General features: G+C 38.6%; 1 protein-coding gene and 1 non-coding gene across 2 annotated transcripts; one reads left to right on the forward strand and one right to left on the reverse strand.

The window, feature by feature from the left end:
* The first annotated feature begins 799 nt into the window (after positions 1–799).
* Positions 800–57,003, forward strand: MTPN (myotrophin). The gene is made up of 4 exons (XM_010374632.2): positions 800–1,225; positions 26,679–26,792; positions 27,626–27,709; positions 53,763–57,003. Exons 1-4 carry the CDS (start codon positions 1,154–1,156, stop codon positions 53,847–53,849), a joined length of 357 nt encoding a protein of 118 aa, XP_010372934.1. The 5' UTR covers positions 800–1,153; the 3' UTR covers positions 53,850–57,003.
* Positions 17,545–17,651, reverse strand: LOC115898408. Its single transcript, XR_004058146.1, has one exon. It is a non-coding gene; the product is annotated as a U6 spliceosomal RNA (small nuclear RNA).
* Positions 57,004–72,089: the final 15,086 nt, after the last annotated feature.

The raw sequence follows: 72,089 nt of genomic DNA on the forward strand, positions 1-72,089 counted from the left end.
ATATATGAGTTATTTAAACAGTAAGTTATATATGTATATATATTTCTAGTTCCAATAAGCTTTTATTGGATCTATGTTCACGTGCGCATGCCTGGATCATTAGGGTTGTGAGGAACAATTCAGATGGTAGCTGTGCAGTATGGCATTACAACTAAACACTAGGAAGAACAGAACTGACTTCACTAGAATAGTCCTGAAGTTTCAAACCATTAAAAACAGTAAATTTAAAAAACGCAAATTGTACTAGATATTTTGGTTTGTTCCGCTTTATGGCATCAAACTGAATTCCTAGTCCTGGACGTCATTTGCTGGTCAGGAAGATGAGTTAATTTTTTTCCCCCTGCCACACACTTAAGTTTTTTGCTCCAGAGAACATTATACACAGTGTTAACAAGCTCAATTTACATTGTAGTTTTAAGTGTTTAAGATTTCCTGGAGGGCAGGAATAGCGTTATTCCACCGTTTTCAGCCCAGTAATACTGGATAATGGAGAGAGGGAGGATGAAAGGGAGGGAGGGAAGGGGAAAGGAAGGCAAGAAGGAAGTAATTCAAATCAAACACTCTTATTATACATTTTTAGAAGCTGAGCAAGATGCCCTCCAAGATTATGTTTTTTAAAAAGTAAAGTTTTTTCCATTAATGGTGGTGCAGAAGCGACATAACCCCTCGAAACTACTCTCACTCTTCCTTCACTCCTCCACTGTCTTGACCTCCCCTGGGCCCCCTTCAGTCAGCCTCCCAGTCCCGCCCACTCCTCCACTCTGGACTCCTGGCAGCCTGCATATTGCGCATGCGCACTAGTGGCGCTCGCGCCGAGGACCCAGAGAGGGGCGTTCCGCGGAGGAGAAGAGGAAGAGGAAGTTGGGGGAGGGTCCTAGTGGGGAGTGAACCGGAAGTGTAAAGGTTCCTGCCTCTCCTCGGCCAGGCGGAACCTGCTCTGCTGGGCCCGTTGGCCGCAAAAGAACTTTCTTTCTCCCGCCCGAACGGTCGCCGCGGCCATCTGCCTCGCCCGCCTGGCAGCCTAACCTGCCTTCTCTTCTTCTGCTCTCCGGCTTCGCGCGGCCCTGCCTCCCTCTCGTCCGGCGGCATCCGCTTGCTGCTGCCACCGCCTCCTCATCTTCTGCCCGGCCAACCGGCCTGCCCCGCTGCAGTGATGTGCGACAAGGAGTTCATGTGGGCCCTGAAAAACGGAGACTTGGATGAGGTGAAAGACTATGTGGCCAAGGTAAGCGGGGATAAGAAGAGTAGGCGAGAACACGGAGGTGGGCTGGAGATGTGGCTGAAGAAGCTCATGGGAGCTGGACTGCGGGGATGGGGGTGGGCGGGGGGGAGAGACTTCCTGGGTGGAGGCGGCACCAAGGAGAGAGGGGCGTCTAGGGAGGAGCTAAACTGAAAGAAGGGTCCAGGTAACTTGGTAGCGTTCTGTGTCAGGTAAGTGCTGTGTTAATACAGGCAGGCTCTACCGGACTTCTTGGCCTCTTGGGGGAGGGGAGGAGTGGTGTCTGGCTCATCCAGAGTTTCTTCTGCGCACTGATCGTTTGAGTTTGGCCCTCTTCTTCACCAAAGTTACTTGAACCTTTCTTTGAATGAGGTAATTCTCCATCTTGGACTTACCTATTACTAAATGAAGTAACCTAAGTAATTAGGATCAGTGGAACATTTTTTTTTTGACGCTGGGCCTGGTGTGAAGTTAAAGAATTCATTGACTGTGAAAAGAGTACTGAAAATAGCAACAGTTAAAATTCTGAAACTGGGTATCACTTCACTGTGGTGTCTTAACTTTGGGTGTGGCCTTTTTCCTTTTCCCCACCACAACAAATGCATATTTGCTTCAGGTGGTAAGGTTGTCAACTGGCATCTGGAAATATTTGAGATGTCTGAATAGTTTTTAAACAAGCATGTTAACTTCAGTTATTCCATTCTTCTCCCTGATTTCACCTGAAATGCTTACATATGTAGTAAATAGCAATGCAGTTTAGTGGCAGTGTATTTGGGGGGTAAAATCATTATGAAGAAAGCCAAAATCAAACCTCAGCCCCAAATACAAAACTGAATCCACATTGTGGCAGAGTGGGAAACTTGAAATTCCAAGCTAGTCTGCCTTTTCATCCTGAAACTGTGCCTTTGTAATTATGAGAGAACTTAACATGTGATTTTAATTTAGTGATATCTAAAAAGAATTTTCCAAAGCAAGGATAATTTTATGACAACCACGGATGGCATCTTGCTCACATTCTAAAAGTGTGAGAACCAAGTCTAGATTTTAATTCTTCAAAGAATAGGACCTGACCTGGGTTTTTGCTTCAGAGACTATGTTAGGAAGTAAGTAACCAGAAGCAGTTTCTTAAAACTTACAGGATTGTGTAGGGCAAACTGCTGATGGTTTTTGCTTTATTTAATGCCATTACAATTTAGACTTTTTGGATACTGCTTACCTGCTTAGTTATTTGCAGTGGAGTTTTAGGACAGGCTATCTTCTAGATACTGCCTTCTCAGCTGGTAGCCAACTGAAACTTGACTTATTGGCTATTTCAGTAAAAAGCTAAAAAGAAGAAATTATTTGGTACACTTACCAGTGGTGGGACACTGCAATACTCTGGAAGTGAGTGGGCTTTTGTTTTCCTGTCATGGTGGAACCTAGGTTGTTTGATATACTTGACATACAAAAATTAAGTACTAACTGAACTTACAGCTACCGAAATAACACAGTGTATTTAGTGTTTTCCTGACACATTATTTTATATCATCCTTGTGAATATTGTGAAGTAAGTTCTATTATTGGTCCCATTTTACAGATTACTGAGATGCAGGATACTTAAGAAAAGTTATGGAGATGGTAAAGTGTGAAGCAAGCACTAAACTGCTGACTCCAAAACTGAAACTCTTTACCTGCTCCACGCACTCTCTCTCAGTCTAAGATCTAATTGTGAAAGCATATCATACGAAGATTTCTAGTAGGACATTCCCAAGGTCCACATTCAGGCAGGTAAATTGTGCCCAAAAAATTCTCAACTACACAAAAGAAGTTTTATAAGAAAATATGTGCCAATAAAGATGGATTAATTTATTTCCAATTAGTTTTATAATTAAGTTAGGTTATCATGTTCAAATTGATTATTTTCCCTATATTACTACCATAGCCTGTCCTTCATTAATATAAAAAAATGTGCATAAGGGGGAGGGTTGACATTCAGAAAAAGCGAAAGGAAGTATTGAAAGTTGGACTCTCTGAAAAGATATGACTGTAACTGTAATGTAATCTGATGTACAGAGCATTGAGCTTTATCCTTTCTTAGTTTTGAAGATTTCATAAAGTATCTTTCAATTCATTAATGAGAAATAGTAACAAGCACTGAAGTTTGTACTGGCTCAGCTCCCTTATGGTGCCCATTTATACTTTCAGGTCCTTATTACAGTTTCTTCTGCCCCACAGCTGTCTTCCCTGCTTCTTTATTGACTCACCTTTTTCATCTACCAATTTGTGAACACTCACTTTTTGAGTTTCTGTAATGTGCATCTATCTGAGTAGGTATGTACAAAGAAAATACTGAAGAAACACTTAGACCTGTGTAGTCATCATTCTCAGGGGTGAGAGTCTATTTAAAAATCTCTCCTCAACATTCCTGTGAAGAGCTCTCATATCGTTAACATAAGAATCTACCTGTAAGAGTAAGAGAAGCATTTTAGTATGGCCCTCCTCCTTCTCTCTCTCTCTCTTTTTTTTTTTTTTTTTTTTTTTTTTTTTTTTTTTTTTTTTTTTTTTTTGGAAACAGGGTTTTTTTGTTTTTGTTTTTTGGAGACAGGGTCTTTGCTTTGTTGCCCAGGCTAGAGTGCAGTGTCATGATCATAGCTCACTGTAACTTCAGACTCCTGGGCTCAAGTGGTCCTCCTGCCTCAGCCTCCTGAGCAGCTGGGACCAAAGGTGTGCACCACGACACCCAGCAAATTTTATTTTTTGTAGAGATTGGATCTTACTTTGTTGCACAAGCTGGTCTCAAACTCCTAGTCTCAAGCGATCTTCTGGCCTCTGCCTCCCGAAGCACTGGGATTACAGGTGTGAATCACTGGACCCAGCCCCTTTTTCCTTTATAAATTAGTATTTTAAAAAATCAATAATTACATTTTTCTACCTGCTTCCGACTTCTCTTGAAATTTGAAGTGTGAATATCCCTAAATCATTAGTTTTAGGTGAGTTCTTGGACTTGGAAAAGTCAGTTCACAGTTCCCAAATCACTGAAAATTGTGTTTTGAAATGTAAAAGACAGTATTTAGAGAAAAATTTAGATTACTGTATTAAATGTTCATTTATAACTTTATGTCAATACCTGAAGCAATTTTAAAGTCTTTCAGCACTACATTTGGCTTCTTGACTGACTTAAGGACCACATTTAGTTAATTCATTCATTTTTACTGGGCATCTTTCAGGTCTTAAACACTTTAGTAGTCTTGGGATGATAGTAAAGAAGTTGGGCACAATTTTCGGGAAACGTAAGCATCTATATTTAGCAGACCTACGTGAAAAAAAATTCAGACTTTTATAGTACTATGCAAATTATAAATAACGTCTCATTTTCATAAAATTCTGTTGTCCAATTGGAAAACAAGTGAAAGTCAGAAAATAAGGTATTCATGAGCAGCTATAAGAGATATCCATAGCCCCATTTTTGATCTGGATGTTTCTTTTGGGTGACATTATTTTTTACTTTGTCTTACATTTCTGCCTTCATGTTCTCCTGTTGGAGTTAATTCTAGCCTTACCTGAGTTTCAGACTGCATAAGCTCTGTTCAGACAAATTCCAAATTGAGCTGTTTTCGTCTCAAAAACTGTTTTTATTCCTATTGTGTCTCCATTTTGACTAATGGCATCATGACCCAACCATTTTCCCAAACTGGAAACTGGGAAATTTTCCTAGATTTCTGAGGGTTACCAGACTACCTTCTTAGTCTCCCTCATCCATTCCTCACTCTCCTTTCTTCTTCTCACTACTTTAGATCAGTTGCTGCTTCTTTCCAACCTGGACTATATTTTCTTTCTTGATTATTTTCTTATAGTCAAGAAAAATATAGTCCAGGCTGGAAAGAAGCAGCAAAAATTGACCCCTTCCTGGTCAGTTTACACAGTGTACGTGGAGGGATCTCTTTATAACATGAATGTAAGCATGCAATCTTTTTCAGCCAATCTCCTTCACTGCCCTTAAAATACTAATACTTTTGTGATTTCTCATTGCTTATTTTAAAAGGGCCAACTCCTCCTTGGTATGGTGTACTAGACCACTATTATCTCATCTGGGCTTGCTTTTCTACACTTGCCTCTCTGTAAGCACTCTGCTCCAGATCCTACCATCCTGTTTCTTCCTTGTAGATCTTTTCATGTGTTCTTTCAACCTCCTTGACCAAGTCTGCTCACCTCAGTCCCTAACCCCCAACCTGGTAAACTCCTGTTTACCCTGTTAGGGTAAGTATCACCTCTTCCAGAAAAACATTTTGACTTCACATGGAGTGCTGCTGCTTTTACTGTTTTTGCTCATCAGATTGCTGTGATTTTATTTACATCTGTCTTCATTAGGCTCTGAACTCCTGGAGGGTAGATAATATATTCTTTTTCATCTTTCTGTCTCCAGCATAGCGCCAAGGAATTTTACCCATTAAAAGCATGTTTCTAGTAAGAAATTCATTTTATTCTTAACTTAGAAATAATTTCAACGTACTTCTTTAATTACAGAATAATAATTACCATTGACTGGATGACTTACATTGTCAGGTACTAGAAAGCACTCTGCAAGATGTTTTAGCTAAGTTTTTATTTGCTTCTTACCACAGTGTTTCAGTGTAGGTAATAATCTCATTTTAAGGATGAAGAACCTGAGGCTTAGAGAACTGAAGTAACTTGACAAGGTCACAAATTAAGTAGCATAACTGGAATTTACACCCAGAACTGTCTGAACCTACAGGCTCTGTGTGTGTGTGTATTTATAACCAGATCAGTTTGCTTTAAAACGGTTGTTTTTAGCTAACAGCACTTCAGAATTAAGAAAATGAGAAAGAGGCTTGTAAGAAGTAGGCACAACTAATTAGCTCTGACTGTGAATGAAGACAAAAATGGCGACCATATTTTTAAAATTGTAAATGTAACAATTCAGAAATAATTAGCATAGAGACAAACCTCTCTGTAAACCTAAACTCTCATCAGAGACTGTCATCACTCAAGATGTGTCCATAAGAGTGACTAATAGCCTGCAGAATGTTTTTTTGTATTTATAGTCACATATAATCTTACCTTATAATTTGTGTTCCTAATTATGATCCTACACAGTCCAGAAAAGGTTAAATTTGTTTGCCTTTTTAGAAAGAAAAATAACTAAATTATTGAGATTTATATTCATGATTATTTAAATAATACCAGTAACACTTTGAAAAAAGTGTGTTTATAAAATTTTATGTATTTGAGGATTGTGATGCAGTATACAGGTATTTCATTTACTTATCAACAGTAAGCCATGAGCATTATTAACAATGTTAACCCCATTTTAGAGATTTTAGAGGCAGAGATTAAATAACTTGCTCAAGATCATAAAGTTCTTAAGTGGTAAAGCTGAGATTTGAATTCACTTCCTTGGGTTCTGAAGGAGTTTCAAAGCCCCATGCTGTTAACTACTTCTGCATACCCTTGACCTTCATTTCTCAATGAGGCCAGATAACTAGGGGGGTACTATAATATTGAGTAAATAGTAAAAATAAACAATCACAGCAGGATGATAATCACACATTGAGACTACTAAAAGGTGAGCTTTGTGGTGGATTTTGAAGATCCAACGCCCTTACAGGTGAGTGCTTGTGAGTTGCATTGATAAATAGCCCCTTATAATCTTCAGCAGGTCTAATATATATATTCTCTTGTTTACATGTACTTCCGTTTCACTTGCTGTGAAATAGAAAACTGATCTCTAACTTCCCTTTCTGTGTGGTTTCCTTTCCCTCCAGCCTCCATTCTAATTACATCTGTCGTTGACACTCTAATAGACTTGAAAAGCAACAATTGTGCACTGTGTGAATGGATAGAATCTCTTGAACCTGAGAAAGATACCAGTTCTAATCTTTAGAAATTGCAAGACTTACTGAGATCACTTTTCATTTTCCTAATAAAATAGCCAATTTAAAAGAGGCCCTGATTCAATCTACTTCGCATTTATTGGTTTTAGGCAGCTTCCTTTTTTTCTTCTTCTTTAAATTATTAGTTTCTTTCTTATAAAAATATATCACTATGTGTTGCCCTTTCTACGGAAGGGCTGGTGACCCATTCAGAAAGCATATGTCAGCTTGTATAAGATACAAGTGTCCTCAGTAGACAGAGAAACTTTAGTATAGATTCTTTTCTAATTATTAATGCTTTTAGTCTTTTTAAAAAATATATAAAATAGAGGAAGATCTTTTTTTACATTGGAACATAAATGTTCATTCAGATGTACAGAGGCTATATAAAGTTTTGGTTTGAGATTCTAAACATTGTCCTTTTATTAGCGCAGATAATTAAAATTGTAATGACTTAAAGCTGATTTAAATTATGAAAATATTATGTGCTTGTTATTTTAAAAAGCAAAGCTGTATTGAATAAAGCAAAATATCCCATTGACTATTATTCCTATCTATGTGGTTCCTCTCTTTAAAATATAAAATTGATTAGGTGTTTTTAAAACAGAAAAGAATAAGGAAGACAAAAATTGGCCAAAATTTTACTATTTAGATAACTCCTAACTTTTAAAAAGTAAAATTAGGCCGGGCGCGGTGGCTCAAACCTGTAATCCCAGCACTTTGGGAGGCCGAGACGGGCGGATCACGAGGTCAGGAGATCGAGACCATCCTGGCGAACACGGTGAAACCCCGTCTCTACTAAAAATACAAAAAACTAGCCGGGCGAGGTGGCGGGTGCCTGTAGTCCCAGCTACTCGGGAGGCTGAGGCAGGAGAATGGCGTGAACCTGGGAGGCGGAGCTTGCAGTGAGCTGAGATCTGGCCACTGCACTCCAGCCTGGGTGACAGAGCGAGACTCCGTCTCAAAAATAAATAAATAAATAAATAAATAAATAAATAAATAAATAAATAAAAAATAAAATTAAATTAATTCAGATATGGATTCTAAAATGCCACAGTTAGGACTGAAAGTTAAAGGTCTCCCCTCCCCAATGCCTGTGAACAAATCAGCCATTCTTAACAGGTCCATGTAATTAATTTCAGAAAAACATTGAAAATTTACTTACTCATCTGTTTTTCCCTCTTAAAAAGCTCTGTAAACACTTCTGCACTTTGCTTTCCACATTGAAGTGTATGTATTCTTTCCTTTTTAAATGGTGAGTAGTATTCCATTTTCTGGATGTTCATTTAACTATTCCTGTGTGATAAACATTTTGTTTCCAGTGAATCTTTGCAATTAAACAGGATTATAGTGATCACTTTTGTACATATACCTTGACAACTCTTGAGACTATATCTGCATGACTCTCTTCATGAGTTTCATCAGCTTAGGCACACATTGGCAGACATGAGACTGATGGTCCCCTCACACCATCAACAGCACTGAGCATCATCAGACTTTTTAGATTTTGCCATTTGGATAGGTGAAAAATGATTGTTTATGTATTTTGTTTATTTTTCTTTTAGTTGGTCTGTTTCTTATTGGTTTGTATAAACTCTATAAATTAGGGAAATCAGTTTTTTATCATGTTTTGCAAATACTGTTCCCAGTTAGTCTCTTGACTTCATTTATTTTCTTGTTCTACAATGGTCTTTTACGTTTTGTGGGGTTAAATGTATCGCTTTTTTTGTCTGTCTTGTGACTTGGATTTTGTATCCTGTTTACAAAGACCTATTCTCCTCTGTAAAATTACAAATAAATTTGCTCTTCTGGAACTTCATTTTTTCTTCCATTTTGGACATTTGACCTTTCCATTATTTATTTTGAAGTAAGGCATGAAATAAGTATATATATATTTTTTTTTGACAGTTCTCATACCATTTATTATTATAGTTCCTCTTTACTAATAGTTTGAACCATCATCTTTATTATAAACAGATTTCTTGCTCTTTTTCTATCTATACCAAACTGATTTAATGATGTGCAGTTTCAAAATATGTTTTAGTATCTCCCTGTCACATTCTCTTTAGGATTTTTGCAGGTGATTCCTTAAAATTTTTTTTTCCCATAATCTCAAGAAAAATATTAGGATGATTTGAACCTACCTAAAACTTAACCTGTATCTTTTAATAAGCATTCAACATTTTTTTTTTTTTTTCTGGAATGCTGAGATCATGTGATCTGTGGAGCATAATACTTTAACTTTTAATTCTTTATGAATCATCTTAGGATAGGAGGTTGTCATGCACTGTGAGACTATGCCATGTCAGAGATTCAAAACAGAAGAAGTGTGTTTAGATAATCAAATCACAGCAGAGTTGGTAATTAAAGTTACTCCATGGTATTACATCAAAGGCCACCTTGTAATAAGAAAAATGAAAGTAATTTTTTTGCAGCTATATCTTTACTAAATAATTCTGATAAGCTTAGAAGCTTGATTTTTTTTTTCAGTCCGCAGAAAATTACCAGTGTAAAAAGGAGCTATGATTACTGAAAGGAAAGAAACCAAAATGTAAGAAGCTGACCCAAGAAAGTGAAGGGCAAAGAGCCATATTTACCTTAAAATTTCAGAGGCCCCAGGCAATAATTAATATGTATAAGTGTAACCTTGAGCTTCACGAAAAGTTTAAACTTGGTTACCTTTCCCTTATTTACAAAGTCAGAGACATGTATAACATATTTTAGGAAGATTTCAATTTGACATATAAAAAATAATGAGCATTTTGATACTTAGGCCTAAAGTAAGTATCTGAAAAATACGGAAAAATGTAGATATTAAAAAAAAAATTGTAGGCCAGGCATGATGAATCATGTCTGTAATCCCAGCATTTTGGGAGGCTAAGGCAAAAGGATCTATCATTTGAGCCCAGGAGTTCAAGACCACTGGGCAACATAGCAAGACTTCCATCTCAACAACAAAAAAATTATAGGTAGTAAACACTAAACATAGTACAATAGATGCACATTATGGCACTGTCCTTTAGGGATTTGGAATTGCATTATTGGTGAAACCATAGCATAGAAGCTAAATGTGTTGGCTTTGGAATTAGATCTTCCAGGTCTGGCCTTCTTACTAACTAGACCCTTTGGGTGAATTAAGCACTCAGAACTTGAGTTTCTTCAATTGGTGAAAATGGGAATGATTTTAATGCCTACATAATAAGTGTAAACTGTGTACCATTGTGCCTGACATATGGTGAGTGCTAGTAAATGTTAGCTGTTGTTACTAAATCAGCATCCTCATAAATTTGTTTAGAAGCAAGATTACTTACAGAGCAACTAGTCCAGCTCCCTTATTTTATAGGTAAGGAAAAATTAGGTGTGAAAGCCCTTGACCAGTTCATACTGCTAATTGAGATTGAAATTTAAATGCAGTTTTCCTGAACTTGGATGAGGGTGGATTGGTTGGTTGGTTGGTTGGTTGGTTGGTTTTCCACTACACCATTGTGTTTCCTAATGAAGTCATCTTATGCTAGATGTTACCTTTAATAAATTATTCTTTTTCGTCCCACTACATCTGCTTGGCAAATTTCTTCTTATTCTTGAAGTTTTATATTCATGTCTATTTTGTTCTGCATAACTTTCCCTGACTGCTTGTGCAATTTATCATTTCTTGGTGACATCTAATATAGAACTTGTTTGTTGTGTTTATGTTCTGTTGTAGTTTCTTAAATTTGAGAGCTTATGGGCTTCTGGCTTGACTAACAAGTTATTAGACTTGAATTTGAAAAACAGTGGCTTAAGAAGCTTAAATCTTGTTCTGTGCGGTATGTCTTTAATTTTTAAACTGCTAAAATGAGTTTCGTCTTAATGACTGGTTAAGAAAAAACCAAGGTACATTTATAAATATGGATCAGTTATTACCATTTAGTCACTTAAATAGTGCCTCACAAACTTGAGAATTCAGAGGCTCTTCTCCACCGCACCCTTCAGCCCCCTAAAAAAATGTCTGCAGATCTTTAAGCTACAGTGCTTATATTGGGGCATTTTCCTATTGACAAGGGTCACAACACTTGAAGCTTCTTCCTGTGCTTGAGGAGTTCCCTACTTTTATAGTATGAATCTTGATCAAAGGCAAGGTCTGGTGCTCACCACAACAAAAGCCAAAAAGGGCAAATAAATTGCTTTCTCTTGCCCACACAGGAAAAGAGCTCATAACCCAAACATGACTAATGGGATGCATCTATCCAGAGCTGATACATGCTCAGGTACAATAAAAGATGTAGTGGCAGCAGTAAAACACCACTTTCCGAAAACAGCAGAGGTTGTGATGTGCCACTTGTAGCATCTCTTCTGTGCCCAGGTGGTTCTTGTGACAGATTTTGATTTCACGGACAGTCCCAGACTTAATTTTTTTTTTTTTTGACATTGCAATGATGCAAAAGTGATCAACATTCAGTAGAAACTGTACTTCAGATTTTGAATTTTGATCTTTCAGAATCAAAGCTTTCAAAGTCAAAATCATATCACTGCTTAGGGATATGCATTATGGTACTCTCATGGTGCAGGGAGCCTCAGCTCCCAGTCAGCTGCTCAATCATGAGGGTAAATAACTGACTCTGCTGTGTATTGTAATGCCAGCTGTTATTGCCCAATGGTAGTGTTCTGAGCACATTCAAGGCGGGCTAGGCTAAGCTGTGATGGCAGTTTAGGTGTATTAAATGCGTTTTCAGTGTAACCCGATCATAAGTAGAGGAGCACTTGTATTTCTTGGCTTTTAAGCATCCTTGTTTTCTGTCCATTTACTGAGTTTTGTTCTTCAGTCCTCCTCGCAGTTCTGGGAGCTACTTTTAATATCTGTTAATGTATTACATGTCTATTAATCAGTCTAATTTAGTTTCTGTTGCTTGAAATTAAGAACCCTATACTAATTTTTACCTATTTATCTCACCTAATATGCTGTGGGTTTGTTGAAGATAGCAATTATCTTTGTATCCTCAATAGTTATCACATTGCCTGTTATCTGCGATAGTTTGTTACATTTGTATTTAATTGTTATTTGCAGAAACTATTCCTTCCTCTGTTTTCAAAGTTGGTTTACCATACACTGCTTTGTATGTTAACAGATGTTGTTAGTGTAAATGACGTTCTTTCATTTCCTCTCTTAGAAATAGTTCTAAATTTTCAAGCTCTTTGTTGTTTTAAACCCAATGAACTTTGTCCAACTTTCCATACTGTTGTAGTGACAACAGTTGTATTAGTGTAACCGCAACTTCCACTGGTAACCTCTCGTGACTATCATTTTAGAATTTCAGTTAAGAATTTTTAACACTATACAGTCTCACTAAAAGTAAAGATAGTTTTGTGCATGCTTCCTTGTGAAAAATAAGAATCATCAGTGCTTTTTACCTTGGTATTAAGAAACAAATGTTAAAACCTATGCTTAATGCCACATTACTTAGAACAATATAAAAGCATATGGACCCTAAAACTAAGTCCTTAGAAAACATTTTTTATTATTTATTATTTTGAAGTTCTCTATAAGAGATACTACACTTTCATTTTGGATTTCAGTAGACTTGGGCTTGATTCCCAGCTCTGTCCACTTACTAACCTATTCAATTTCATCAAACCTCAGCTTTGTATCTGTAAATAGGGATTGCGATAATAATTCATGTTGTGTCCAAGTTTTAAAAGATAATGTAAATGTAAAATTTGCAAAGCATTGCGTAATACACTGAAATTCTGTAGTAAGTATTTGCTGTTTGTATTATTGTCTGTATAGATCTCAGAGGAGGATTAGAGAGGCCAATGCTTAATAGCAACAGTTGGCAGACATGTTTTGTAAAGGGGCAGCTAGTGAGTATTTTAGACCTTGGCAGTCACACAGTCTCTATCATAACTATTCATCTCTGGTGTTGTGCAAAAGCAATCATAGATGATATGTCAACAAATGAGTCTGTCTGAGTTCCAATAAAACTTTATTTACTGAAACAGCATGCTGACTTTGACCCATGAGCCATAGGGTGCACACCTCTACGTAATACTGAAGTCAGTAAAACTACTTTGTCTAATATAAGTTTCACTTTATTCTCAAGTTTTTGAGATATAAAAAATTAAAATGTATAATATAAAATTATTTTGGGGGTCAGCATTTCCGAAAACATTATTCAGAAATCTTTATGATTGAAAGATGTTGGACTGGAAAAGCAAGGCATGGAAAGCTGCTTGTGGATAGATAGAAGAGAGAGGGAGTTGGAATGAAATTCTCTAAAAGAAAAAGCATAGAATTTTTATACTAAATTTGAACCTTAGGCAAGAGGCCTAGATTTCTGAAAACGAGGAATCATTACTGTAATATATAAACAGGAACTAATTTAGAGTCTTAAACTGAAAGTAGATTCTGCAAAATCTTTTCAGCTGCATGAGATCACCCTTCACAAAAAACGTTCCAGAATTTTCTTCCTAGCTCTAGTGTGAGTCCCATCCCTGGCTTGATTTCCAACTCCAGAAGTGAAAGAGAAGGCTAGTTAGCAGTTTTCACTGGTTCATTCATAATTCATGCAGCAAATACCATTTGAGCACCTACAGCGTCAGCCACTCAGATCTGAGTTTTCTTTGGTAGGTTTAGTTAAAAGGGTTAGAGAACAAGCAGCAGATAAGATGGTTGTATGGATTCTAAATACATTATTTCCCTTATTTAATACATGAAATGTGGATAAAACTTAGAAAGCAGCTATAAAGTTTGTTAAGATAAAGTTATATTTGGTTCCTTTCTCCTCTCTTCTTTCCCTCCCCTCCAACTGTGGAGCCATGAATTAGAATCTTATAAATGAAGGTACTTTTTGGTTGTCAAGTCTTTTTTCCAAATTGACATACTACCGTAATGTTTTCAATGGATTTTCTTAATTTTGATAGTCTTTATTTATATAAACACATGTGTTTTGTTATTAAAATTTTAATTTCCCACAAGTAAGCTTTTAGAAAATACTTCACCATTTTCAGTTAGAAAATGTCTAAGTGTAATTAATTGCTTCTAAACCTTCCAAAGAAGAAAAATTGTGTGTATTTAATAGTAAATCAGCTGAAAACTAAAACTAAAATTTCTATAATTTAAATGACTGAAGTAGTCATTTTTGAAAGAAAAAAATGCCTAAGTTGAAGGTTGCAAGTAAATGTATAGATGGGCTAACAATACATAGCAAATGTATTGTTACTCATTATTTAAAATGAGTTCATATTTATATCATTGAAAGTTTGATGCATTTGGGAGGATGACATCAGCAAGAGAAAGTTCATTTGGTGTGACGTTAACATTTCAGAAAATATGTCAAGTAAGAGCAGGTTGATGTTATAACTTCGTCCTTTCAGACTTTCTTTCTATTGTGCCATCTATCTGTTTTTCTGTATTGTAAAGTTCCAAATAAAGTATTAATGTATTGTCACCTTTCTTGTTTGCTTTGCCCCGTCAGTGGTAGATTTTACATATAAACCCATTGCTGTGTTGTAATTTATAATTGTGGTATTGTTTGACACACTGGTATCAGTCCCCAGTACAGTAATATGTGATTCTTTTTTGCAAAGTTATATCCTAAGTAAGGACTTTTAACCTGGGGGATTGGGTAGGGAGGAGGACAAAGAGAATTAGGAAAGGAGGGACTATATTGTAACATTCATCTCAAATGGATCTGTCATTTTTATTAAACACTGCAGTCTTAAGGAATTCTGAATTCCCAGTGGGGAAGAATAATACTTAACTGTAATTGAAATTATTGGGGACTTCGACTCAACTATATAGAATTTTGTAAATTTAATACTTTTGCTGCTTGCTATTGTCAAGTGTCCAATATTTAATTTACGTGCTGTGGTACAAAGTGGTTACACATATGCTAATTTAGTCTACTGTTTGTTAGGTAGCTTTTGGGACACTGATCTCTTGTGACAGTACGGTATGTACCTATGCCTTGGAACTCAGTGGCAGCAATGCACCAATGTGTACATACCTTACAGATCAAAGGGAGAGTATTATTTGTTTCTTTTCACCTGAAGAAAAGCCTAAAAAACATTCTGTGTAGGAGTCGACCATTTCACTTAGAAATAGCATAAAGAGTACTATTTCATTGTAGTGTTTATTATTCAAATAAACCTAATGCTGTATAATAGAGGCCTGTAAGAAGTACTAATCTAGTGAATAATCCCCACCAAGCCACACTGTGGAGGAGCATGAAAAGATTTTGCTGTTGAAGAGAAAATCTGAAACTGTTAAAAGCATACCGCTTATTTGTTAATATGTTTGTGTTTCATTTTAAAACTAGTTAGGAGAGTAAGAGAGAAAAAATTGAAAAAAGCTGGGAAAAATCGAGTGAACAGTGGCAGTCTTTTAAAAACCATGTAATTTCATATTAATGTAACCGCCTCCAGATTGGTTTTTCACAGATTTGGTTCTGTCCATAAGTAATATTCTTGCCATTAATAGAATAATTTAATATTTTAACCTTTATTTTCGAAATGGTCTGCAATTCTAGTATTGAGTTCTTTGCTCCATCAGTAATTTAGAAGATTTAGTATTGGTTTGGTTGTATGTGTTTTGTGTGTTATTTTTGTTCGTTCATTTGGTTGTTTTTTTCTTATGTTTACTTTGTGCTAAAGCTTTTGATATTAATTTATTGCATTAGGATTAGATAATGGATTCTATAAGGTTTTAGACTTTGGAATGTACTGAAGTTTTCTTTGTTCTGTTAGAATTATATTTTATTAATATTCAGTGAAATAGTAACGTACAGTTTCCATAGAGCACAAAGTTAATATACATTAACAGTCTCATTAATTATTAATCATGCCTGCTGTGTCCTTACCTGCCAAAGACTGAGATGATTATCATAGTCTCTCTGTGCAGTACTACTTTTGTCAGTTGTTTTCTTGCCGTTCTTCAGACAATTCATAACTAGCTTCACATTTTTTAAATGTAAAATGAACATCTTTCCCACTTACTTTTTTGCTTTGATTCTACTTTATCATGTACTAATATTACTCTTCCTAGCTTTTTAGATTTATGTGCCGTGTGTGTGTGTGCTGTGTGTGTGTGTGTGTGTGTGTGTGTGTGTATATATATTTTTTTTTTTTTTTTTTTTTTTTTTTTTTTTCTTTCTGAGACAGAATCTCGCTCTGTCACCCAGGCTGGAGTGCAGTGGCCGGATCTCAGCTCACTGTAAGCTCCGCCTCCCAGGTTTACGCCATTCTGCTGCCTCAGCCTCCCGAGTAGCTGGGACTACAGGCGACCACCACCTCGCCCGGCTAGTTGTTGTTGTGTTTTTTTTTTTTTTTTTTTTTTGTATTTTTTAGTAGAGACGGGGTTTCACCGTGTTAGCCAGGATGGTCTCGATCTCCTGACCTCGTGATCCACCCATCTCAGCCTCCCAAAGTGCTGGGATTACAGGCTTGAACCACCACGCCCGGCCGTGCCTAGTATATTTTAGACCATTAAAATTTTTTTTTTTCACATTTTCATATTTTGCTTTTAGGTATCTCTCAATAGCAGCTTCTGGTTGGCAATTTGTTTGCTTCTCTTTTTGTTGTTGTTTAACAAAATTCAAGATTCTTCTTTAAATTTGACGTTAAGAGCCTAGCACATTGAACCTGTAATCCCAGCTACTGGGGAGGCTGGGGCAGGAGGATTGCTTGAGCCCAGGAGTTCATATCCAGCCTGGACAAGGCAGTGAGATGTTGTCTCAAAAAAAAAAAGAAAGAAAGAAGAAAAGAGGTATATATCTCAAACTCTATCCAAATAATCATTGCTATAGATAGTTTCTCTCTGTAGTCCTCTGGAATTTGGTGTTCTAAGGAAGCCACAAATATGAGACCCGTCTAATTTAATTTTTTTGGCGTTAATGTGATTTTGACTTTTTAATTTTGGGGATCTTTTTGCTTTATCTAAAGAAATTCTAAAACTGTATTTTTGGGAGGGGGGAAAATCAGCTGAATTTTTGCCTACAGTACAGTGAGTTCTTATAATCTATCGGCTCAGGCGTTTCCTGAGTTCAGAAAACTTTTTAAAACTTTCTATTCTCGTTCTGGTTCTGTATCATTTGTAAGTTAGAACTTTACACTCCTAATACCAATCATCTTTTTCTTTAAACATTTGTACTACTTTATTACCTTGGTATTCTGGGAAATTTCTTAAGTTTGTTCTCAAGTCTTTACTTGAGTTTTCTTAATTTGAATAGTGTTTCCCAACTCTACTGACTTTGGTACATATTTTAATTTTGCAATTGCAGTTTTAATTTCCTTGCTATATGTCACTTTCTCTGCAGCTTCCCTTTCCTATCAGCCTGCACCTCAGTTTGTTTACTTTGTGTGTTTGCCTGTTCTCTTCTTAAGACACCCTTATTGAGCCCATGTCTTTTGGATTCCATTTTGATTACTCTGTAGATGTTTTCTAAAGTTAAGTTTCTTTTCTTTTTTTTAATTAAAAACCAAAAAAATGGAGACTGCTTCATGAATTTGCGTGTCTCCCTTGCAGAGAGGCTGTGCTAATCTTCTGTGTATCATTCCAATTTTAGTATATGTGCTGCCGAGGCAAACACTGAAGTTAAGTTTCTTATATTAAATCATTTCAGAGGTATGTATTTCCTTAGAGTTTTTTTTCTTTATTTTCTTTTTCTACTACATTTTAGAGGAAATGATTTTCAATATATTTCTTTTGCCCTATGATTAGTTTTTATACACCTACCTCCATATTGGTTTTCTTCGTTACCTATCCTTTAAAGAGGAAATACTATCCAGAGTTAGGGTGTGCTAGCAGTTAGGATGTGAGGATTGCCTCTGACCACACTTAAAACCTGCTTATGTACTAGAAGAATCCTAGTGCTGGTGGTTCTTTTATGTTCTCTATTGCCTAAGGCATAACTTCATTACATTGTTTTAAAAAACATGAAATCATGAAGACTGAAAAAGAGAATTTTTGTTTTTTTAAAGAAAAAAAGTATTAGGCTTAGCCCAAGCTTTATTATCTCTTCATGGTAGCTTGATTAGACCCCTCCCAGGCTGGGCTACATCTCCTCTTCTGTATTCCCAAAACAAACTTGTAGCCTGTACCGCAGCTTTAATCACTAAATATAATTTAATCACATTGTATGAATGGTTTACTTGTTGTCTTGCCTTTTATGGCTACAAATTCCTTATGGGGAATGACTCCTTTTTCATCACTATCTCAGATGCTTGCCACAATTCCCAAAACTTTATAAGCTATCAGTAAATGTTTCATGAATGATTGAGTAACCAAATTGATGTCTTTGGAAAATATTAGAATAAACTATTTAATAAGCATAAAATACTAGAAGGAAAAAACAACTTGGCATTGTAAAGAGGAAAGTATACCATATAAGTTTCATTTCATTCTGTTGTTGCAGTAAAGCAGGAGGCAGTACACTTCGTTTATCTTGATCTTAAAAAAACAGATGTTCCCTTAAAAAAAAAAAAAAAACAAGCAGATGTTCCTCCTGAATAATACTGACAAAGTAGAAAAATCTTCCCTTGTTTGTAGTACTGTTAAAAAAAAAAGCAAATAATTCAGTGGGGATAGCCAGGTGGCATATATTAAGCTCTAGGGATATTCCCTGTACAGCCAATAACGTTGCTCTCAGAAATTAGATCTAAGACGTGTTCTATTTAATATTTAATTTCTCTTCTCTGGATTAAAAATAGTTGACGGCACACTTACCAAATTTTCATGAGAATAATATCATCAGGTTGAATCAGTGAATTTCACCATTTATGTTCTTCAGAGTCAGCTTAATCTAATTCTATACTTTACACTCTAACATCTTAACCCACCCATGTATAGGTTTCAGTAGCGAAGCCAGGCATAGGCAATGATTGTTAGTGTTTCCACAAAGTACATTATCAACCCGTAAGTACTTTTCCCCCAAACTCCAAGGCAAAGTGGTGTCTGTGACCCTATTTTAGGGACATTAAAATACAGAAAAATGTGTGCTTTGGAATCAATGAAATATGGAACTGTTACGTTCTGTAAAATAAGAATTTTAGTGTTACAGGATATTGGATATTTATTGCATGTCTAGAATTAGACTAAGTAAACCACGGTACATCCATTTGATAGAATATATGTATCTTTCAAGAATGATGTCTCATGTGAAAGAATACATAGTGTAATGACAACTTTTTAAAGCAACTATTTTCATAGAAAAGGATTAAACACATTTATAGCAGAGTGCTAACAATGGTTGTATTTTGGATGGTAGGCCTTGCTAAAATAATTTGTAATTTCCAGATTTTATTTTATAAGTGTGTATGTGGTGGCAATGGGGTGGTTTATAACACTTATCAGGGGATCAGTTAGAAATCATGCTATACTGATTTTCTTTTTTTGAAGTTTCTAGACTGTTATAAAGATAATCTGAAATACTTCACTGAAATTTGAATGTTTCAAAGATATCCTTGGGGGAATGATGGGAAAGGATGATTGGCTCAAAGTGTCATGAACTAAATCAGGGATCAGCACATGAGAGGTGTCTCTGACCCACTAGTGACTCAAATTCAGGATAACAGGAAATCAATGAAAATATTTAGTTGTAGTTACAGTGTGTTATGACTGCTAAACACAATTAATAACCTAATGTAAAAATAAGAATTACTTGTGCCGTGTGTCTGCAAGGGATAGAACCATAACTAGTAAACAGTGAATTTTCCAGTACTGAGAGCAGGAATGGACTGATCAGCAAGGTTCTGAATTACCTTTCATTAGAGATACTCAGTTATAGGTTGGGCAGACACAGGCAAGGATTGAAACATAGAATGGGTAGCTGAATTAGATGACTTTCAGAGCCCCTTCCAATACCGAGATTGTATAACTTTCAGAGACCCTAATAACGTTTTAAAAATACCACTTTTTGAAGTAATAGCTGTTTGGTAGGCAGCAGGTTGCATTGTGACAAAGCTGTTATAAGTGTCTGTAGGAATTATTAAAATAAGACTGCTATGCACACGTCACCCACAGACATTGTAGGCAGTATATAAACAAGTAAGACATTGTTCTTTCATTGTCCTTTCTTTAATGAAGTTTTTATTAAAGTATATGAATAACAAATACCTGATCAAATAGAGGTAAATGTAATGAGATACATATAAACAAGAACTATGAGGATTAAAGGAAGGCAATTATATATCAAGAATATCAGGAAAATACCAATAATATTTAACTTTTTTAAGTTGAAAAACCTGTCCAGTGCCCAATCCTAAAATGCCACGTGTCTTAGTCCATTTAGGGTTGTTATAAAGGAATATCTGAGGCTGAATACTTGATAAAGAACAAGGTTTATTTGGTTCATGATTCTGTTGTCTAGCAAAGCTTAAGATTGGGCACCTGCATCTGTGAAGGGCCACAGGCTGCCTCCACTCATGGCAGAAAGTGAAGGGGAGCCAGGTGTGGAGAGATCACATGGTGAGAGAGGAAGCAAGGGAGGGAGGAGGTGCCAGGCTCTTATTAACACCAGCTCTCAAAAGAACTAATGGGATAAGAACTCACTTATCCCACACCCAGTGAGACCATTAATCGGTTCATCAGAGATCCCACTCCCATGACCCAAACACCTCTCTTTAGGCCCCCACCTCTAATATTGGGATCAAATTTCAACATGAGATTTTCCTGGACACACATCAAAATTATAGCACTACACTTTGGCATTGGAATAAATGATAAAATAATTAGTTTCTCCTCCAACATGGAACTCACCAACTTATTGATGTAAACTGGTAATGCATTATCACTTTTTTTTTTTTTTTAATTTTTTAACAGTAAGAGGAATTCAGGTTAGGACCAAGGAAGACTCAGAGAAGCCAATCTCGGGTTGCCAGAATGTAATCTTAAGACGTTTCTTGGGTTCCATTTGGTTTAGAATTTCACATAGACTTTCTCCTTTCCACTATAATCTAAATCCTCATCTTACTCTTAGAGGCACCAAAAGTCAACCCATCCTAAAGCATGTTATGGTTTCTATGGTGGTTCCAGATAGAGTGTATGTATTTAATTTAAACTACTCACCAGAATATGCTATGAAGTAGTAGAGTTTCATATGTATATTATGTGTATACATTACATATGTTACTTAGATTACATGTATGGAGTATACCATATTTAGAGAAAATAATAGCTTCAAAACAACTTAGTTTGTTTGAATATAATACAGTCTAGGTTGTGTATTTAATGACTGACAGACTTCATTTTGCAATGAAAGGAAAGAGTTTTAAGAGTAAGGGGAAGCTTTGTATTTGCAACATGGAGACCCCTGACCTCGGCATAAATGGTTATGGTAATAGTGTTGAGGGTGGAAGCCAAATTAGAGTGGACAGTGAAACACTGGAGATAACAAATATAGACAATCCTTTTATAAAGTTTAGCCCTGGAAGGGAGGAAAGAGAACAGTAACTGAAGGGCAGATGTCAAGTCCAATGAGAGGTTGCTGCTCTTGCTTTCTTAGTGGAAGAGCTGTGAATGGCACATGCTGGTGAGGAGCCAATGAAACAGGAGAGGTTGAAAACACCGTCAAGAAAAGAAATAAACATGAAGTTTCCCCAAAAAAACAAAGAAGGGATGATATACAGAACATAGGTGAGGGATGGCTTTTGATAGGATGAGAGGATGGGTCAGTTCCAAAAAGGTGTGGTAGAAGTTCATGAGGGAGATCATGTCTGAAGGCAGTCTTCTGTATAAAGAAGGATATGGGCTCATCTGCTGAGAATGAAGGGGAAAGAGAAGACAGAAGTCTATTGTCTGTAATAAGTAGAAGAGGTTTAAAATAGTCTCTGTGGAAAGTGGAAGAGCCAGAGGAAAAGGAAAACATGGTAACATTTCCATGTGAGCTAAGGAACGTGTTAGGATTGTGTATCTCTCTTCTCTATCCCCAGAATTTGGGAAAGAAAATTAGGGTTTTGTTTTTCTCTGTAGCTGGTAATGTTTTATGAAGTTAGAATGAAGATTACAGAATAGATGACTTTATCTCTGCTGATGTCACTAAGGCCTAGAGTATAGGCTGGAGGCAGGGAAGAAAGGAACTATATAGAGCACTATCTTCCTTTCCTATTTCATCACTGCCACCCATCAAGAGTGCTGGTGAAATTGTCATTCAGCACCCCCTAACCATGGGATCTGTAGATAAAGACGGCTTTAATTCTTCCTTTTCAAAATGGATGCCTTTTATTTCTTTTCATGCCTGGTTGTACTGATTAGAACTGCTAGTGCAACACTGAAGTGTTAAGAACAGTCATCGTTGTCTTGTTCCTGATCTTAGGAGGAAAGCATTCAGTCTTTCACCAATTAAGTATGATCTTAAATGTAGGTTTTTTGTAGGCCAAGGAAGTTTCTTTCTTATCCCAGTTTGCTAAATTCCGATGAGAAATGCATATTGGGGTTTTTTTTAATCCATTGAGATGATCCAATCATATGGCTTTCTCTGTTTGTTAAAATGGTAAATTATATTCACTGACTTTTCGATTATTAAATCAACCTTATTCCTGGGATAAACCCCACTGGGTCATGGTATAATAACCTTTTTACATAGTGTTGGATTACTTTTGCTAAAATTTTGTCTAAAATTTTTCCATCACTTTTCATGAGGAACATTGGCATACAGTATTTTCTTATAACATCTTTGTCTTGTTTTAGAATCAAAGTAATGCTGAACTCATAGAATAAGTTGAGATAACATCCCATCTCTTCCATTTTCAGGAAGAGTGGGTAGAATTGGTATTACTTCTTCCCTTAAATGTCTGGTAGAATTTACGGTGGTGCCATCTGGAGTCTGAAGGTCTCTTTGTGGGGAGGTAATCTGTCTGTCTATAGACCGATACTGGTACGTTGTCTCTTCGCCCTGTTCCTGATGACGTTGGTAGAGGCTTATCAGTTGTATTGATCCTGAAGAATCAGCTTTTGATTCCTCTCGTTTTTCTGTTTTCTGTTTCTTTGATTTTTACCCTGATCTTTATTCTTTTCTCTTGCTTATTTTGGATTTAATTTTTTTTCTAGTTTCTTATGATGGAAATACAAAGATTATTCATTTGAAATCTTTCTATTTTTCCAGTACAGGCATTTAGTACTATAAATTTCTCTGTAAGTACCGCTTTGCTAAGGCCCTGCTGACAAGGATTTTTTTCTGTCAGTCACACAAAGCCTTTTCAGTCTCATCGTCTTTTTGTCTGCTAAAATAAGAATTGTAATGTAAATGTCTGAAGGGATAAAGGAGAAAGTTTAAACTCACAGCTCCATTTCATAGGCATTTTGCATTCGTATTAAGAGTGCAAGGGAGGAAATAACATTTTTTATTTTTTGAGACGGAGTCTCGCTCTGTCGCCCAGGCTGGAGTGCAGTGGTGCAATCTCAGCTCACTGAAGGCTCTGCCTCCCGGGTTCACGCCATTCTTCTGCCTCAGCCTCCCAAGTAGCTGAAACTACAGGTGCCCGCCACCATGCCTGGCTAATTTTTTGTGTTTTTTAGTTGAGACAGGGTTTCACCGTGTTAGCCATGATGGTCTTGATCTCCTGACCTCGTGATCCTCCCACCTCGGCCTCCCAAAGTGCTGGGATTACAGGCGTGAGCCACCGCACCTGGCCCTGGAGGATGTAACATTTTTGATTCACGGAAGTATTTTTGACAAAGATCTTATTGATGATTTATTGCACTTATTTATTTGCTTTGTCTCACTCTGAGGTCTCATCCAGTTAATCCTGTCCAGCTAATATTAATAGAAAGGAAATGTTAATAATGGGAGAAAAACTAATTTTATCTGAATTGTTAAGCATTCTTTGCCTCAACAACATTTTTGTAGTTGTGAATAAAGACTAAGGTGATGTGCCAGTTTGCCCTTCCTATTTAAATTTGATTTTGAATATAAAGAATGTTACAATAAATGTCTTTAATTATTCATATTTCATTATGCAGAAACCTGCCTTAATCCTATTTTGAATAATCTTTTATGTCTACTATAAGCCAGTACCAGGAATCCACAAAAATAATAGTTAACCTTTATTAAATATAATAGCCTTCATTAAACATTTATTAAACAATGTTTCAGGCACTATGCTAAACACTTTGCATGAGTTATCTCTTCTAATGAAACACTGAAACCCTGTGAAGTGTAGGTATTTCTATTCCCATTTTACAGATAAGGAAACTAAAATTTAGAAAGTACCTGGTCTCTGGTCCCACAACTAAGTGGTGGAGTTGGAGTGCTAACCTGGTCTCCAGTGATTTTAGGCACATTGTACATCCTTATATATATCTTATATATATACATTATATTACATGTATATACATTATACATTCCTCCTATATCCTGATTTACAGGAGGCTCTGTTGTAATGCATATATCAGATACTGACTTAAGTAAACAATCTATTAGAAATTATTGCTTTGCATTATTGAAGTAGTCTTAAGTTAGATTGTTTTATCATCTAATATTTCAGAATAGGAAAATGCTTTCTGATGAAACTCTTGATCCTCCAAAAATATATATATTTGAAATACACATGTGGGCTTGAATTTGGAAACACTCTATAATTTAGTTCCCTTAGTGCTTCACTGATACCATTGGTTGCCATGGTAGACAGTTGATATCACCCTTCTCTCAGAATGCTTAAAAATAAGTGAATTCATATTTGAGTATACCTATTGTGTACATAGATAATACTTATAGATAATAGCTAACCGTATTTCTATTAATATTAGCTAATATGATATTTAAGTGCTTTACATGGATCATGTAGTTTAACCCTAACAACTCCATGAGCCATAGGTACTGTCATCTCTGCACATAGAAAGTAACTTGCCCAAGGTCTAATGGTGATGGAGAACCTGCTCTTAACTCCCACATCGTACTGTAGGATAATATAAAGAAGAAAACATAATTTCTACTGTCAAGGAATTTGCATTCTGTTGGGAAAGAAGGCGTACACGAAGTTGTAAGGGTCCATATATTTAAATACTAACTGATTCTTGTGAGTTTTACGAGAAGGAGAGCTTACCATTATCATGGAAAATTTCATAACAGAGTAAATCTTAAATTTGATTGAGGCTTGTAGGACCTATAGTATTTAAATTAATGGGAAGGTAAGTGACAAAGGGGAGGGGGAGTTTGGAGTATGTGTGTTTGAAAGAATGGTTTATAGTGGCTGTAAAATGATAGGGCTCCGAACATCTTGATTCAGGGTATGGCTTGATGAGTTGACCAAACTATGCTAAGTGAATAATACAATTGTTGAGAAAATAAACTTTGTTTGAGCCAGGGTCTCACTCCTATAACCAAGGCTGGAGTGTAGTGGCAGGGTCATGACTCACTGCAGCCTCAACTTCCTGGGCTCAGGTGATCCTCCTACCTCACCTCCCAAGTAGATGGATCACAAGAGCATGCCATCACGCCTGGCTAATTTTGTATTTTTAGTAGAAATGGGGTGTTGCCATGTTTCCCTTGCTGGTCTTGAACTCCTAGGCTCAAGTAATGCACCAGTCTTGGCCTCCCAAAGTGCTGAGATTACAGGTGTGAGCCACCACACCCAGCTGAGAGGATAAACTCTTTAGAATGTTTTGCTCCTCAGTAAAATCTGAACTCTCCTAAGAGGGAAGGGGCAAATACTGAAATAGAAGCATCATGCTGGTACAGAAAGAGAATGGGTTTAAATCTCTGTTACTAACTGAACCACAGTAGAAAGTTATTTAACCTCTTTCAGCTTTAGACTTTTCATATATTAGATGGAGGTTTTCTCTTCTTGGGGTAGTTTGAAGATTAGAAATAATGGGTGTATCACAGTGCCAGATGTGTTGCAGCAGGTCCATAGAGAAAGTAGTCATCATTTTTAGTCTCTGTTAATCTTCAGTGAATGAAAATGACTTTTTTAGACTTAAGTTCATTTTTCTGGCACTATACCTCCATTCATCACCAGGATTGTCATGTTCTTCTGAAAGCCCCGAGGTCCTTTTTTTATAGCACTTGTATTTTGAAATTATATGTTTAATTATGTGATTATTAATATCTGCCCCCCAACCCCAGATGGTAAGCTTCATACAGTCAGGAGTCTTGTCTGATTTTGCTGACCACTGTCTTCCTACTGTCTAGCACAGTGCCTACGACACAATTGGGCTTTACTGAATGTTAAATGAAATAAATTCTTAATACCTAATACTGAAATTACATTATGATATTGATGACTGCCTACATCAAAGTGGGAATACTTTCTTTGAAGAATTTAAATACGTGTAATATGAACTGTGTAAAATATCAGTGCTTGAACTCACTAGTCTCTTGTGGTCACATATTGACATTATGCTGATTGAACTCCTTAGAAATGGAGGACAGTAATATATTTCAGTACATTTATCATTGTTGTATATTGTTTTCAGCTTAACTAATCGTGGCTTGAATTTCCATCATACTGTATGTTAACTCTTGTGCAGAATTTCATTTCAAGTTTTTGGTTATTTTATTTTGCAAGAAATGTTGTTTCATGAAACACGGCTTTAAGAAAGTGAAAATATCAGGTGCCTCGTTTCACTTCTTCAGTCTTCCATTCATATAAATATTGTTTTCATTTGCTTTTCTTATAAGGGAGAAGATGTCAACCGGACACTAGAAGGTGGAAGGAAGCCTCTTCATTATGCAGCAGATTGTGGGCAGCTTGAAATCCTGGAATTTCTGCTGCTGAAAGGAGCAGATATTAATGTACGTAGAGGACATGATCATTCTTGAAAAAAATTTCTGTTAATATGCTATAGGTAATTGTTTTCTATAGATTATAAAATAGTTATTTGTAGAAACTTCATTCTAAATAAGAATAAGTCTGAAATTATGCCAAATTGCCTATAACTTAGAAATACAGAGGTGGGATTTTTAAAAATAAGCCAAAAAACCTGACTTTTTAAAGCTGACAAAAATTGAAGGTTAGGATGTTTCCCCCGTGGCTGTTGCTTTTCAAGTTCTAAAGCTTAGGGAGTTAGCACTATCTGTGGGTAACAAATGGCTATCATGTAATAGAGCATAGGACTCTGCAGTCATAGGCTAAATCTGAACTGGATTATTGGACAGAGGTCAATGGGCAAGTGGTCAGAAAAGTGCAGTCATCTTCCAACTTTAGCCTTTTGTAGCTTCTGTATTTCAAGGGATGCCGTGCTATCTGGCCCTTTACCTCGTCATTGGCTGTGTTTTACCCCTGTCTTCCCTTACTGGACCACATTGGCATTTCTACAGTTGTGGGGAATCAAGGCTTAGAGAGGCTAAATAACAGTACCACAGTAAGTGGCAGAGCCAAGATTTGAGCTGAGGTCAAAGCCCTGCTCCCTATGCTCTACTACTCCGACTCCTAAGGAAAGACATTGTTCATGGGCCTGGGTCTCTGGTGGCTCTAAGAGACTAGACACTTGACTCTGTGGATTTATTTATTTATTTGTAGAAAGGCAACTAGGTAAATCTAGTAAAACTTTTACTAGATTTCTAGTTAAAACTAGAAAGTAGGAAGAAATGAAAACGGATAAGGTTATCTCTTTATTATTTCGTAGGCGCCAGATAAACATCATATTACTCCTCTTCTGTCTGCTGTCTATGAGGGTCATGTTTCCTGTGTGAAATTGCTTCTGTCAAAGGTGAGGTCAATTGCTAATTGTATTGCTTTTTCTATTACTGTGTTTAAGCCAAGTATTTACTTGTTAATTTATTTGAATTTTGTGTGACAGCAGGGACAGAAAACTGGAAGCAATATACAAAATTGAGGTCTAATGCTTGCTACTCAGAATAGCTGGCCCATAAACTGTTACCAGTTTGTGGTAGGTAAGGAGCTTGGGTGAATATAAATCATCAGTCCCTTTGTCAAGAAAATATTTTACACACACAAAAATCAGCTTGAAATAACCATTGTACTTGATGATATAGAAGAATGTCATTTTGGACAGTAACGCTTTGTGGAGTGACACCAGGTTCATAACACCACGCTTTGAGTAGCACTGGTTTGAAATGAATACATTTCATTTTCTGGAATATACACCAAGCAAAATGGTTTAGAGGTAGTTTGCTGTAAGTAAGCACTCTCCAAGTTATCTGGTTTCTTGATATGCTTAAGATAGTGGTAAATTCGGAGTTTTCCTACCTTTTCTGTCTTTGCTATTATAAGCCCTTAGGTGGAGTTCAAAATCCAGACTCAGAAATTAACCATTTAGTTGCAACCATTCTAGGTGTATTAGATGGATCCTACAGATGTTGGAAAGCAAGAAATCTTCAGAAAATATTACCAGTTACAGTATTATCACTAGTATTTAATTCCAGCCTTGTCATTTTATGACCATACTCTGGAAAGTGTTGTTTATAATATTTCATTTGGGATCTTAAGTCCTGCTAAAAGAAGCAAGAGAAAAACAGAAATGAAATGAGTAGATGTATATAAAGCATTTTGCCACAGTGCCTGATGCATAGTAAGTACTCAGTAAGTAGTAGCTTTTACTATAACTAAGGCTGAAGAGGATTTTATGCTTTGTAGTGTCCGCTTCAATAAGATACAAAGAAAATTGGGAAAGAAGATAGCACATTTATCTCTTAACACTTTATTGACAACTTTGTAAAGACATGGTTCTAAACATAGTTAATTTGAGTCCTCTAATTAGAACTAGGGTTTTTCTACACATAGCTTCATGTTAACCACAATTGCTGGATTTCTTTAAATATGTTTGTTGTTGTTTGGGTTTGGGTTATATATCAAGAGCAATTTTTATACCTTACTGATATGAATGATGCATTTGTCCAAAAGCCAAAATAAATGGAAATATTATTCTTTGCCACTAGTGGATCCAGCATCTGTGACAGGGTGTGTTCACAAAGATTTCCAGTCACTGTCTTTCTCTTTACTCTTCATCCCTCCCCAAGATCCGTGAAAGGATTACAAAGTACCTTTGAAAACTGCTAGATAATTTCATCCCTGGGAAATATTTTTGCTTACTGTATCAAAAACAGATTTGCTGTTTATGAAAGATTTACATAATTTCAATATTGTATTAGTTAGGACTCTGTCTTGCAAGTAACTGAACCCAGCTCAGACAGGCTTAAACAGTAAAGAGATCTTATTAATTTATATAACTGTACAGTTGAGGCACAGCTTGACCCTGTATTTAAGATCCATGACCATGATCTGATTTTTTTATTTTTATTTTTGGCCTGTCTCAGGTCTCTTCCTCAGCATTGGCTTTATTTCCATGGCTTCAGCCTATCTGCTAGCTCTCAAAAGAAATGGAGGACTCCCTCCTTACCCTTCTTTCCCTCTCTTTTCCTGACCTTTTTTTCACCCAGCCAAGGGTTTTGTTCTCTGAAAATAAAAACCTCCGTGGGATCATTTTTTGCTTAGGTCCCTGGTCATTTACTCAGTGAGCTGCCCTCAATGTACTCTTTCCTTCTAACCGTATCTCAAACTGTAGATCAGAACAATTTTTCTTTGTGTTAGACCTCTCTCTCCTCCTAGGAAAAACACAACAGGATATAATTTTTATGCTATAGAGAACCCAAACCATTGTTCTGTATTCCTTATTCCCAAAACATGAGGCTTCAGGTCATTGAGACCTTGTGGTTTTAAGTTTCCATTGTTAAAAGAGTTGAAAACATTAAATGAGTTCCTGAAAAGTTGGCTTGATTTGCATGTACATTAGGCCCTAAGATGTCATCCCAGAAGGTTCTCTATGTGTGTACTGTGTTGCTAAATTATTGATTGTGAGTTGTCTTACTTTTAACTAGTTTGTTTTTTCTTTTGCGTATCCCCATTTTGTTCTTTTGTGTCTGAACCTTGACTTTTTTTAGCCAAATAAGTGACATTTGGAGATAGCTATGTTGGTAGCAGACCATTTGTAACCATGTAGAGCTGTTGTATTATATGAAAGAGATTTTCTTCTTACCTTTTTGAAATCAGCATAGTACATTTTAGTTCTGCTTTTTCAAAATTAATTACTTTGATTTTATTATTGCATAAGCTTCTGTAATGGATACCCTGTAGTTTTTGTTAGGCAGATTTTTTTTTGAAAATTGATTATACTCTTTCAAAAATTCTTAGTTGTTAAAACACAGCTGTTCCAGTGCATCTTTTAAAAGTTATAATCAGTGTTTATATTAAGTCTAGTTTGTTCTACCTTTTATCAAAAGTAGAATTCTTATGGATTATTATGACTTCACTTGAAAAGACTTGGTTTAAGAACTTTCCAGATTCATTGGCATTTCCAATACATTATCCAGTTGATTTATCCTTAGCGTAGGAAAAAAGGCAAAATAATAAACAGGGATTTAGAAAGTCAGTATGACCACAACTAATGGGGGAGAAATCAGAAAAACAAACATGATTGCTAGAATATTTGAAATCAAACTTTATGTGATACACTGTATCATTTATAAATTATAAACCCAAATACTTAAGTGTTATTATCTCTCTTTTATGGATAAGGAAACGATTTATCTCAGGGTGGTCTAACTGCTTGAAAGTCAAATACAATGCAGTGGAATCAAGATTTGTTCCAAGATGTAGGATTCAGCAGCCTGTGTTCTTACTATTACTTGAAATTGCCCTTCAGACTTACCATCAGGACAGTTAATGAGAAATGGAACATGTACATATCTGAAGGTAAAAAGACTTGTGGCCTCATTTTTAATTGGCATGCTGGTAAATGAGAAAAATGTAGAGATCAACAGATGGGAGGCTTCCATTTCAAAGTTTAGGTCTGAGCACATTCTGTGGTATTCCCTTTTTGCCCCTAATGACGGAAAAGATGTTTTTAAACTGAGTTGATCAGTATCTGCTTGGACCAGAAGAACTGGATCCATCAAACAAGAAATTATAAGGAAACCTTGAAAGACAGAAAACAGGCAGCAGCAGAGGAATGAGAGTGTGAAGAAGCTGATGTGAGTGTGTGAAATAGACACCCATAATAGAAAAGTAGAAACTGACCAGTACAGCAGTCTGTGGAGAGGCCAAGCCCAATGCCTGTTTTTATCAAAGCAATAATAGGCAGCCTGTATAATTATGTGTCATTTAGAATTATAATTATCTCAGTGAAATAAGGTTCCCCTTTATTTGCCCTAAAAAATCTTAACCAAGAAGTTTTTGGAATGAAAAGGGTACTTAAAAGGTGGTATTAAAAAACCCTTCAGTTCAAAAGTTGGCAAACTTTTTCTTTTTTTTCTTTTATTTTTTTATTATTATACTTTAAGTTCTAGGGTACATGTGCATAACATGCAGGTTTGTTGCATATGTATACTTGTGCCATGTTGGTGTGCTGCACCCATCAACTCGTCAGCACCCATCAACTCGTCATTTATATCAGGTATAACTCCCAATGCAATCCCTCCCCCCTCCCCCCCCATGATAGGCCCCAGTGTGTGATGTTCCCCTTCCCGGGTCCAAGTGATGTCATTGTTCAGTTCCCACCTATGAGTGAGAACATGTGGTGTTTGGTTTTCTCTTCTTGTGATAGTTTGCTAAGAATGATGGTTTCCAGCTGCATCCATGTCCCTACAAAGGACGCAAACTCATCCTTTTTTATGGCTGCATAATATTCCATGGTGTATATGTGCCACATTTTCTTAATCCAGTCTGTCACAGATGGACATTTGGGTTGATTCCAAGTCTTTGCTATTGTGAATAGTGTCGCAATAAACATACGTGTGCATGTGTCTTTATAGCAGCATCATTTATAATCCTTTGGGTATATACCCAGTAGTGGGATGGCTGGGTCATATGGTACATCTAGTTCTAGATCCTTGAGGAATCGCCATACTGTTTTCCATAATGGTTGAACTAGTTTACAATCCCACCAACAGTGTAAAAGTGTTCCTATTTCTCCACATCCTCTCCAGCAGCTGTTGTTTCCTGACTTTTTAATGATTGCCATTCTAACTGGTGTGAGATGGTATCTCATTGTGGTTTTGATTTGCATTTCTCTGATGGCGAGTGATGATGAGCATTTTTTCATGTGTCTGTTGGCTGTATGAATGTCTTCTTTTGAGAAATGTCTGTTCATATCCTTTGCCCACTTTCTGATGGGGTTGTTTGTTTTTTTCTTGTAAATTTGTTTGAGTTCTTTGTAGATTCTGGATATTAGCCCTTTGTCAGATGAGTAGATTGCAAAAATTTTCTCCCATTCTGTAGGTTGCCTGTTCACTCTGATGGTAGTTTCTTTTGCTGTGCAGAAGCTCTTTAGTTTAATTAGATCCCATTTGTCAATTTTGGCTTTTGCTGCCGTTGCTTTTGGTGTTTTAGACATGAAGTCCTTGCCCATGCCTATGTCCTGAATGATACTACCTAGGTTTTCTTCTAGGGTTTTTATGGTATTAGGTCTAACATTTAAGTCTCTAATCCATCTTGAATTAATCCATCTTGAATTAATTTTCGTATAAGGAGTAAGGAAAGGATCCAGTTTCAGCTTTCTACTTACGGCTAGCCAATTTTCCCAGCACCATTGATTAAATAGGGAATCCTTTCCCCATTTCTTGTTTCTCTCAGGTTTGTCAAAGATCAGATGGCTGTAGATGTGTGGTATTATTTCTGAGGACTCTGTTCTGTTCCATTGGTCTATATCTCTGTTTTGGTACCAGTACCATGCTGTTTTGGTTACTGTAGCCTTGTAGTATAGTTTGAAGTCAGGTAGCGTGATGCCTCCATCTTTGTTCTTATGACGTAGGATTGTCTTGGCAATGCGGGCTCTTTTTTGGTTCCATATGAACTTTAAAGCCGTTTTTTCCAATTCTGTGAAGAAAGTCATTGGTAGCTTGATGGGGATGGCATTGAATCTATAAATAACCTTGGGTAGTATGGCCATTTTCACGATACTGATTCTTCCTATCCATGAGCATGGTATGTTCTTCCATTTGTTAGTGTCCTCTTTTATTTCACTGAGCAGTGGTTTGTAGTTCTCCTTGAAGAGGTCCTTGACATCCCTTGTAAGTTGGATTCCTAGGTATTTTATTCTCTTTGAAGCAATTGTGAATGGAAGTTCATTCATGATTTGGCTCTCTGTTTGTCTGTTACTGGTGTATAAGAATGCTTGTGATTTTTGCACATTAATTTTGTATCCTGAGACTTTGCTGAAGTTGCTTATCAGCTTAAGGAGATTTTGGGCTGAGACAATGGGGTTTTCTAAATATACAATCATGTCATCTGCAAACAGGGACAATTTGACTTCTTCTTTTCCTAACTGAATACCCTTGATTTCTTTCTCTTGCCTGATTGCCCTAGCCAGAACTTCCAACACTGTGTTGAATAGGAGTGGTGAGAGAGGGTATCCATGTCTTGTGCCAGTTTTCAAAGGGAATTTTTCCAGTTTTTGCCCATTCAGTATGATATTAGCGGTAGGTTTGTCATAAATAGCTCTTATTATTTTGAGGTAGGTTCCATCAATACCGAATTTATTGAGCATTTTTAGCATGAAGGGCTGTTGAATTTTGTCAAAAGCCTTTTCTGCATCTATTGAGATAATCATGTGGTTCTTTGGTTCTGTTTATATGCTGGATTACGTTTATTGATTTGCGAATGTTGAACCAGCCTTGCATCCCAGGGATGAAGCCCACTTGATCATGGTGGATAAGCTTTTTGATGTGCTGCTGAATCCGGTTTGCCAGTATTTTATTGAGGATTTTTGCATCGATGTTCATCAGGGATATTGGTCTAAAATTTTCTTTTATTATTGTGTCTCTGCCAGGCTTTGGTATCAGGATGATGTTGGCCTCATAAAATGAGTTAGGGAGGATTCCCTCATTTTCTATTGATTGGAATAGTTTCAGAAGGAATGGTACCAACTCCTCCTTGTACCTCTGGTAGAATTCAGCTGTGAATCCATCTGGTCCTGGACTTTTTTTGGTGGGTAGGCTATTAATTATTGCCTCAATTTCAGAGCCTGCTATTGGTCTATTCAGGGATTCAACTTCTTCCTGGTTTAGTCTTGGAAGAGTGTAAGTGTCCAGGAAATTATCCATTTCCTTTAGATTTTCTAGTTGATTTGTGCAGAGGTGTTTATAGTATTCTCTGATGGTAATTTGTATTTCTTGGGGTCCGTGGTGATATCCCCATTATCATTTTTTATTGCGTCTATTTGATTCTTCTCCCTTTTCTTCTTTATTAGTCTTGCTAGCAGTCTGTCAATTTTGTTGATTTTTTCAAAAAACCAACTCCTGGATTCATTGATTTTTTTGGAGGGTTTTTTGTGTCTCTATCTCCTTCAGTTCTGCTCTGATCTTAGTTATTTCTTGCCTTCTGCTAGCTTTTGAATGTGTTTGCTCTTGCTTCTCCGGTTCTTTTAATTGTGATGTTAGAGTGTCAATTTTAGATCTTTCCAGCTTTCTCTTGTGGGCATTTAGTGCTATAAATTTCCCTCTACATACTGCTTTAAATGTGTCCCAGAGATTCTGGTATGTTGTATCTTTGTTCTCATTGGTTTCAAAGAACATCTTTATTTCTGCCTTCATTTCGTTATGTACCCAGTAGTCATTCAGGAGCAGGTTGTTCAGTTTCCATGTAGTTGAGCGGTTTTGATTGAGTTTCTTAGTCCTGAGTTCTAGTTTGATTGCACTGTGGTGTGAGAGACAGTTTGTTATAATTTCTGTTCTTTTACATTTGCTGAAGAGTGCTTTACTTCCAATGATGTGGTCAATTTTGGAATAAGTGCGATGTGGTGCTGAGAAGAATGTATATTCTGTTGATTTGGGGTGGAGAGTTCTATAGATGTCTATTAGGTCCGCTTGGTGCAGAGATGAGTTCAATTCCTGGATATCCTTGTTAACTTTCTGTTTCGTTGATCTGTCTAATGTTGACAGTGGAGTGTTGAAGTCTCCCATTATTATTGTATGAGAGTCTAAGTCTCTTTGTAAGTCTCTAAGGACTTGCTTTATGAATTTGGGTGCTCCTGTATTGGGTGCATATATATTTAGGAGAGTTAGCTCTTCCTGTTGAATTGATCCCTTTACCATTATGTAATGGCCTTCTTTGTCTCTTTTGATCTTTGATGGTTTAAAGTCTATTTTATCAGAGACTAGGATTGCAACCCCTGCTTTTTTTGTTCTCCATTTGCTTGGTAGATCTTCCTCCATCCCTTTATTTTGAGCCTATGTATGTCTCTGCATGTGAGATGGGTCTCCTGAATACAGCAGACTGATGGGTCTTGACTCTTTATCCAGTTTGCCAGTCTGTGTCTTTTAATTGGAGCATTTAGTCCATTTACATTTAAGGTTAATATTGTTATGTGTGAACTTGATCCTGCCATTATGATAATAACTGGTTATTTTGCTCGTTAGTTGATGCGGTTTCTTCCTAGCCTCGATGGTCTTTACATTTTGGCATGTTTTTGCAATGGCTGGTACCGGTTGTTCCTTTCCATGCTTAGGGCTTCCTTCAGGGTCTCTTATAAGGCAGGCCTGGTGGTGACAAAATCTCTAAGCATTTGCTTATCTGTAAAGGATTTTATTTCTCCTTCACTTATGAAACTTAGTTTGGCTGGATATGAAATTCTGGATTTAAAATTCTTTTCTTTAAGAATGTTGAATATTGGCCCCCACTCTCTTCTGGCTTGTAGAGTTTCTGCCGAGAGGTCTGCTGTTAGTCTGATGGGCTTCCCTTTGTGGGTAACCTGACCTTTCTCTCTGGCTGCCCTTAAGATTTTTTCCTTCATTTCAACTTTGGTGAATCTGGCAATTATGTGTCTTGGAGTTGCTCTTCTGGAGGAATATCTTTGTGGTGTTCTCTCTATTTCCTGAATTTGAATGTTGGCCTGCCCTACTAGGTTGGGGAAGTTCTCCTGGATGATATCCTGAAGAGTGTTTTCCAACTTGGTTCCATTTTCCCCCTCACTTTCAGGCACCCCAATCAGACGTAGATTTGGTCTTTTTACATAATCCCATACTTCTGGCAGGCTTTGTTCATTTCTTTTTCTTCTTTTTTCTTTTGGTTTCTCTTCTCACTTCATTTCATTCATTTGATCCTCAATCGCTGATACTCTTTCTTCCAGTTGATTGAGTCGGTTACTGAAGCTTGTGGATTTGTCACGTATTTCTCGTGTCATGGTTTTCATCTCTGTCATTTCGTTTATGACCTTCTCTGCATTAATTATTCTAGCTATCAATTCTTCCACTCTTTTTTCAAGATTTTTAGTTTCTTTGCGCTGGGTACGTAATTCCTCCTTTAGCTCTGAGAAGTTTGATGGACTGAAGCCTTCTTCTCTTATTTCGTCAAAGTCATTCTCTGACCAGCTTTGATCCGTTGCTGGCGATGAGCTGCGCTCCTTTGCAGGGGGAGATGCGCTCTTATTTTTTGAATTTTCAGCTTTTCTGCCCTGCTTCTTCCCCATCTTTGTGGTTTTATCTGCCTCTGGTCTTTGATGATGGTGACGTACTGATGGGGTTTTGGTATAGGTGCTCTTCCTGTTTGATAGTTTTCCTTCTAAGAGTCAGGTCCCTCAGCTGTAGGTCTGTTGGAGATTGCTTGAGGTCCACTCCAGACCCTGTTTGCCTGGGTATCAGCAGCAGAGGTTGCAGAAGATAGAATATTGCTGAACAGCGAGTGTACCTGTCTGATTCTTACTTTGGAAGCTTCCTCTCAGAGGTGTACTCCACCCTGTGAGGTGTGGGGTGTCAGACTGCCCCTAGTGGGGGATGTCTCCCAGTTAGGCTACTCAGGGGTCAGGGACCCACTTGAGCAGGCAGTCTGTCTGTTCTCAGATCTCAGCCTCCGTGTTGGGACATCCACTGCTCTCTTCAAAGCTGTCAGACAGAGTCATTTGCGTCTGCACAGGCCTCTGCTGCTTCCCCTTTTGTTATTTAGCTGTGCCCTGTCCCCAGAGGTGGAGTCTACAGAGACAGGCAGGTTTCCTTGAGCTGCTGTGAGCTCCATCCAGTTCGAGCTTCCCAGCAGCTTTGTTTACCTACTTAAGCCTCAGCAATGGCGGGCGCCCCTCCCCCAACCTCGCTGCTGCCTTGCGGTTAGCTGGCAGACTGCTGTGCTAGCAATGTGGGAGGCTCCGTGGCCGTGGGACCCTCCTGGCCAGGTGTGGGTATATTCTCCTGGTGTGCCCGTTTGCTTAAAGTGCAGTATTGGGGTGGGAATTACCCGATTTTCCAGGTGTTGTGTGTCTCAGTTCCCCTGGCTAGGAAAAGGGATTCCCTTCCCCCTTGCACTTCCCAGGTGAGGCAATGCCTCGCCCTGCTTCAGCTCTCGCTGGTCGGGCTGCAGCAGCTGACCAGCACCAATTGTCCAGCACTCCCCAGTGAGATGACCCCAGTACCTCAGTTGAAAATGCAGAAATCACCGGTCTTCTGTGTCGCTGGCACTGGGAGTTGGAGACTGGAGCTGTTCCTATTCGGCCATCTTGCTCCGCCCCCCTCTGGCAAACTTTTTCTTAGGCATACCCTTTTTGCAAAGGCATGCCTTTGCAAACCATATGATCACTGACGTAACATTGCCACAGACAATACATAAACGGATGGGCATGGCTGCATCCCAGTACAACTTCATATACAAAAACAAATACCCAAGCCATAGTTTGCCAACCCCTGCTCTAGCTCATAAATAGTTTGGAATTTATAAGGCACGTTGTTTTAAAACCCTGACCCTCAGTGGTAAGATGTTGCTTCCTAAGTGCTACAAGGTGAGTGTATATCCTGCTGGATGCTTTTATTAGACTATGCTAGCACTTTTTTTAATGTAGCCAAACAAGAGTTTATAGGACAGTTATCTGGGATTTTCATTGTTCATTACTAAACTGGTCTTTCTGATTAAAATCTTAAACGCTTGAATAATATCAAGGTTGCACAAACACATTAGAAGGGGGCTAGACGTGAAATCATATTCTTGAATAGTGTTAGCTGATGGACTTTCCCAAGTTCAGAGTTCATTTACAGTAGTCCCCCTTTTCTGCAGTTACCCATGGTCACGATGAGTACGTTACTAAGATACTTTGTGAGACAGACACCACATTCCCATAATTTTATTACAGTTAACTTTTATTAACGTGTTATAATTGTTATATTTTATTATTATTTCTTACTGTGCCTAGTTTATAAATTAAACTTTATCATAGGTATGTATGTATAGGAAAAAACATAGTGCAGTCATGTGCCATATAATGTCGTTTCAGTCAACAGTGTGCTTATGGAGGAGCTGGTGTGAACAAACCTACCTCACTGCTGGTCATACATAGTACTTGGTAATGACTATGTTATATGTTTATGTATTTACTATACTAGGCTTTTTATTATTATTTTAGACTAGAGTTTCTTCTACTTATTAAAAAAAGTTAGTGTAAAAGAACCTCAGGCATGTCCTTCAGGAGGTATTCTAGAAAAAGGCATTTTTATCATAGGAGTTGACAGCTCCATGTATTCTCTTGCCCCTGAAAACCTTCCAGCGGAACAAGATGTGGAGGTGGAAAAAGTGATATTGATGATCCTGACCCTGTGTAGGTCTAGGCTCGTGTGTGTTTGTGTGTTAGTTTTCAACAACAAAGTTTAAAAATTTTTTTTAATTAGAAAAAAAACTTCCAGAATAAGGATATAAAGAAAAAATATTTTTGTACAGCTGTACAATGTATTTGTGTTTTAAGCTAAGCTTTATTACAAAACAGTCAAAATGTTAAAAACATTTAAAAATTTATAAAGTAAAAAAATTACAGTGAGCTAAAGTTAATTTATTGCTGAAAAAACAAAATTTTTGTTACAAATTTAGTGTAGCCTAAGTATACAGTGTTTGTAAAGTCTATAGTAGTGTGTAGTAATGTCTTAAGCCTTCACCTTCACTCACCACTTGTCTCACTCAGAACAACCTCCAGTCCTGCAGGCTTCATTGATGATGAGTACCTTATACAGGTGTACCATTTTTATCTTTTATACTGTATTTTTACCATACCTTTTCTATGTTTAGATACACAAATAGTTACCATTGTGTTACAACTGCCTATAATATTCAATACTGGATATAGGTTTGTAGCCTAGGAGCAATAGGCTATACCATATATCCTACATGTGTAGTAGGCCGTATCAACTAGGTTTATGTAAGGACACTCTCTGATGTTCACACAATGACGAAATCCCCTTGTTAAGTGACATGTGGCCGTATATATTAGGGTTCATTGCTGTCTGTGGTTTCAAGGCATCCATTGGCGGTCTTGAAATATGTCTCCTGCAGATAAAAGGAGACTACTGTATTTTTCACAGTTACATATAATTGGACATCTTAATCTAGTTTTGTGCTTTAAGAAAATTCTTTAAGAGAAATAATAGTAGTTTGCCTATAGCGTTAATACACTATCATGTGGCACATTTATTTTCCTTTTTTTATTTTTTTGAGACGAGTCTCCCTCCGTACCCCAGGCTGGAGTGCAATGACGTGATCTCGGCTCACTACAACCTCTGCCTCACAGGTTCAGGCAATTCTCCTGCCTCAGCCTCCCGAGTAGCTGGGATTACCACACCCAGCTAATTTTTATATTTTTAGTAGAGATGAGGTTTCACCATGTTGGCCAGGCTGATCTCGAACTCCTGACCTCAGGTGATCCGCCTGCCTCGGCCTCCCAAAGTGCTGGGATTACAGGCGTGAGCCACCACGCCTGGCCTCATGTTGTACATTTCTAATATTAACATAATACATACAATATTTAAGATTTGATTTTCTATAATACTCATTAAAATTCCATATAATTTATATAATTCCTTATAATTTTAATACATAATTTTAAGAAGTTCAGTATTCCTAATCCTAAGGTATACTATTTCTAAATAATCAACTATGGGTTATTATGGGGAAATATCCTAAATATTTACTTCTTTTACCAATCATTTAAAGATGTTATATTTGCTATAATTTAGAATTTAGACAGATAAGCTTTCAGTCATTTATGCTGATGTGTTTACACTCCATGCCTTACGTGGTATATACTGCTATTTAAAATGACCTCTCAATCGCCTATAGAAATACGAATTCTTATAAATAAATAGGAAAAGTTGTACCCCAGCATGAGAAAATCAAAATCTCATGAGTTGAGAACTTAATGAAAGTTTCAAAACATTGTAATTAGTTTTATTCTTAGATTACAAAAATAAGCTAACAGCATACTTAATTTGTTATTATAAGCTATCATTTTGTTACTAGTGATATTTAGCATACTGAGCTATACCTGAGAGGAGAAAGCCCAAAAGAACGGCTTTTTTGTTTTCCTTTTTTTCTTCTGCTTCTGTGTCAAAAGAATTTATCTTCTCAGGAAGCCAATTCTAATCTTACAACAACAACTATATGTGTATATATACCACTGATGGTTATGCAACGCTAATTTTAGTGACTCAGCTGCTTCAGACCACTCTGTAAGTTAACTATTCCTGGCTTGAGAACAAAGGTATACTCAACTGCATTCTTACTTAAAGGAAGTCAAAATGTTTTATGTCTTATGTATAATTGCTATAGAGATTAAAAATACTGAAATTCAGTCTGCTGGAGAAATAGAAAAAACCATCTTGTCTGGTAACATTCACGTTTTTGATAAATGTATTTTCTGTGCTTTTTCTTTTTAATCAAGCAGCCAGTTAGTAAAACTTGAATACCCCTCTCAAGTATCAGCATTGTTGACTCCTCAGGGAAGTGTCTGTGGTGCAGAATGTGCTACTTGAATTGGGAATCAAATTGTGTAAGATACAAGGGCTGAAAGTCAGCCCTTTTCAGCATAAGCAAATTGGTGTGCTTGCAGGCAGAACAAATACTTACTTGAATTACTATTTGTTACTTGAATTACTGCCATACCTCCAATAAAATCTGAATAGCTTTAGATATTCTCACGCTCACATTTTAGGAGTATTTGGAACCCCAAAATTCTGTTCCATATAACCTGGTCATGTTGGGTTTCAAAAAAGTTTTAGGACTGGTATTCCTCAAAGAACTCAGCAGTGCCTTACTGAATTGTCTGATTGTTAAGAAACTGTGTCATAAAGGGCCTACCAGAATGATATATCTACAAGATTTGCGCCATAAATAACTGAAGAACCAATTGTTAGACTGTTTTGATAGGTTTCACAAATGTCATACACAACTATGCCCACGTTGTAAGTTCATTGTCATTAACTATTTAGCTTTTTTAGACTACAGCACATCGCTTTAGCTTCTGTTAGTGATCTATGCTATGTGCTGGGGCGCCACACACCTACACATACACAAGTTTAGTTCTCAGTTCTGCTTCTTAGTAACTCCTGTGGGTATGAGCAAGTTTCTTACTATCTCAGCCTAAGCTTTCTCTTCTGTAACCTAGGCCTGTACTTACCACATAGAGTTGATACGAGGATAAAATAGCTCACAGTTAGATGACATTTCCAATGTACAAGTACAGTTTTGAGGGTTTTGTGTATATTAACTCATTTAATCACCACAGTAGTCTTATAGTATTTTTTTTTTATCCATTTTACCATTGGGGAAACAGGCACAAAGCAATTTAGGAAATTTGCCCAGCATCACAGAACTAGCAAGAAGGGGAGTTGGAATTCAAATCCAGTCAATTTTGCTCTAGAGCTTGTGTCTGTAACCATTACATTATACTGCCTCTCAGTATAGCCAAGTACTCAAGTGAGATAATGTGTATAAGCCGCTTGTTGAAATGCCGAGCACATCATAAATTCTCAGCAAGTGTTAAGACTGTTCAGGATTGATGGGCTTCTCAGGAAAGGAAAGACTTGCTGTACAAATGAGGGTTCCCTGAAGAAAATAAGCTTTATGAGAAGAACTTTGTTTCAAGTGTGAACATACTTTTTCATCTGAAACTTAGGATGTGCCGCCTCTTAAGTAATATAACTGCAGCCGGGCACAGTGGCTCACGCCTGTAATCCCAGCACTTTGGGAGGCCGAGGCAGGTGAATCACCTGAGGTCAGGAGTTCGAGACCAGCTTGGCCAACATGGTTAAACCCCATGTCGGCCGGGCGCGGTGGCTCAAGCCTGTAATCCCAGCACTTTGGGAGGCCGAGACGGGCGGATCACGAGGTCAGGAGATCGAGACCATCCTGGCTAACATGGTGAAACCCCGTCTCTACTAAAAATACAAAAAACTAGCCGGGCGAGGTGGTGGGTGCCTGTAGTCCCAGCTACTCGGGAGGCTGAGGCAGGAGAATGGCATAAACCCGGGAGGCGGAGCTTGCAGTGAGCTGAGATCCGGCCACTGCACTCCAGCCTGGGCGACAGAGCGAAACTCCGTCTCAAAAAAAAAAAAAAAACCCATGTCTACTAAAAATGCAAAAAAAAATTAGCCAGGCGTGGTGGCAGGCGCCTGTAATCCCAGCCACTCAGGAGGCTGAGGCAGGAGAATAGCTTGAACCAGGGAGGTGGAGTTTGCAGTGAGCAGAGATCATGCCATTGCACCCCAGTCTGGGCAAAGAGAGTGAAACTCCACCTCAAAAAAAAAAAGGAAAAAAGTAGTATAACAGCTCAGTATCTGAATGTCCTTGAAGAGGAGTGCTTTGAAGGCTCATTTGTACTTAACCCATCCTCTTAATTCCATGATGAATTTTTCTCTGAGACCTTGAAATGATCTTTCTACTCATGCTAAATATGATTGCTATAGAGATGTTAAAGTCATATTTTTACTAGGGGTACCATAAGAACAAATCCAAGACCATTATAAACGCAACTGAAAATGAACTATAGTTAACTGTTCAAATAAGGAATAAAACGAAACATAAAATGTGTCTCATTGCTCACATGTGTGTGACTCTCATTTGTTAGTTTTTGTCATTTAGACAAAGTTTGAGCAGCTGCTTGGAAAGCTTGAAGTATCTGTCTGTTTAGATTGTTTTGACTGACCTTGGGCAAGTTTCTTAACTGAGCTTGAGAGCCTGTCTACAAAATGGAGTTAACAATGCCTACTTCAGGGGACTGCTGTGAGAAAAATGTTGTTACATATTTGTACTGTTAACATTAAAAACTCAAAACTGCTACAAAAAATGTAAGGGATGTAATAATCACTGTGTTTTGTATTATATTAGACCTTATAGGGTATCCAGAAATTGTCTTTACTGTCTCCTGTATCAATATGTAAATTAAATATGAAATTAAGTGTACTATGAAATCATCTTGCACCAGTAGATAAAACTGCAAAGTATATATAAGTGTAGGTATTTGAATAATTTTTTAATGTCACTAAATACCAAATTCATTTTTAGTAGTTTCCGAAATTGAATTATACATGTGAGTTCTATGGTAATGGTAATATTTAAGTATATATTTAAACAGTGTAAGGTTTTAAGATTCTGAACATTTTTCTCATAGTACCAGAGAACTACAAACAGTTGCCCCAAATCATGAGATAATGGAGTTCTTTGTGAGTATAGCACAGTTTCTCAAGACTGTTCTAAAATGCATATAAATTGATTCAAAATAGTTGACAATATTCTAATGATACAGTATTGCATACTTAGACAAGATAGTATTTTTAAAAAATTAATTTTTCATTTTAATTTGGACACTTGTGTTCACTAAGGGTAAGATTTCTGTTACTATGACCCAGATGTGAATTTTTTTCATTTATTTAATATTCATTGAGCATCTGCTGGCTACCAGGCATTATCCTAGGTATTAAAGCCACAGGGACAAATATAACAGGACCCCTTCCTTCGTGGAGCTCAGTCTAATTTGGGGAAGATACACCTGTTAACAGTTAATTACAGACTGGTAAGTTCCCTAAGAGAGGTAGAGTTTAGCCATGAGTAACAAAAACCCTTACTGCAGTGATCTAAACACGAAAGTCTGAAGATGTGCAGTCCAAGGCTAAGTGACTGGCTCCACTGTGTATGTTGTTGCTAGCCCACACTGCAAAGGACAGGCCAAAATTAGGTCAGATAGCCACCTGTAGCTTTAAGGGAGTCTGAGGAGTTCATTTTTTTTCAACCTCTGTAGTAGAGGAAAGCAAGAAAGAGCAGATTGGAAGTGAGTTGTGTCAGATGCTGAGTGAGCTACAGTATTGACCTGTGATCTCCAGGGCACCAGCCGCCTGGGAAATCCCAGCAGGCTTCACAGAGAATCTCACAATTGAATGAGAGGTAATTGGGTGGTTCCAAGGAAAGAACAAAGAATGTCTTTGATCCTTTACATTTTTCGAAGTCTTCATGAGACATTTAATATCAAAAGGAAGTACACACTGTATTCATTTAAATACAGGGGATATAGGAGTTAACGAGGTAAACAGATCCTCTGCTCTTGGACACCTCATTTTCTAGAGGGAAGACAGTAAAAAGGTATACAAATAAATGTAACTTAATTTCAGGTAGTAACAAGTACTGTGGGGGGGCGGGGAAGAAACCTTTGTAAGGGTAAAAAATAACTATTTGGATAGAAAATTTCTTAAGGGTATTATATACTTTTCTCTTAAGCAGAGTAACGGCATGGTGATTTCCTTGAAGCCTTACCAGCATCCAACCCTCGAGGGGGGTCTGTTGAAGTTTTGGTTAATTGTCCTTACACTAGCTAAGCTTTAGCCGGGCTCAATCTTGGTTTCTTTCTTACTGTAGTCATGTCAAGCTCTTGTCAGATGTTACTGTTGTTAGTGTGACCGTCTTCAGTAGGCCTTCTCTCCTTTCTATTTTCTGTTTCTGATTTTATTTTGACTGAGAAAGTCTGTATTTGAAATACAAATTTCTGAGTGAGGATGCCAGCATGCTTCTATGGAATGATAAAGAGCTTAAACTCTGTAAAGCTGTTTCAATGGTTTTTTAAAGTTTTTTTTTTTTTTTTTTTTTTTTGAGGCGGAGTCTCCCTCTGTCGCCCGGACTGGAGTGCAGTGGCCGGATCTCAGCTCACTGCAAGCTCCGCCTCCCAGGTTTACGCCATTCTCCTGCCTCAGCCTCCCGAGTAGCTGGGACTACAGGTGCCCGCCACCTCGCCCAGCTAGTTTTTGTATTTTTAGTAGAGACGGGGTTTCACTGTGTTAGCCAGGATGGTCTCGATCTCCTGACCTCGTGATCCGCCCGTCTCGGCCTCCCAAAGTGCTGGGATTACAGGCTTGAGCCACCGCGCCCGGCCTAAAGTTTTATATTCACGTCGTATCAGTTCAAATCAACATAAGGTTGCTGGAATCCTTACCTGATAAGTATCTGTCATAAAACCTTAAACCAGAAACATTGCAAATATTCCTTGAATTGCCTTTAATCCTCAACTGCAGTCGTAGTCCTTTCAGACGTTCATTTTGTATTTGATTCTGAACTGCTTTCTTTCCAAAGTGAATTGACCATTCAAAACCATGCTTGCTAAAGAAAATTTTCTGAAGTAATTGGGTTATATTCCAAGGGGGAAGGGTATGTGTGTGTTTATGTGTATATGTAGATAGGTAAATCCATATGCATATATAGAGATAACACACAGCTTGCCCTCCATAGCCATAGGTTTTGCATCCATGGATTCAACCACAGATCAAAAGTAGATTCAGAAAAATAATTAATAGCACAGTAATTAAAAATAATATAAATTAAAAAGCAATACAGTGTAACAACTAGGTGAGCCTTGAACAATGCAGGGGCTTAGGGTTGCCAATCCCTGCACAGTCAAAAATCCACATAGAATTTTTGACTCCCAAAGAACTAATAGCTTCCTGTTGACCAGAAGCATATGGATGACATAAACAGTCAACACATATTTTTTGTATGTATTATATACTGCATTGTTACAGTAAAGTAAGCTGGAGGAAAGACTATTAAGAAAATCATTACAAAGACAAAATACATTTACTATTCATTAAGTGGAAGTGGGTTACCATAAAGACCTTTTGTCTTTATCCTCATTTTCTTTGCTTCAGGTAGCTTGAGGAGGAGGAATTGGGGGTTGGTCTTGCTGTCTCAGAGGAGGAAGAGGTGGAAGGAGGGATAGGAGAGGCAGGCACACTCCATGTTAACTTTTATTGAAAAAAATCTACTTATAATTGGACCTGCACAGTTCAAACCCATGTTGTTCAAGGTTCAACTGTATTTATATAGCACTTACATTGTATTAGGTATTATAAGTAATCTATAGATAATTTAAAATATACAAGAGGATGTGTGTATGTTATATGCAAATCCTAAGCTATTTTGTATAAGGGATTTGGGTATCCAAGAGGGAGTCAGGAACCAATCCCCCTCACACACAGAGGGATGACTATATATATAGATGACTGTATTTATATTTGGTTCCAGAGAGAGAGAGATGTCTCTGTGTGTGTGTGTGTGTATCCAATTAGCACTTGGATATGTATATGTGTGTGCGTGCATGTGCGCACTAATTTTCTGCCTGATTTTATAAATTTTGCATAGAAACAAAGCTGCTGGTTATTCTGTCATTTTATCAGTATAACTATAAGCAGCATCTTCAAAAACTTTGACAAAAGCCTTTTGTCAATAGAACGTCAGATAACCTCTGTAGGAGTTTGAGAGTTTCATCCTTAAAATGTTACTAGTCTAGTTCTCTTGGCCTATTTGTACATGCTAACAACTGATAATATACAGTGGAATTAGGCTATCTGAAGTAAGAAGTAGATAAAGGTGACAAGCAGGTAAAGATACATTCTTGTTGTTTCATGTGGGTGTATCTTATCTTTCCAGCTAGATTGTAAATTAGTTATGGGTGGAGATAGCATGACTTGAAGTTTTTTTAAACATTCTCCATGTTTGAACTCACACTATCAAATAATACTTGATTATCTACAAAATCAATAAATTACTTGCAATGTCTTAAAAACGTTTACTGCCTAGAATGACAAACAACCTGTCTGGGTCGCTTTACCTTGGCCCTAGCAACCTTTTTCTCCTCCAGAAAACTTCAGAAAAATCAGCAGAATCATGCTCTAAATGTAGGCAAATGAACCTAGTTCTGATTGTAATCAGATGTCAGCAGTAAAGGGACTTCTATGTTGAAATTACCTGAAAATAAGTGAGTATGTTATGTAGTGTGCTAGTAGGCAGGCAGCCTATTCACAATGGAAATGCTTTGTTGATCTATTCACAGCAGTCTGTCTTTAATAAAATCTGCCTGATTCAATACTATAATTATTTTATCAAGTTCCTTATCATATATTTTTAGTTCCCATTTGTATCTGTTTTTGTTTTGTTTTGTTTTGAGATGAAGTCTCACTCTGTCACCCAGGCTGGAGTGCAGTGGTGCAATCTCAGCTCACTGCAACCTCCGCCTCCTGGGTTCAAGTGATTCTTCTGCCTCAACCTCCCCAGTAGCTGGGATTACAGGTGCCTGCCACCATGCCTGGCTAATTTTTGTATTTTTTGTAGAGAAGGGGTTTTGCCATGTTGACCAGGCTGGTCTCGAACTCCTGACCTCAGGTGATCTGCCCAGCTCAGCCTCCGAAAGTGTCAAGATTACAGGTGTGAGCCACTGTGCTCAGCCTGTATCATTTAATAAACATTTATTGATTACTTCTTATTGGGCCTGTGCAAGGCCTTGGGATTGCAAAGACTAATAAGCCTTGTTCCTGCCCTCAACATAGTCTGGTAAAGGGAGACAAACATGTAAAACAATCAGTGCATTGAAGCATTGTGGTTGCTGTGACAAGAGTTATATGCAATATGTAAAGACATGAAGAAGAGGGCAGTTGTGGTCTTAGGAAGTTAAGGGGGTAGTGTGTTATGAATAAGAATGTCATTACAGCTCCAGGTACCACCATTGTAATTTCATAAAGCAGTTGACACTTGAGCCTTAGAAACTTAGTGTCTAAGAGTCCAGTAGAGAATTGGGGCACCATCCCAAGCAGAAGCAACAACGAGAAAAGTCACAGGGACAAGAAAGAAACCATGACGTATTAAAGTACAGCACGTTGTTTGGCATAGCCACACAGTCAGGTAGAAAAGATTTAACAAGGCCTATGACTAAAGAGGTAGGTAGGGAACAGATTCTGCCTTCATGTGTCATGTCATTTATCTTTATTCTATTTCATGAGAATGCCATTAAGGGCTTTTAGGTATTATGAACAGTATGATCAGACTGGCATTTGAGAAAGAACACCCAAACATGTGGAGTCTGAATTACAGTTGTGTAATTAAAAAAAAAAAAAAAAAAAAAAAAAAGGCTGGGGACAGTGGCTCATGCCTGTAATCCCAGCACCTTGGGAGGCCGAGGCGGGTGGATCGCGAGGTCAGGAGATCAAGGCCAGCCTGGCTAACACAATGAAACCCCATCTCTACTAAAAATACAAAAAAAAAAAAAAAAAAAAAAAAAAATTAGCCAGGCGGGGTGGTACAGGCTTGTAATCCCAGCTACTCAGGAGGCTGAGGCAGAAGAATTGCTTGAACCCAGGAGGCGGAGGTTGCAGTGAGCCAAGATTGTGCCACTGCACTCCTGCCTGGGTGACAGAGCGAGACTCCATCTCAAAAATAAAATAAAATAAAATAAATCATTGCATCAAAATGTTTATACCTGAACTAAAAAAGTGATGGTAGCAATGGAGAACCAAGGACAGATGGGAAATGTTAATAGTATGGTCTGAAGACTTAAGTAAACAAGAACTGCATACTGTCCTCCACATCTTCTGGAAGATGGTAGTATTCTTCACCTTGTTAGAGAATATTAAAAAAGGAGCAAGGTTTATAGGAAAAGATTACAGATTCCTTTTGGGAGAGGTTGAATTCAAGGTATTTATGGAACTTAAAATAGGTAAGTCTCAAAGCCAGTCCTCAGAATGAGGACAATAAAGGTTGAACATGGATGAGATGATTAGGAAGAGCATGTTGAGCAAGTTATGAAGGGTGTTAAAGACCTGAACCCTGTATAACAGACAGCCAGAGAAAGTAAAGGGAGGCAGGGGAGAGTAGAAGGAGTTGGTGCAGGAGGGAGAGGCAGGCTAGGCAGGAGAATGTGGAGATAATACTGTCTTCAGAGTTAGGACAATGAGTTGGGAATAAGACTATCATCACTGTTCAGATACCATATATATTGACTAGACTTGGCATTTAGAGGATGTTAGTGACTTATTTCAAAGTGTTTTCAGAGCAGTGTAGGTCAGGTTGCAAATTGTCTGCCATGTCTGATTTTTAGAAAGAAAACCCCAGGTTGTAGTTGTCCACATGGCAGCCTAAGTAGTCCTTGTTGTCTCAGCTTTCCTTGCAGTTTTCATTATGGCTGTGTGTCTCACTTTTAGGCTAATGGGATATGCACAAATGATGTGTGTCACTTCCAAATCATTACAAAATAGGAAGCCACTTGCTGTGGACTTTTCTCCTTATCTAGAAGGCTAAAAGCAGATGTAGGATGAGCCAGCTCCAGCCATATGGATGAGGAGTGTACCCATGGAAGATCAACAGAATGGAAGGGACTTAGGTCCTTAGATGACCTTAAAGGACAGAGCCACCCGCCAACCTCTGTGTGCTTAGCACTAAGACTGTTTTATGAGCAAGAAATAAATTAGTTCAATTCATTGTGTTTTAGGTTCTCTCTGTGGTAGCAGTTTACCTTAAGAGTAACAAATTGGTTCATGAATTAGTCTGTTCCCACACTGCTATAAAGAACTACCCGAGACTGGATAATTTATGAAGAGAAGAGGTTTAATTCACTCACAGTTCCTCAGGCTGTACAGGAGGCGTGGCTGGGGAGGCCTCAGGAAACTTACAATCCTGGCAGAAGGCAAAGGGGAAGCAGTCATATCTTCTCACTGTGGCAGGAGACAGTGTGAAGGGGGAGGTGCTACACACTTTTAAGCAACCAGATCTCATGAGAACTCTATCACAGGACAGCACTAGGAGGGTAGGGGGTGGTGCCAAACCATTAGCACCCGTGACCCAGTCACCTCCCACCAGGCCCCACCTCCAACTTTGGGAATTGCAGTTAGACTTGAGATTTGGGTGGGGACACAGAGCCAAATCCTTTTAATTCGTAAGTTTGTGGGACTGGGGAAAACTCAGGCTGCTACTTAAGTGTTACCTTCTGATTCTTTCACGTGTGACAATTGCACAGGTTGCAGTGTTGGAACAACAGAGAAAATGACTAGTCATATTAGTCTGCTAGGTGCCACCATAAGCAGCATTTACCTAGAAATAATTTGAACGTCACTTATTTTAACTATAAGAATTGATAAAAACACAGTTTTTACATACCAGAATATTAAAGTTAATCTTGACAAAATAGAAGAGCTGGCAAATTAGGAGGTGAAGGGAGTGATGGGAAGGTTGAGAAAGTATCTTATAAAATTACTTTATGAGAATTGATGGAACAAGAAATACAGGTTTAAATAAATATCATTTACATTTATAAAGAACAAAATATTTTAAGTATAAGAAATTGCGAGGGTCTAGGGAAGGGTGGTAGTGATGAGCTAAAGGCTTATCTGTGTAGCAGGAAGTCAAAAGATAAAATCTAAAGTTATAGCTCAAATATCAGCGTGAGTATATTATTTAAAGTTATGCAAATAATTATAAACAATTTTAAAAATGGTTTCTTCAAGGAAGCGATAGGGCCAGATATACTTAAATTCTTCAGTTACTGCATCAAGTACCAAAAAAAGTTGTTTTAATATTCCTACCTATATTGACAAGACTGGTTCATCTTTTTTTTTTTTTTTTTTTTTTTAGAGCAACTGGTTTTACTTTATTAAATTCTTTATTTATTTATTTATTTATTTTATTTTAGACTGAGTCTTGCTTAGTTGCCCAGGCTGGAGTGCAGCGTCTTGATCTCATCTATGCTTACTGCAACCTCCGCCTCCTGGGTTCAAGTGATTTTCATGCCTTAGCCTACGGAGTAGCTACGATTACAGGCATGTGCCACCACATGAGGCTAATTTTTGTGTTTTTAGTAGAGATGGGGTTTTGCCATGTTGGCCAGGCTGGTCTGGAACTCCTGGCCTCAGGTGATCCACCTGCATAGGCCTCCCAAAGTGCTGGGATTACAGCTGTGAGCCACCACGCCTGGCCTTAAATTTCTTCTTAAGTATTTTATCCTTTTTGATGCTACTACAAATGGAATTTTTCAATTACATTTTTGAATTGTGAACGTTTTATCATTATGAAATGTCCTCTTTGTCTCTAGTAATTTTTTTTATCTTAAGGCTTCTTTTGTCTGATATAAATATAGTCACTCTACTTATAATTACTCGATCATTTTTTAAACAAGTATATATGTATACATATTTAGAACAGAAGAGTAGAAGGAAAGACTAAGATGTTAACATTACTTGTATCTAACCTATAGAATTATGAGTTTTCTAAGTTTGCTTCATAATTAGGAAAAAGGTGACATGCACATTTTAAAAATATTTTATCTAAATACTTCTGGTTGCAAATAGCAGAGATAAGTCAACAAGCAGAAAAGGAGTTTTTGAAAAGCTACTGGCCTGGTTGCAGAATCAACAGGAAAAGCTGGGAACCAGGCTGAGAAGAGACTGAGCTGTGGCAACTGCAGGGCTCTGGGTAGCAGGAACTTCTCAGCTGGTTCATCGAAGGGGATGCCCCAGAAATGAGCTCTGACTTCTTATATTCCCTCTTTTGATCTCTTCAGTCAAGATTCAAAATCTAGGAGAGAGTATTCCGCTTGAGTTAAATAAATATTTGAAATTTGGTGAGGAAAATAAGCATCTCCGTTTTATAATCCTAGGACTATAGAGGACACTGGGAATGGGTAAGGGGAACAGAAATACACTTAAAATGAATATGATCTGGTACTTGGTAGCACAACAGGGCTACAGTAAATTGTTAACTGTTACTAACAACTTATTGTTTACAATTGTTAACAATTTACTGTGTATTTTAAAATAAGTAAAAGAGCAGAATTAGAATGTTCTAACACAAAGACGTGATAAGGGCCCTGATTTGATCATTACACATTGTATGACTGTATCACAACATCACATACCCCATCAATATGTAGAACTGTTCTGTACCCATGATAATTAAAAATTCAAATGTTAAAAAATAATAGGGGACAAATGATTCCCCGAGATGAAATTAGGGTGCTGCCATCAAATGGAGGGAAATAAACTCCGGTAGCTAAAAAGCAATAGAAGTTCACTATAATATGTAACTGTTAATGCAGAATTACAGTTTATAATGCTAGTCATAAAAACAGCCATCAAAATGAATAAGAAATAACTTTTTTGAATACAGTTATCCCAGTTGTCCCTTAACCCTTGCAGCAGGACACATAGCATTGAAGTTCTCATGCACTGACATCTCTCCCACTTGACCCTGAATTCCATGTCTTCCATGAAGCAGTTAAATTGATTTAGAAATGAGGAAATAGAGACTTTTATAATAATACTGAGGAGGACTTTGTGATCATTTAACACTTCCTAGAATGTCATCTCCTCCCTGGTTTACTAACCAATTAGCCTGTACTCCTCGTCAAGACTCAGCTCAGGCTTTTTACCTCATCTCGGAAGACTTTCTCCCTTAAAACGCCCTCCTGCCACGTCCTGTTCTGATTATGGGCCACTCATCCCTGTTACTGTTCTCGTCTCACGGTGTTGTGTTGGTTGAGTTGTCTGACTCTCATACCATCCAGACTGGCAGACTCTTGTCTTATTTTTCTTTGATTCTCCAGTCCTTTACACAGGATGTGCACATTAAACATTCAGTAAATATTTGTTGAGTGAATGGGTGGATTTGCCAAAGAAAAGGGTAAGGCGTCCCATGTAGAGCCCGCATGGATAAAGGCGTGACACACAGCAGGAACTGGTGGGAAATTCTGTAGGATTAGAGCATGGAGAGGTTAACTGGAGAAGAGACTGGTAAAGTTGACCAGTGTTAGCCTCTAAAGGACCATATATGCCAAGTTTAAACAATTCTGTAGGCGTCAGGAACGAGCAGAAGAATGCGTGAGATTTGGCAAGGGGAGTGGGTCAGGACTCTAGAGATTATGTGGTGAATAAATACTGGCTGGAGCTAGAGCTGGTGAAGAGAACTCTCAGGTGGTAGGATGTTGTCTCTGGAAGTTAAGAATCAGACCTGGTTTGGGAGCAGATTAACCTACCATGCACCTAGGCACTTTTCCAGGTGCTGGGAGTACAGTGGTGAATTACTGCCCCCATGGAGCTTTCATCCAGAAAGGGCAGACAGATAAAACAACATACAGGCACAAAAGGGCACATGCACCCTCTCAAAACCAGAATGCCGTGTTGCAGATAAAATGTTCCAGGGCAGCACTCTCCAGGTTAAGCGTTCAGAGCGGTCTGGTATCTGCACTGAATATTTCCCTACAATATCGCAGGGAACCTTCTTACAGTCTGCCTCTCAGGCATTTACTGCGAAGTGTTTACAAGTAAAATGACCAATACTGTATATGTTCTTGATGTAGAGTGCATTAAGTATTATATACAAAAAGTGTTTCAAATAAGAAAAAATAATTTGTCACAGAAATACTTTAGCAGAGTGATTTACTTTTTCCCCGTTTCATACTGTGCATAGGGATATTATTTTTAAAGCCTAATTAGATAAATATATGATAGTATAAATAAAAGCCAGTGATTGCCTGAGTTAATTTTGTAGCTTACAGTTCTTAGTGCCTGAAAAATAATGGGGCGTTTTTACAACATTAATCCATAACATTGCCAGCTTTTTTGTTTTTCTGCAGTAGAATAGTCTCCACTAGTAAAGAATTTTTAATTCTTGATGTAAACATTAACCTGTGCCATGCAATCTAGTCTTACATTCTCTTCCCCCAGTTGTGGGCTCTTTAAATGATAAGGACCCTTTCCTCTCTTTTCCAGGGTGCTGATAAAACTGTGAAAGGCCCAGATGGACTGACCGCCTTTGAAGCCACTGACAACCAGGCAATCAAAGCTCTTCTCCAGTGATGGATGGATGGACTGATAACTTGGGAAGAATGACTCTCCTGTGGCCTCACACTGCTGCCTGTCTGTCTGTCACTCTCTATCTGCCAGCTTCTTCAGCTAAATACTTTAAGAGGGGTGAGGGGTGAGGGGAGAGAGAAATTCATAACAAATCAGACTACCGGGAAAAAAAAAAAAAAAAGTGTTTTGGAGGAGGGGCAAAAAGAACCATGATCAGGTTTTTACTGGGATTCCTGATCAAGTAAGCCTCTTCCCTTTCTAATACACCTTATACCCAAGGGAGAGCAAAGACAAAATAGACCAGTATCATTTGACCTTTTCAGCTCCCTAGCTAATTTATTAATTGATTGTGTTGAAGGTCTGATTCTACAAAGGCCAACTCGACATATTTGGTAGCCCTAACTGTGTAAACAGTAGTGGCTGCTGTGATGTAAACTTAGGGTGCTGAGATAAGCAATTAGCTCTAGCCTTCTGCCTTAAGAATGCATTCTACTGGGGATTTCCTGGCATAGTTAAGAGCGCTGCCTATAAGGTTGGTGACCAAATCTTTCCTCAGTGACTTTAAGCTTTATGTGAAAGCTTAGTTAAGGTGAGGAGGGGCACACTCCTAAATTGCTGGATGACTGAACTTTGGATTTTCTCTCCCCTTTCACATGGATTTCATGTCTCTTTAGATAAAACTGACTAGTTTTATTTATAAAATCTTAAGTTTTGGAAGTCTAAAGGAGAAACCATTCCAGTATGCATATTTTTTTCTCCTCTAGATTCATACATTTATATAGCATTGAAACACTTTCAAACTCCTGCTGGTAGTAAAAGGGGATTTAAAAATAGAATCATAGCCATAAGCCTGTTAGTATCATATAAAGAGAGAACAGTTATCTTAGTACCTATGGATTTTCTTTATTTGCTGTTTGAATGGACCTCGGTTATGTATGGAGAATTAAGGAACATTCTTTGGAATGCCTCTCTCAGACCCATCTTGGATGCTGATTACTTATTGCACCAAAGCTATCACTGGGGTGAGATTTACTGTTTGGACAAATTTAGCCCCATCCCTTCAAAAATATACTTGTAACCAGGTTTCCCAGAGTTGTTGATAGGCTTCTGCTGAACATATGCCAACCCACCTGCATAATATATTTTTGTTGCTTTTATAAATCATGCATCGCATAAAGTGTGACAACTCCAAAATGTATTCTCTGTTCTTAGAATACAGTGCCCTAAAATGGTGTTCTTATGACCTGCAGAAAATATTTACACATATTTCCAAATATTTATTTCATGAGCAGTACAGCTAATTAAAATATATAAGCTTAAATTTTATATCTTGCATTTAAAATGTTAAGATTCCTTTGACTTGCCATCCATATAACCTTACTAAAAATATTAAGAGTTTTTTCTTAGCCAAGTCATGCAATAATTGAATGTACCTCAAATTTTTAGAGAGGGGAGGGTGGGTTAGGGACTGATACTCAGATTGTGGGTAATAATTGAATTGATTTTTAAAGGCAACGTAGCATTCTACAGCAGGGTTAAACTATTACCAAGAACAGTCACCCTGGTTAATAACAAGTTTTACTGATCAGTTGCTGATTGGGCGTGTGGGCGTGTGTGTGGGTGTGGGTGTGTATCTTTCCCCATGTGCCCTTTTTTTAATCCTGTGGCTTTTTCACTTACAACTAGCCTAACCCTGTAATTTTCCTATATCCAAGAAAACAATCACAAAGTAGTGGTTTAAATACTTTGTTGTATTTGGCTAATTTTGCTGTCTTAATGCAGCCTGTTAAGAGTTGGGTTAAAAATCAGTAATCAGTACTTTATTACATCACTGAACTAAAATATGGAGACATCCTCATTGAAAATGGAGGGCACTCTGTCAGTCTATAACTATCAACGTAGTGCAACAGGGTGTTTTGATACCTATGTTTTCACCTCTTGACATAAAGGCTTGAATTTTTTCCCTTGACATAATTTTCACCTTTGCTTTCAAAGTGTTTTGTTGTAGTTGGCTATTGCAGAGAGTGCATTGTCCTATCATTCCCAAACCTGGCCTGCTTTCTACATTCATGGTATGGAAACCATGTAATTCTTTGTACAGTTTATCCTGATGTTCCTTGTAATGCAGTAGAGGCTATTTCGCCTTCCCTCTTCTTTCTCAACCTTTTTGTAAACCCCATAATTATGAAGCTATTGCTTGAGAAAATAACATATAAACATAGAATAGAATAGACTGACCAAGATGGTTCACAGTTTCTTTTTTTAACTAGGTTATTTATAATGTATTTCTGAACCACTTGGCAGACAAATTCACAACACTTAATGTTCATTTTTTGAGTAAAGGAAGCTAAAACCATGTCTGCTTTCTGGTACTACATGCATTAGCAAAAGGTTAAGTAAGTTTTGTTCTCCACTGAAGTAATACTTAACATCTCAGAAAAAATCTTGCATGTTCTGTAGTTTTGTATTAAATCAGTCATTTCATATGCACTATATCAAGTACAAACAGGTAGTTTACCTGTTTATAGTAGTGTACTAACAAAGTCTCCCTTGCAGCTTCAGACTGGTATCTATAGGCTTATCGTTCAAATACAGCACTTGAATATCCCAAGTAGTTCTTCTACGCATAGCTCACCTTTCTAAACCCAGTTAAGCATGGAAGAGAGGTAGTAGGTAGGTGCAGTGTGTGGAAGCTGCAGACAAGTAGGCCTTTTATTCATTGATTTCTTTTCCCAAGTACTGGATTTTAAATCTATGTGTATCTATTTGATTTTTTTTTTCTAATATTTCAATTGAGCTGCTGTTTTCTTCCATGCAATATTGTATACTCAATTGTGTATAGAAGACGCTGGTGAGAGTGCCCTCCTACATAAATAAGCAATTGCAGTGTTTTGCATGCAAAATATAAAAAATTTAAATTGTCCTGATTCTATTTTGTAAATGGAGAAACAATCATATCTTTCTAAGCAGTAATGGAGGAAGACTAGTGCTTTGTGCATTTTGATATATTTGAGTTCATTTTTTCCACAATGTCATACTTTTGACACAATTGGGTTTCTCATAAGTATCCTAGTTCATGTACATCCGAATGCTAAATAATACTGTGTTTAAGTTTTGTGTTGCAAGAACAAATGGAATAAACTTGAATTGTGCTACAGCTAGTGTGTCAGCAGCATTTTTCTCAGTTACTATCAATTTCATTTTGTAGTCATCTCTAAAACTATACCAGAAGCTTGATTGACTCAAACATTTAGTTAATCTAAATTAATATATCCCACTTCTAGAAAAAAAAATGAATGGAGGGAAAATAAAACATGAAGATTTAATTGAAGTAAACCTTACCAGTCTTTGAAAGGATTTGCTTTTGTGTCAGTCTCCTGACATTAATTGTTTTACCGTAACTTCAGTAATGCTCCTGGTTGATGGGGAACAAGGTATAGCCAACACATCCCAGAGCGTCAGGATCTTCAGAGGGGTTGAAGAAAATGAAGTCGTGGTTAAACCTCTTTGATCCTTTCATTGCTTACATTTCTTGGAGATCTGCATTTCCCAAACTCAGCTACAAGCACCTTTTTAGAGTGTAATTTTCAGGATGATTACTTTGAACCTTAAAACTGAACAAAATTAAATACAAAATTAGTTTGATTGTGTTGTAATCTTGTCAACACCAGAAGACTATTCTGCAGTTTACTTTTAATGATAGAAAAAAATATGTGCAGATACTAAGTTATAGCAAAAGCTATGTTTTAGAACTTTCACGTTGTTGACTAAAGTATAAATGGGGACCATGTGCGGCTTTAGGGGGAAGTGTTTACAGAAAATGTTTGAAGTTCTCATTTTAAGAATTGGAATCTAGGACCGGCGCAGTGGCTCACGCCTGTAATCCCAGCACTTTGGGAGGCTGAGGCAAGGAACATCACTTGAGCCCAGGAGTTTGAGACCAGCCTGGGCAACAGAGGGAGACTGAGTCTCTGCAAAAAATTAAAAAACAATTAGCTGGGTATGGTGGCAAGTGCCTGTAGACCCAGCTACTTGGGAGGCTGAGGTGGGAGGATTGCTTGAGCTTGGGAGGTTTGAGGCTACAGTGAGTGAGCTGTGATTGCACCACTGCACTCTGGTCTAGGCAACAAAGTGAGACCCAGTCTCAAAAAGAAAAAAGAATTGGGCTCTATAAAGAAAGTTTAAATCTGGTTAAATACGTTTTAAAGGGAACAGAGTCCCCTTATATAATGATTGAAGAACAGACCCGCATATATAGATGGAAGGCACACATCTGGTAGAAAGAAAGGGCTTAGAGGGGAATTAGTTTGTGATTAGAGAATAGCTATCATAGAACTTCCATGCAGCACAGTATACCAGACCACCATGAGATTATTTTTTTCCTCTTTCTGTAACATCATTCTCAAAATGTGGTCTCTACACCAACAGCATCGCCATAACCTGGAAACTTAATAAAAATGCAAACTTTTGGACCCTAGCCAAGACCTACTGACTCAAACTCAGGCTGGACCCAACAGCCTGTGTTGTAACAAGCCCTCTAGGTGATTCTGATGCATGCTGAAGTTTGAGGGCCATTGAATAAGACCATAAGAACAAGAAATGGTCAAATAGCTTATATATAGATGCCATCAGAAATGACTTCCTAAAGAGAAAGTAAATGGAAGTCTTTAACACGTGAAATGTAGCAAAACTGGCCAAGTGTTGAAGCTCCATACACCCAGGACAATCTTTTAAAAATGAATTTCGAAGGTATATTCTGGCCAAAAGAAGTCAGGGGAAAATGGAACAATGGTTCCAAAGATGTAACACTGGTGAAAATGACCCTCAGTTATTCTTAGGGGATTTTACCCCTTACGTCCCCAAAGTTGGATTCCTGAGACTCAAGCCTTACCTTTACCTTACCTTTCCTTGAATTCCAAAATAAAGTGGAGAGTGGAAGCCGGGCACAGTAGCTCATTCCTGTAATCCCAACACTTCGGGAGGCCAAGGTGGGCAGATCGATCACTTGAGGTCAGGAGTTTGAGACCAGTCTGGCCAACATGGGAAAACCCCATCTCTACTAATATAAAAATTAGCTGGGTGTGATGGCACATGCCTGTAGTCGCAGCTACTTGGGAGGCTGAGGCACAAGAATCGCTTGAACCCAGGAGGCAGAGGTTGCAGTGAGCCGAGATCACACCACTGCACTCCAGCCTGGGCGACAGGATGAAACTGTGTCTCAGAAAAAAAAAAAAAAAGTGGAGGGTTGGGAGAGACATGCGAAGATTTCTTGGGACCTATGACATGAACTGCGGTCTCATGCTTTTTACATGCAGGTCATTGTGGACTGGCAGGCAGAGCCACTCTGAGGAGGCCGAAGGCTGCTTTCTTAGCCCAATACCCTGTTTGCCATCACAGTGTGCTGTGCGGGTGGATTCGCCGCTGCAGTGCGTGTGCCACTGGCTTGGGAACAGCAGCCTTGGGGCCAGGTGCCCTGGAGTGGTGTGTCCCAATTTCTCTACACAGTGGAGTGGCTTTTACCCTCCGTTTTTCTTTTTGGGTGGCCACTCATCCTATCTAACTAAATAGGTCCTGTGTCAGGTCAATGATCTTCTCCAGATACCAGCCAGATCATCACACATCAGCCGTGGGATATTTTTCTCCAAGGCTTTCACTTCTTAAAATATGGTTGCTGATTGAGAAGAGAATTTAACAGCAGCTTTAATAACACCTGGCCCGCGGTAGACGTTTCACTGTGTTTGTTCTGAATGATGACATAAATGATGACTGAATGATGACATTATACAGAAAAATGTGAAAACAGCTTTGATTCAGTAAATCCTGCCCTAGAAAAGACTGTTAGAAGAGTCACGAAGCTACCTGTGTCCATGGACCCAAATATTGACCATAGAGCCTACTGATAATGATTGCAAACCCAAATCAATGAAGTGAAGACATATACCACAGAGTCACAACAATTCACTGAGGAACTGCTGACCATGGGGTCAAGTGCAGGTCACTGTGAGCCATCGTGACACATACTCAGGCACAGCTAAACATGACGAAGCAAAACAAAGCATTGGCCACTCTAGCAACTTCTATGATTCAGCCGCTGCAGCAGCAAGGATGTTCTTATTTCCACTGTTTTGATAGAACAGTGGATCACATGTCTGGCAACACTCATGGTAACAACATCTTGTCACACAAAGGAAAATAATACATAGACAATTCCTAGCCACCAGATGTTAGTTTTGAGAATACTACTAGAGTTTTTTTAAAAGAAGTTTTTTTTTTTTTTTTTTTTGAGACAAGAGTCTTGCTTTTGTCACCTAGGCTGGAGTATGCAATGGTGCAATCTTGGCTCACTGCAACCTTCGCCTCCCGGATTCAAGTGATTCTCCCTGCCTCAGACTCCTGAGTAGCTGGGATTATAGGCACCCACCATCACGCCCAGCTAATTTTTGTATTTTTAGTAGAGACAGGATTTTGCCATGTTTGCCAGGTTGGCCTCGAACTCCTGACCTCAAGTGATCCACCTCCCCTCAGCCTCCCAAAGTGCTGGGATTATAGGTGTGAGCCACCACACCCATTTTTCTAAGATTTTACTTACAAATCTGGAAGTGTCTTGTACACCTATATCCCCTTTCTAGTATCTAATAATCCTCCGTATGTTTATACACATCCCCTGTGGCAAGCTACCAAATCTAACTACCTCGCTACTACTTTGTGATTTGCTAGTCAAATTTCATTAGGCTTGAAAGTCTTCCAAACGAAACTAATTTATGGTAATTTTTCAATTAATGGTTCATGAGATTAGACCACAACACTATGAACCTAGAAACTCTGTAATATAACCATTCTTAACAAAAATTATTACTTAAGGGAGTTAGGGTTTTATGACATTTTGATGTTTGTTTCACCATTTTAACTGAACATTTACTATGATCTGGGGACCATTCCAAATATTTTGTGTGAACTGACTCATTTGATCTTCCTAATAATCCTATGAGGTGGGAATATTGCCATCCCTATTTTTAGATGATCAAACTAAAAGAGAGGTTAAGTGACTTGCTTATGGTCACACAAATAGTTAGTGGTAAAGTCAGGCAGTCTGGCTGTAAAGTTTGTGCTTTCTACACTTGTATTGCCTCTCCAACTCTCACTGAACCAACTAATTAAATTTTATCCTGTGAACACAGCTTTTTCTAAGACTATTTAAAAGATACTTGGAAAATATTATATGGACTTGTTTATGATTTTAAACAATTAGGTGAAAAAATCTTATGCATTGATCTGGATGAAATCAGATTCTACAAAGACAACATTTAATTTTCAAGTTTGAGAAGTAACAATACTTTAGTGTAATAAACAATTTTTGACAGTCTATAAAATTGTGATATAATCAAGAATTATATCACAAACCATCATTTCAGCAAAGTATCGCAAGAACAGAAAACCAAACACCGCATGTTCTCACTCATAGGTGGGAATTGAACAATGAGATCACTTGGACACAGGAAGGGGAACATCACACACCGGGGCCTATAGTGGGGAGCGGGGAGGGGGGAGGGATAGTATTAGGAGATATACCTAATGTAAATGACGAGTTAATGGGTGCAGCACACCAATATGGTACATGTATACGTATGTAACAAACCTGCACATTGTGCACATGTACCCTAGAACTTAAAGTATAATGAAAAAAGAAAAAAAATTAGTGGATTTTTTTTTAAAAAATCACATACCTCTGGCCCAAAACATTCTCATCTGATGAAATTTATTTCCATTTTCCTGAAATAGTCATGATTTTTATTACAAGAGTCAAATACATTACTTAATATGCCAGCTAAGTTAGAAAGGATGAAACAAAGAGGAAGTATCTTTATTTATTGTTAATTTTCTCTTGCCACAGTTCTTTATTTTGGTTAAGGATTGCCTCTTGTTTCCTGACCCATTTTTAGGAAAGGATTTTGTTTAGAGTTTTGCACGTAGTGAATCAACTTGACAACCATTTTGCCAAAAATCATGTCTGTATTTTGCTCCCACTCTTTCCCTCTGAAGTTGTTTATAACGACAAAGCACATGTATGCTTTCATAAGGCTGTGGGCTCATTATGTCAAAGGGGATGGCGTGGAAGCAGATTCCAAATACAGGATGCTGGGCTGCAGGAGGTGTGCTCGGGCTGGCCACCAAGGAGGAGCACTTCCTTCCTCCAAACTGTGTTATGTTCTCCCCTGCACACATTGAGACGTCAGTCCTTAGCACACAGATGAATTTGCATCCTTAATAAACTTGTCCATGTTTCTTGTGCTCACAGTTGACTGAGTTGTAAAGTGTTTCCCAGAGGCCCAGAGATAATTCTAACACCGGTAACTATAACTATATCCATCTGTATTAGTCTGTTCTCACACTGCTGTAAAGATACCACCCAAGACTGGATAATTTATAAAGGAAAGAGATTTAATTGCTTCACAGTTCCACATGTGAACTTGGCTCCTGAGGCTGGGGAGGCCTCGGGAAACTTACAGCCATGGTGGAAAGCAAAGGAGAAGCAAAGACCTTCTTCACAAGGTGGCAGGAGAGAGAAAGAGGAACCGCCAAACCCTCATAAAACATCAGATTGTGTGACAACTCACTCCTTATCCCAAGAACAGCATGGGGGGAACAGCCCACATGATGCAGTCACTTCCTACCTAGTCCCTCCCTCATCACACGGGGATTACAATTTGAGATGAGATTTGGGTGGGGACGCAAAGCCAAACCACATTATCATCCAATGGAAATGAAATATAAAGATTCTCATCGTCCCCTGCTTCCCTCTCCTGAGGATGCTTAATGGGTCTAATAAGGTATAATTAAGACCACTCAGATCTCCACAGAATAACGCAAGGGCTTGATGAGCAGCATGGTGAGCCCAATTTCAACTAGACTTACTGTATTAGTCCATTCTCATGCTGCTAATAAAGACATACCCGAGACTGGGGGTAATTTATAAAGGAAAGAGGTTTAATGAACTCACAGTTCCACTTGGCTGGGGACGCCTCACAATCATGGTGGAAGATGAAGGAAGAGCAAAGGGACGTCTTACATGGTGGCAGGCAAGAAGGCATATACAGGGGAACGCCCCTTTTTAAAACCATCAGATCTCTTGAGACTTATTCACTATCACAAGAACAGCATGGGAAAAACCTGCTCCCATGATTCAGTTATCTCCCACCGGGTCCCTCTCATGACACATGGGAATTATGGGAGCTATAATTCAAAATAAGATTTGGGTGGGGACACAGCCAGGCCATATCACTTACTAAAGGAGTCAAGCATGTTTAAAGATAATCAGGCAAGAAGAAAGCGCTGAGAGCCCTGACATCACATCGATTTTGGAGCATGAAAAGAAAAGGTATGAAACTATTTCAAGATATTTACAGATGAGCACTCTATTTCAAGAATGCAGTTGTGCTAAGTTTTAGGAGACCTAAAAGCACCCCGATTCCATTCCCAACAAATGAGGGTTCAAGGAGTGTGAAGGCATGAACAAGAATTTCCTGGAAACAAGAATGTTAGGCCAGCCTGAAATCATCCTCCTGCATCCCAACTCCTAAGGCATTTTTATCTAATTCTTAAGGAGACAATCCCCACTAGAAAAGCCCATTGCACCCTCAACAAATGTGCATCATATTAGGACAGAAGTCTTGCTCCCACTGGAAAAAAGAAGTTGTGCACAATTAGAAGAGTTTCCAACACAGATGCTCTAAATCAAAACTAGAAACAGCAACCCAAATGCCAGATAAGGATGCAGGTGACAACTCAAGGGCTCCTCAAGGGTCTTAACTACCACCTCCAGGGGAAGATTCCTACAACCACATCTTTCTTGAAAACTCCCCATGCTTTGGGTCCTTGCCTCCAACTACCTCTTTTTTTTTTTTTCTTAAGATGGAGTCTTGCTCTGTCACCCAGGCTAGAGTGCAGTGGTACGATCTCAGCTCACTGCAACCTCCGCCTCCCAGGTTCAAGCAATTCTCCTGCCTCAGCCTCCTGAGTAGCTGGGACTACAGGTGCATGCCATCACGCCCAGCTAACTTACTGTATTTCTAGTAGAGACGGGGTTTCACCGTGTTGGCCAGGATGATCTCTATCTCCTGACCTCCTGATCTGCCCGCCTCAGCCTCCCAAAGTGCTGGGGTACAGGCATGAGCCACCGCACACAGCTTCCTCCAACTACTTTCTACATCCAAAGCTAAACTTGCAATCTTCACAGTCCTCCTACTCACACAAAGGAAACATTTATTTCCTTCTAAATGTAATGCTTACTAAATTAATTAAATGCATGTCACAGTATCATTCTTTTAATCACAGAGATTTAAAACCTGTATTTCAACTGTGACTACTCTCTTAGTTTCACCTTCACCTGCAGGCATTTCTTTCATAACCCACCCACACCATGGCCAACCTTACCTCTCCATTCACACTGCTGCCCTATCCCCAGCAGGAAGTCCTTCCACTCAGTCATCAGCATACTACATTCAGACTAATCTCACCAACACCCCACTTGTACCAACTTATCCTTGCTATGGGTTGAATTGTGTCCCCAAGAAAGATGTGTTGAAGTCCTAAGCCCCAGTACCTCAAATGTGATCTTTGGAAATAGGGTCATTGCTGATGTAATTAACAAGATGAGGTCATACTGGTGTAGGGTGAGCTGGTGAGCTCTTAATTCAATACAACTTGTGTTCTTATCAGAAGTCAGCGTGAAGATAGGAAAGGCACCATGTAAAGATGGAGGCAGAGACTGGAGCAATGCAACTGCAAGCCAAGGAATGTGAAGGATTGAAGGCCACCACCAGAAGCTAGGAAGAGGCAAAGAAGGATTCCACTCAGAGTCTCCGCGAGCGTGGCCCTGCCAACACCTTGATTCCTGACTTCTGGCCTCCAGAGCTGTGAGACAATATGTTTCCATTGTATTAAGCCACCCAGGTTGTGGTATTTTGTTATGGCGGCCCCAAGAAACCAACGCATCCCCCTTCCTTTCTAAACCTTCAGGGGCTGCCTATCCCCCACCATGTCATGTTCAATTCTTTGGCCTGGCTCTGGAGGCCCTGCCCTCCCCCATCACGTCCCCTCTTCACAAATGCATCTCCCACTATTTCCTCATGACCTTCTCCAAACTCCAGCCTGCACTTGCCTCTCCCTTCTTCAAAGTCCTGCTGCCTCAGTCTCCACTAAAATATCTTCCCACCATATCAAGTATGTTTCTTTCTGCCTTCCCTATCAATCCATACACCCTTTGAAAAATGGGCTATGAATTACTTTTATTTTCAATCTCCCCTGAGTACACAGACACTCTAAAACTACTCACAGACAACTTGATCCAGTAGCCTTTGCACAAATGTTGCCCTTGACCCGGAATACCTGGGTCAACAGCAAACTACACGCCAGGGACTGTTGTTCTAATCTTTGTGTCCCCAGTGCCTAGCTCAGTGTCTGGCATTTCATGGACATCCAATAAAGGTTTTTAATTCATTTAGTTTATTTTAAAAATCCAGCCCCAACCATAAGTTCTGGGTCCCTCCCAGGTAATACCATGTCTGCCTTCTTTTAAAGAACTTGCTAATGAAAATCCTTCAAGTTCTACAGACAAAGTTGCTGAAAAGGGGTTGGGGGAGAAATATCATTTGCTTCCTCTGACTAATAAGTCATTAGGTGGTCCAGGCCTGGAGCCACAGGGAGCCTTATTAGTCCATATGAACCATCTGAAAGGAGAGCCCTCCTCCCAGTGAACAGCTTCCTATTTATTAATACATGACAGGGCTTGTCCTTCACCCCCATCATTACCTGTGCTTCCAGAGCCCTTTGAAAGCATAAATAAATGATAGCTGGCTGGTCTTCTTTCCCCAGCACTTTGTCAGTGCTGAGAATCCTGACAGCTTGCCAAGACATGATTTGCCACTACAAATGCCAAGTGGGAGAGCCCCTGTCCTCTCCTATTCATAGAGACACTTGATAATTCAAAGTGCCAGCTCCTTCCAACAGAGTCAGACAGACTAATGTGCTGTCACTAGTCTCCAGGAAAGAGAGCCACACAGTGTGCTTTTCAAATAGCCCAAGACTTAGCAGGGTGGAGGACCTTTGCTCAGCAGGTAAGCCATTCAGATCCCCGAGGTGCCAGTGCCCAGAGAGCCTTCAGGGGCTGCAGCAGGACTCTGGGGCATCAGAATTCAGCAAGGGGAACAGCAAATCGTTAGCATTGTTCCAATTCTGTCATTTGCCCCTCTTCCTCCCACCTCACCTCTTCTTCCTCCATCTCCAAAGCTGGGATCCTTGATAGATGTATGGGTATTCCCTTGGTTTTCACCTGGACCTTCAGAATACAAATGCTCTGACCATCCGCTGGATGTTGGAGGGTTGGAATGGAGGAAAGGGGTGCAGTGTGGGGGAATCCAACCTTGGAAGGTGGTCAGAAGCCAAAGAAGAAAGGAAATACAGATTATCAGAAGTTTATAGTTGATCAAATGCACATGAGAAAGAAGAGAAGAGTAGAGATCAATTAAAGGACCAGAATTACAGCAGTAGGTCAAGTCTAGGACAGACTTTTACAGGGAAACTTATTTTGGAAAGTGGATATCGAGGCCTATGTGGGCTCAAAATAGGTAACTGAAGGATTCCCTAGGTATTTTTGCCAATATTCTGTCCTCAGCAACTTTCTGACCCAAAATACTCACACAGTTTGCACATTCCCAAAAGAAAGAATGAAAGAGGGCTGCTCTCTATGTGGGAAATGTAAAAAGGTGGACTGAAGGTAGATTTACCCTTAGGGAAGTGCACAAGATAGAACAACTGCAGATGATTACCCACTTTCTCTTTAATGTCCCCCTCCCGCCCCCAAAGCCATGGCTGTCCTCAGCCCTGGACTGCTCCTCTCCTTCACAGGGAACCTATTTCCACTTAGTGTTACATCATCACATCATCCTATAATCCAGGCACAGTTGCATTTTAACAGGAGACTCCACAACCTTCCAGATTCAGCAGTCCATCTCTGAGGTAGCTGGAGGATGACTTGGCTTTGATTACACAAGTTTATAGGAGACCCAGAATTCTAGGCACGGTATGACAGGTGGGAGCAAAAACAAAAACAAAAAAACTTAGAGGGGGAAAATGTTCCTTGATCAATGGCACCCCAGTGGCTATGAGCACACCCAGCACCCTGATCTTGGTTTCTAAACATCATTCTCCAGTAAAAGAACCAAGGCTCCTTGAAGGAGTGGTTAATTCTAGGTCTGGACAGGAAAACTGCAATGTGATCCTGGAGTCTCTTGCACCCAAAAGTAAGAAGTGCTCAAAAATGGATGAGACCCTCTTGAAAGGGCATAAAAACCAACCTGAAAGGCCAAACCGTAAAGGCCAAAGGTAAAACAATTTTCACAATAAAATACATAACAATAATCCTGAATTATAATACATAGTATTTTAAAAAATTATGTTGGTGCAAAAGTAATTGTGGTTTTTGAATACATGAATCTATTCCGATATAAATAAGAAACCGAATAAGAAAATTAGCAATAAGACATAGCTCCTCCTTACAAAAGAACTTCATTTAATAAATATAGAAGAAAGAAATAAACAATCACCATTAAAACTCCACAGTAATGGCCATGCACGGTGGCTCATACCTGTAATCCCAGCACTTTGGGAGGCTGAGGGGGGTGGATCACTTGAGGTCAGGAATTGGAGACCAGCCTGGCCAACATGGTGAAACCTCATCTCTACTAAAAATACAAAAATTAGCCAGGTGTGGTGGCACACACGTGTCATCCAAGCTACTCAGGAGGCTGAGGCACAAGAATTGTTTGAACCTGGGAGGCAGAGGTTGCAGTGAGCTGAGATTGTGCCACTGCACTCCAGCCTGAGCAAAAAAAAAAAAAAAAAAAAAAAAAGGACGCCAAAATTAGTGGGCAAAAGTTTGAGGAAAAACAAAATATTTGTATAATCTGAAAGTATCTCCCTCATATTTATTGATTACAAAAGGAAACATAATAACTGTACAGTGGAAAAGCCCTTCAGACATACCTTTACCCGTGTTCAAGGAAAAAGCACCAGCAATGAGCCCTGTCAACACCATGTACCCCCTGGCATAATGCTCTGAGAAGGACACATCACTTCTGAGATATTCTTGCCAAAAATACACAACTACAATCGAATCATGAAAAACAATACACAAACCCAAATTGAAGGATCGTCTGTGGAACACCTGACCATTCCTTTTCAGAAGTGTCAAGGCCATGAAAGAAAAGGAAAGACCTAGGAACTGTCACAGATTGAAGGAGACGCGGAGACATGACAGTTAAATGCAACACTGGAGCTGGATGGAATCCTGTAACAGACAAAGGACATGAATGGGAAAACAGGTGAATTCCAAAGAAAGCCTATAGTTGAGTTACTAATATTGTACCAGTGATAATTTCTTGGTTTTGACCATTGTATTACGGTTCTAGAAGATGTTGTTTACATTAGGGCAGCCAGGTGAAAGGTACAGGAAAATGCTTTGTGCTGTTTTGGTTCTGGGGAAGTTTTGGTTTTGTTTTCTTTTGTTTTTTGTTTTTTTGAAGTCTTGCTCTGTCGCCCAGGCTGGAGTGCAGTGGTGCAATCTCAGCTCACTGTAACCTCTGCTTCCTGGTTCAAGTGATTCTCCTGCCTCAGCCTCCCAAGTAGCTGGGATTACAGGTACATGCCACCATGCCCGGCTCATTTTTGTATTTTTTGTAGAGATGGGGTTTCACCGTGTTGACCAGGCTAGTCTTGTACTCCTGACCTCAGGTGATCCACCCAGCTCGGCCTCCTAAAGTGCTGGGATTACAGGCGTGAGCCACTGCACCCAGCTGCTTTGTGCTGTTTTGCAACTTTTCTCAAAGTCTAACATTATTCCAAAATAAAAAGTGTTTTTAAATGTCCCTTCATATTACATTCCCTGCAATAGTGGTGAGAGTAAAGAAATAAATCATCAACAATGCTTTCATTTTGTCCCAGAAGTTGGGAAGATTCAAAGTAAAGAACAGATGTAAAAGCTGGTTTCATAGAGACAGATGTGGAACACAGGGTCTGCAACAAGGGAGATGGGGGGCTGGCCTATTTCCAGGCATCCAGATCAGAGGCGGGCAAAGTGCCTTTATTTTAAGACTGTCAGCTGTTTGTGTCCACAAAAGAGAAAGAGAGAACTCGGCTTCAACACAAACAGCTCAATGGACATCTACCACTGGCCGCACTCCCTCCCAGCTGGTGGATTCTGTGGCTCTGAAAGCTTTGTGGGTAATTATTGTAGGGATTAGCACCCAACAGTCTGGGCAGCCCAGATAATTCCTTTTATTTAGAAAACTCTGCCATAAAATGAATGGCTACCTCCCATCACCACTGCCCCCACTTTCCCAGCTACCTTTAACCTTTTCTGTAAGCATTTTTGTTTTTACTACACAAAAGTTTTGGTGAGCATTTACATTTTTAAGGCATAAATGAACCCCAAAAGACAGAAAATAACTCTGATAAGAATGGTACACTAGCCACATGGTAGGCCCTCAATACAGAGCTTGCTGAATTGACTTGTGTGCCCTTTCTATGGATTCCTTCCAGGAAGCTTTTCTATGCTTAGACTGTGGTATTTGTAGCCATAATCTCTCGTACGCACAGTGGCCAGGATATAATAGAAATGGTAGGGTTGAAGAGTAGCTGCAAAAGTTTCTAATGATGTCATCTTTATTGGAATGACTCCTCTATACAAGAGGCATTGTGAAACCTGGATGAAGAGTAAAAAGGAATAATAACAACAGATTCTGAGTGTTTATGCCACATAGGAAGCCCTCCAAACAATGGTAGCAAGTAGGAACTATCATGATCTCCAGCTGTCAGTTGACTGGCACATGCCATAGCCTAGGCAACAGGACTGGAGTCTGTGTGCTTCACATCCTGCTCTGATACTTTCTTCCCCATTCCTCTGTTCTGGTCCAGCTTTACTGTGGGACTTTGGACAAGTCTTGAACCTTCTCTGGACTCCTGATTACCTGCCTAAAATACAGGGATAATAATAATCCCATTCTGCCTACTTCAAAGAGTCAAGTACACAAGAGAACATTTACAGAAGTTGAACATACAGTAGATCACAAAAGAATTTTCCTAAAATGTGAGAAACGCTATAGACAGATCACATTTTTGGCCATAATGCAATTAAGTCCAAAAGCAGCTATTAAAAGAGAGTTGAACTTTTTAAAAAACTTAATGTGGTCATAAATAAGTCTGGGTTAAAGAAATTAGTTCTCTTTAAAACAACAAATTGATTTTTTAAAAACACGATATAAATCCAAAAAATCTGATCCCTAAACTGCAGTGGGTACAGCTGAGAAGCAGCCTATTTTTTTACTTTAGGACTCCCGAAGATCTGAACATTGTAAGAACCAGAAACTTCTGGAAGTGAAGATGGAGAAAGGTCTAAAAATAAAAGGAGTGGTTGTGTTATGGGAAAAGGGTCCAGATCCAGACCCCAAGAGAGGGTTCTTGAATCTTTTGCAAGAAAGAATTCAGGGTGACTCCACAGTGTAAAGCAAAAGCAAGTTTATTAAGAAAGTAAAGGAATAAAAGAATGGCTACTCCATAGAGAGCCCCAAGGGCTGCTGGTTGCCCATTTTTGTGGTTATTTCTTGATGATATGCTAAAGAATGGGTGGATTATTCATGCCTCCCCTTTTTAGACCATATAGGGTAACTTCCTCACGTTGCCATGGCATTTGTAAACTGTCATGGTGCTGGTGGGAGTGTAGCAGTGAGGACGACCAGAAGTCACTCTTGTGGCCATCTTGGTTTTGGTAGGTTTTGACCAGTTTCTTTACTACAGCCTGTTTTATGAGTAAGGTCTTTATGACCTATATTTTGTGCCGACCTCTTATCTCATCCTGTGACTTAGAATGCCTTAAAGGTCTGGAAATGCAGCCTGGTAGGTCTCAGCCTCATTTTACCCAGCTCCTATTCAAGATGGAGTTGCTCTGGTTTAAGCACCTCTGACAGTTGGAAATTCATCCTGGAAACACTTTGACCTCAAGGTGCCTTTCCCCTCTGCACAACCGGGTGACTGCTCCTCTCCCTCTCCCTAGAGGCAGCCTGGAAGTGTATTTTCTGGAACAAGTAAGGCAGAGGCCTCTGGGCCAGGGAACACCAGGCTTGGGTGAAGGTGTTAGTCATGCTGAGAACAGCAGATTCAGTAGAAACTTGTTCTAAATGTTGAGCCCTTTCTCCTCCCAGCCTCTTCCTCTCACTGCCTCTCAAAACACCAGTACACAGGTCTGTGTGCTTCAGGCAAGTCACTGAAAGAGGCTTCACTGGGGCTTCTCAGTCTAAAGGTTCTGAAATCCAGGATTCCCTAAGGAAGCGGCCCAGCAAGAACTCACAGTGGACCCCACATTCAGTAATTCCTACCTCAGGGCTTCCATTCACTTTTTTTTCCCTGTTGTAGTAAACTATATAAAACATAAAATATGCCATTTTAGCCATTTTTAAGTTTACAATTCAATGGCATTAAGTATATTCACAATGCTGTGCAACCATCACCACTATCTATTTCTGTAACTTTTTCATTACCCCAAACAGAAACTGTACCCATTAAGCAATCACTCCTTCATCTCTTCTCCCACAAGCCCCTGGTAACTTCTAAATCTGCTTTCTGTCTCCACCAATCTGCCTATTCTAGATACATCATGTAAGTGGAATCATAGGCTACTTTTCCTTTTGTGCCTAGCTTATTTCACTTAGCGTAATGTTTTCCAGATTCATCTACACCATAGCTTGTATCAGAATTGCATTTCTGGCCAGGCACAGTGGCTCACACCTATAATCCAAGTACTCTGGGAAGCCGAGGACAGTGAATCACCTGAGCTCGGGAGTTCAAGACCAGCCTGGACAACATGGTGGAAACCTGTACCTATAACAACAAAAATACAAAAATTAGCTAGGGGTAGAGGTGCACCTCATGAGTAGTCCCAGCTACTCATGAGGCTGAGTTGGGAGAATTGCCTGAGCCCAGGAGTTGAGACCAGCCTGGGCAACATAGTGAGACTCCCATCTCTACAAAAAAAAAAAAAAAAAAAAATCATCTGGGCGTGGTGGGTTGCACCTGTAGTCCCAGCTACTCAGGAGGCTGAGGTGAAAGGATCGCTTGAGCCAGGGAGGTCGAGGCTGCCAAGAGCTATGATCACATCACTGCACTCCAGCCCGCGACAGACCCTGTCTCAAAAAA

This window comes from Rhinopithecus roxellana, chromosome 6 (assembly GCF_007565055.1).
Source record: "Rhinopithecus roxellana isolate Shanxi Qingling chromosome 6, ASM756505v1, whole genome shotgun sequence".
In the NCBI taxonomy this organism is placed as follows: Eukaryota; Metazoa; Chordata; class Mammalia; order Primates; family Cercopithecidae; genus Rhinopithecus; species Rhinopithecus roxellana.

Excerpts from the sequence above, each read along its gene's own strand:
- MTPN (XM_010374632.2), top strand. The coding sequence starts at position 1,154 with ATGTGCGACAAGGAGTTCATGTGGGCCCTGAAAAACGGAGACTTGGAT. Across the intron at positions 1,226-26,678 it reads TGAAAGACTATGTGGCCAAG|GGAGAAGATGTCAACCGGAC; the intron begins GTAAGCGGGGAT and ends TTTTCTTATAAG. Across the intron at positions 27,710-53,762 it reads TGAAATTGCTTCTGTCAAAG|GGTGCTGATAAAACTGTGAA; the intron begins GTGAGGTCAATT and ends TCTCTTTTCCAG.